General features: G+C 42.4%; 1 protein-coding gene across 3 annotated transcripts; it reads left to right on the top strand.

Annotated features, from left to right (window-relative positions):
- The first annotated feature begins 10,387 nt into the window (after positions 1 to 10,387).
- LOC120764937 (polyadenylate-binding protein-interacting protein 1-like) lies at positions 10,388 to 34,853 on the top strand. Of its 3 annotated transcripts, none has more exons than XM_040089116.2 (11): positions 10,388 to 10,562; positions 13,439 to 13,608; positions 19,407 to 19,595; positions 23,129 to 23,241; positions 24,487 to 24,598; positions 26,708 to 26,833; positions 28,207 to 28,313; positions 28,655 to 28,772; positions 28,900 to 28,954; positions 29,506 to 29,599; positions 32,180 to 34,758. In XM_040089116.2, the coding sequence occupies exons 1-11, from the start codon at positions 10,460 to 10,462 to the stop codon at positions 32,271 to 32,273; spliced, it is 1,281 nt and encodes a 426-aa protein (XP_039945050.1). In that variant the 5' UTR covers positions 10,388 to 10,459; the 3' UTR covers positions 32,274 to 34,758. The 3 variants fall into 3 exon arrangements, with proteins under 3 accessions (XP_039945050.1, XP_039945047.1, XP_039945049.1); XM_040089113.2 differs by having other exon boundaries at positions 10,407 to 10,757; positions 32,180 to 34,853; XM_040089115.2 differs by lacking the exon at positions 19,407 to 19,595 and having other exon boundaries at positions 10,416 to 10,757; positions 32,180 to 34,761.
- The last annotated feature ends 37,236 nt before the right edge of the window (positions 34,854 to 72,089 follow it).

The following is a 72,089-nucleotide window of genomic DNA, read 5'->3' on the forward strand; positions in this document are numbered from 1 at the left end:
ACAAATGCATATTCATACCCCTGTCACCTCCCATTCCTCGCTTCATATGCTAATTGACAAAAAGGCTATTAAGCATGCGTACTTTGTTTCTTAAAATGAGTCGGGGGTCTATTTTGGGGAGGTGATGTGCGGAGAGAAGACTCTATAACTCACAGAGTGGTTATGAGAGTAGGTATGAATCTATTCAGCGCTGAGGTGCATGGGGATAACTCCTCAAAGACATGCACACCTGGGAGCTTTGTTTCTCCCTTTTTATCTCTACAAACTAGGGTTACATGATACGCCTAATACATATTTATTTCCTAACCCCGCCTGTCCCCGCTTCGTATTAAAATTAGTTCCACGCCTATTTGAGGCTGCGCACTGCTCCTTATTGATCACTCCGGTGGTCGTCGGGGGTCTTTGGGGATGAAGCACATAGTCATCCTCTGAGTTGAACTTTTCAACTTGTCTCCTTGCGCATGCTCTGTTGTTCCTTTGGCCATCTCCTATATCATGTTTCCGTTTTGGGGCCCAAAGAATGCGTAGATAATCAGTACCAGGTGGGCATGACGGTGACCCGAGCCCTAAAGGAGGAATTTAGAGGTCCACTGGAGCCAGAGAGAAGATTGATCTGCTGGGGGACTTGAAACTAATATGTGACAGACTGGTGCTTTTAAAGAAGAGTTCTCTGTTAATATCGTGTGCTCTTGCCAGGCACCCTTGCTTTATTTTCCCTGTCTCAGTCCCCCCTTTTCTAGAAAATCAGTAAATTCTTTTACTTAGCAATACTGATGCTTTTTCCTTTCCCAATCCACCTCAGCAGCCCGCCCATCTCGATACGTATCCCTCATTGCATTACCGTAGGCTGCTGCTAGGGAAGTCAGTGCCGCTATCCGTTTTAACATTCTCCAATTCCAAACAAGCATTGCAATTGATAGCACCAGGCTTATACCTACTAATGTCAGTATGACAATGATGGGGTGGCAAAGTGTGTTCAAAATCCCAGTTGCAGTCGGCGACCATCCAAAGAGTGCATCCCACCAGTGGTGATTTGTATCTTGGTTTACCCTTTGTAATACTTTGCTTATTTCTTTTACATCATGATAGACAGTAACCAGAGTCTTTTGCCCTTTTTCCTGAATCTCTTTCAGGATTTCTGTCAGGTCTTGGTGGTTCATTAGTTGTCTCACTAATGTAAGGTTCATTCCAATGGGTGCTGGTGATAACTGATGGTACATTGTGTAATTGGATCTTATCAACTGGTGGGATGTAACCGGTGCTAAATATGAAAAATCACACCCTACAATCCTAACAAAATTACAAATACAAAAATTAGAATAGTTCCTAGTAGTCAAGGTTACATTGTTATCATCTATTTCTACAGAAACACATGCAGTTCTTAAACATACACAGCCTAGGCCAATATATACAAGCATAGTCTTTTGACTAGTATCTGGATGAATCTCAAAGTGGCAAATGTTTTGCTCAGTGTCTAGGCATATATCTTGTGCATCGATCATGTTAGTGTCACAGATGAACCCCTGTTGTTCCCGGGTAACACACGATTCCAAATTCACAGTTTGCCACTTTTCATTCATTATCCGGGCCCATGCTCTATGTTCTGAGGGGTAGAGCACTGTTTTTTCATGATTTAATCCTAATGCAATAATAGGGTGGATATTATAAATTGTGGCATTGCGTATAGTCAGTACAAAAGTAGTAGCTATTTCGGTGGTAGGGTCATAGGTAAAATTTACCAGAGTGCACCAAGACTGAAGTTTTCTTTCTAGGTTGCTTGCATTGTCCCAGACAATTTTCCGAATTTCAATTGGAAAAGTACCTTCATTTCCCTCTCTTACTACTAGAGCAATAATTGATTGTATCCATAATTGTGCCTGTATGCAGCTGAGGGCTAACGACACATTGTTTTGGGCTATATTTAGTGCGTTTATTATTAGCTTATGGTCCTGGTCCTCAGCTTCTTTCCATTTTGGTAGTATTTTGGAAATTTCCCATTGGCTAGTTCCTAGTGCTAATAAAGAGGATTGCAGGGGTTGTCTTAGTTTTACCAAATCATTTGTGGCAGTAGCTAATTTGTTCATTAATATTTCTGAATCGATTCCATTTAAGACCCCCAATCCTGTTCCTAATATTCCAGTTAAATCTCTTCTCATTCTGCCTCTGAAGTGCACTTGCTTTTGTAACCATGTTGTCCAGCCCTCGGATGATGTTCTTAGAAAAGAGGAACAGGCTGGCTGAATCTCAGAAATGTTTGTTTGCATTAGTACTTCAATACGCTTAAGAGACCACTCTGGATTAAATAACAGTTGTTGTTGCCCCGTATTCCTTATTACATATGGGCCAATTTCATAAATTTTGTGTTCAATTTTAGGTGGTGTGGTCTGAGCTTGGGTTACAGTTGATTTGGTTGTTGCAATAGGTGTAGTTGTTATTTTAAATTTAAATGTGAGCCCTTTGTTACCACGACCCCAAAGGCAGATCACATTCACCGTCTGTACTAACGTAAAATTATACCAACAGTCCGATTTACTTAGACAATCACAAATTTCCCGGTGATAATCTGTAGAAGTTGAGACACTAATTTGAATTGCCTTTTCATAGTTAGTCCCGTTAATCATTCGGCATCCCACTCTGACTACCTCCCCTATAGTCCCTTGAAGGGTCCACAGCTTTTGTTTCTGCCATTCTCGCCTTTCATATATCTGGTTTTCATGCATAACCACGGTTGATAGGTTTAAATCCTTTATGTCGGAATAATTTCCCATGGATCCAGTATACTGAATGAAAGCCTGGGACCAAGGCCATTCAGCATTTTTCTGGTTAGAGACGCTTTCCAATTCTTGGGTTACACTTATAACTACAGGCAAAACAAACAAAACAATTCTACTGATTGGATTCCTGTATGCTAAATTATGGAATATTCTCAACCACAATGTATTCATTATGCCCAAGTAAGTTTTAATTTCAGTTCATTGTCACCCGGGGTTACTTTCCAAGGAGTTTCTGGAGCCTTCTTCACTCGAGAATGGTGAATCCAGGCGCTCTGTTCCTTGATTTTAACTGCAGTGAAGGTGGTGAGAAGCACCTGGAACGGTCCTTCCCACTGTGGCTCCAAAGTTTTTTCTGCAAGAGACTTAACATACACATAATCTCCAGGCTGTATGTCATGCACTGGCCCATCCAGCCCTCTGCTCTGAGTTCCAGCCACATGTTTCTCAATTGCTTTGAGCTGTTTGCTCAAGGCTATCATATAGGCAGTCATCCTCTCCTCCCCTACCTGGGTGGACAATCCCTTTTGCACGCCATATGGTCTCCCGTAAAGCATTTCAAAGGGACTTAATTTTTCTTTAGCTCTAGGCTTGGTTCGGATCCGCAGCAATGCCAGTGGGAGAGATTGTGGCCAGGGTAAATTAGCTTCTTGTCCCAGCCTAACAATTTGCTGTTTTATTAAATGGTTCATTTTTTCCACTTGGCCACTTGATTGGGGGCGATAAGGGGTATGGAGCTCCCAGTCTATGCCCAGGTGACGACTGATTTGTTGTACTATTTTTGAAATAAAGTGTGGCCCCCTATCTGAAGATATTGTAGCTGGAACTCCAAAGCGTGGTATTACCTCTTGTAGTAATACTTTGGTTACCTCCCGGGCTTTGGCAGTTCTGGTGGGAAAAGCCTCTGGCCACCCTGAAAATGTATCTGTTAAAACCAGCAAGTATCGATACCCCCCCTTTTCTTGGGAGTTCTGAAAAGTCAATTTGCCACTGTTGTCCAGGCCCGTGGCCTTTTCCAATTTGACCTAGTTTTGGTTTGGGAGTATTTTTGGGTTTGGTCTGGAGGCAAATATCACACTGCCGGGTTACCTGAATGACAGTAGAATATAAATTCCTGGCAGTAATCTTTTCAATTAGATAGTTATACAGGGCTTCTATTCCCCAGTGTGTTTTCTGATGTTCCTCCCTTACTAGAGACCATAACAAATGAGAAGGGATGACTATTATCCCACCTGCAGTAATAGCCCATCCCTCTTGGTTATACTTTCCTCCTTGATCCTGAATTAATTTTCTATATTTTCTGGTATATACTGGCTTACCTTCCAGGGAGACCTGTCCATCAGGAATTAAGGCTCCCTCGATCGTTATCTCACCTTTTGCTGCTTCTTTTGCCTCTCTGTCCGCCAGCTCGTTTCCTTCCTCCAATTCAGAGCTCACCTTCTGGTGTGCCTTGATGTGCATAATTGCTACCTGCTCAGGTAGCTGGACTGCTTCCAGTAGCTGCAATATTTCCTGAGAATGTTTGATGTTTTTCCCTTGTGAGTTTAACAGTCCCCTTTCTTTCCAAATGGCTCCATGTGCGTGTACAACCCCAAATGCATATCTTGAGTCTGTATAAATGTTTACTTTCTTTCCTTTCGCAATCTCTAGAGCACGGGTTAGAGCAATTATCTCAGCCTTTTGTGCAGAGGTATCTGTTGGCAAGGGTCCAGATTCTATTACCTCTCTGCAGGTGGTTACTGCATACCCAGCATGTCGCTTTCCACTGATGACGTAGCTGCTCCCATCAGTGAACCAGGTTTCTGCATCATCCAAAGGGGTGTCCTTCAGATCCGGGCGGCTGGAGTAGGAGGCTTCGATGGTCTCCAGGCAGTCGTGGTGTACTGGCTCCCCTTGATTCCCACTGAGGAAAGAAGCTGGGTTGATAATGTTAGTTACAACTATCTCTACATCGTCTTGTTCTACCATGATGGCTTGATATTTCAGGAACCTTTGTGGGGAAAGCCAGTGCCCGCCCTTTACTTCCAAGACTGCAGACACTGTGTGAGACACAAATACGGTCATTTTCTGGCCCAGAGTGAATTTGCGTGCCTCTTGAATATTCAGCACCACAGCTGCAACAGCTCTGAGGCATCCCGGCCATCCCTTGGCTGTTGTGTCTAGTTGCTTGGAGAAGTAAGCAACTGCTCTCCGGTATGGACCCAGGTCCTGGGCCAGTATCCCCAGGGCAATTCCCTGCTTTTCATGGGAGAACAGGAAAAACGGTTTACTTACATTCGGGAGTCTGAGAGCCGGGGCTGACATTAGAGCATTCTTCAGCTGATGAAAGGCTTGCGTGGCCTCTTTTGTCCACTGGAGGTTTCTGTTCCCATTTGTAATGAGTGCATACAGAGGTTTCACGAGCAACCCATAGCTGTGTATCCAGAGCCTACACCATCCCGTCATTCCTAAGAATGTTCGCAGTTCCTTTACCGTTTGAGGCCTCGGGGTTTGGCATATCGCTTCTTTGCGATCTTGCCCTAGGGTCCGCTGTCCTGCACTGATTTCATAACCCAGGTAGATTATCTTTTGCTTCACAACCTGGGCCTTTTTCTTTGATACCCTGTACCCCTGTAGTCCCAGGAAATTTAGAAGACTTACTGTCCAGGCTACACATGCCTCTTTCGTCCGGGTAGCTATGAGGATGTCGTCCACGTACTGCAGTAACTTTCCCTCTTCCGGGGGAGCCTCCCAGGATTCCAGATCTTTGGCAAGTTGCTCCCCAAACAGAGTGGGAGAGTTCTTGAAACCTTGAGGTAGAACTGACCATGTGAGCTGGGATTTGCGCCCGCTTTTGGGGTTTTCCCATTCAAATGCAAAAATTTTCTGGCTGTCCTCATGGATAGGGAGGCAAAAGAAGGCATCTTTCAAGTCTAAAACAGTAAACCAAGTTAGCTCAGGTGTCAGGCATGTTAACAGAGTGTATGGATTTGCTACCACAGGATAGAGGTCCTCAGTTATTTTGTTAACAGCCCTTAAATCTTGTACTATCCGGTATGATCCATCATGTTTCCGGACTGGCAAAATGGGAGTGTTGAACTCAGACTGGCACTCCTTTAACAGCCCTAATTGCAAAAAGTTTTCAATTACGGGACTAATTCCTTCCCTATCTTCCTTTTTCAGGGGGTACTGTTTAATTCTAACGGGTTGTTTCCCTTCCTTAAGTTTGATTAATATAGGAAGTGCATTTTTCGCTCTCCCTGGTACATTGGAGGCCCATACTCCAGGAAACACTTGATTTATTATTTCTTCACTAATTTCCCCCTCTGTCTGAACGGTTGTCAACATTAAACTTAATGCCTCTATATATTGTTCATCATTTACCTCCAGAGTGACCTCCCCATTTTTAAATTTAATGGCTACTTGTAATTGTTCTAGCAAGTCTCTCCCCAAAAGGTGTCTCGGGGAGCTGGGCAGATATAGGAATTTATGAATGCCCCATTGCTTTCCAAGCTTATACTTTAATGGTTTACAAAAATATGCTTTTTCAGGTTGGCCAGTTGCTCCTATCACTGTAACATAATTCTTCCCCACAGGTGCCAAAGTCTTATTTAAGGCTGAATATGTTGCTCCTGTGTCAACCAGGAATTCTACTTCTTTCCCTTTTTCCCCCAGTTCCAATTTTATAACCAGTGGATCTTCTGGGGTGAGATCTACCGGTCCTCTTCAGTCTTCTTCCACATATGCAGTCACCTTTCCTTTCTCTCGGTTTCCCTTGTCCCGAAAGCCACTCCGCCTTTGTTCTGGGCATTGATTTTTCCAGTGACCATATTTCTTACAGATCGCACACTGGTCTCTGCCCAGCCGGGACGGGCCTTGTCTAGGTGGTCTCTGCCCACATTTTCCCCTCTCTCTCACTTACAACAGCTACAAGCTTCCTCATTCCTTGTTTATATCCTTCTTCCCGGTTACTAAAGACTCTCCACGCCTCATCTAACAAAGTCTCTAAGTTCCTCCCATCTGTTCCTCGAAGCTTTTGAAGTTTATGCCTTATGTCACCTGTAGACTGTCCTAGGAATAGATTAACTAGCTGCTGTATCCCTACTTCAGACCCAGGGTCCAGTGATGTGTGACGACGCATAGCATCTCTTAATTTCTCAAGGAATTCAGATGGCGACTCAGAGGGCCCCTGTTTGATTGCATATAAGGCTGACCAATTTATTGTTTTGGGAATGGCTCTCTCCATCCCTTTTGCGATCCACTCCTGATAGCTTTCCAATTTTTTCAATTCTGCTGTTCTGTTTGGATCCCACTGTGGGTTTTGGAGTGGGAAATAATCTTTCACATCCAGCTGTTGGGTTTTATAATAATCCTCTGCCAGATCCCCTGCCGTTTTTATGATTAATTGTTTTTCTGTCTCAGTCAGTGCATCCAATAATAATTGCATATCGCTCCAATCTGGATTGTGTTGTTTTATTATATATCGCAGACGTTTGGCTGTGTTAACTGGATCACTGCGATAGTTTTTAGCAATCTTTTCCCATGCTTCTAAATCAATTGTGGAGAAGGGAACTTTAACTAATACCACTCCTCCCTCTGATCCCACTGCCTCACGCAGAGGTGCCTGTAATATGTGTGTCTGTTGTCTAGTCCGGTGTGCAATCGGCAAAGTGTCTGCACCCTCTGAGTCTGCATCCTCCTCCTCATCCCTTTCTTGTCTTATGTGGGGAGGCTTAAGCAAATCATCTACCAGGTCTTGTTCCTGGGCCACAGTTTGGTAAACCTTGTCTGATTTTGTACATCTTTGCCCTATGCTACATGCTGAACAACACCGTTTAAGCCCTCTTCTCTTAGTCTTATTCTCTTTCTCCAGGGCTAACACCAGAGGGTCAGATGGAGCCCTGATCCCACAATCCCTCTGCCACTCGGGGTGATTTCGGAGAGAGAAAAACATATCGGCATATGACACCTCCGTCCACTTGCCTTCTCTCCTGAGAAATAGCACGAGTTGCAATAGCGTGTTATAATCCAAACTTCCGCTAGGTGGCCACCTCGCTCCATCATCCAATTTATAGAGTGGCCACCAATCTCTGCAAAATCTGATAAGGTCTCTCTTGTTCTCAGTTCCCCCACGGCCAGCAATATTTTTCCAATGTGCAATAATACAACCTAGCGGACTCGCTTTGGGGATCTCTTTGCTTTGTTCAATACCCATTATCTCCTCCTCCTTGTTCCGTCCCGTTTTCGCCCAAACTTTTCCTCGCACAATTTCAGAGTCACTTCCCAATTATCTTCCCACACACAGCCCCAATTTGCAGGCACACAATGTGATTTTGTATATACAACTTTCAGAGTTTTAGGTTCAACATTAATCTGATTAAGATAATATTTCAGTTTACACAGGGGGCATATGCCCTACTGGTTATTAGAGTAACAATACCAACGTTTTTCACAATCTCTACACTGCAATAATATCCATGCCAGATGCCAATGTCCTGATTCTCTGACAGCTTTAAGTCTCCCACAAGAACAGGCTATCCCATTCACCTCCCCTGGAATACTTAGGGTCTGTACTCCAGGTTATTCCCAGTCCAAGGCCACCAATCTCCCTGCAGAAGTTCTGTATATTCTTCCTAGATAGACCCGTTTATCCCCTCTTCCTAGCCAATAATTCACTGGGTCAATCAATTCCCAAGGATCAAGCTCAAACCACTGCTGAGGAGAGACTCCATCAATTTTGTCTGTCCACGGTTGGAACAAATGTTAACCACTTCACACTCAAACATGACGCCCCTCGTTCACACTCGGGTTTGCCCCACACTGACTCCAGTCGCTTCGCCTTTCTCCGGCCGCCTCAGTCGCCCGAGGTCGGAAACGCGGATAGAGCTCCACAATCGCTCCGCACCTCTGGTGCGTCTCACTCACTCACTCACTCACTCACTGATCATACTCAATGACTCAACGTGTCCGGACTTAGCATTCACACAAAATAGCAGCAAAACAAGGGTTCACTCGACTCACCCCCAGAGTCGCTAGCGGGCTGCTCTATCAGCTCAGTGAGACCCCTTCTCATCGGCCGCTCTATCGGCCGGGGATCGATCCCTCCCCCTCTGTGTCCGGCTTCTCCCTGGCCGGCTGCTTGCAAGCCCACCGGGACTGTGCTGTGCGTCAGACGTCTCTGCACGACTTATCAGCTGCCCCTTCCCCGATATTTAATTCATACCTTTATCCGCAAGGCCAGCAGGTCGTTGTCTGTCCCCGCGGTGAGCGAGCCGAGGTCCGGGGTCCCTCCCGGGAAGGTCCTGGGGGCGCGCCAGGGAATCCGCTCCTCGGCCGCTCCCACAGCCGGACAGAGATCCTCCTGGCTGGCTCGCCAAAATGATGTGCGGAGAGAAGACTCTATAACTCACAGAGTGGTTATGAGAGTAGGTATGAATCTATTCAGCGCTGAGGTGCATGGGGATAACTCCTCAAAGACATGCACACCTGGGAGCTTTGTTTCTCCCTTTTTATCTCTACAAACTAGGGTTATATGATACGCCTAATACATATTTATTTCCTAACCCCGCCTGTCCCCGCTTCGTATTAAAATTAGTTCCACACCTATTTGAGGCTGCGCACTGCTCCTTATTGATCACTCCGGTGGTCGTCGGGGGTCTTTGGGGATGAAGCACATAGTCATCCTCTGAGTTGAACTTTTCAACTTGTCTCCTTGCGCATGCTCTGTTGTTCCTTTGGCCATCTCCTATATCATGTTTCCGTTTTGGGGCCCAAAGAATGCGTAGATAATCAGTACCAGGTGGGCATAACGGTGACCCGAGCCCTAAAGGAGGAATTTAGAGGTCCACTGGGGCCAGAGAGAAGATTGATCTGCTGGGGGACTTGAAACTAATATGTGACAGACTGGTGCTTTTAAAGAAGAGTTCTCTGTTAATATCGTGTGCTCTTGCCAGGCACCCTTGCTTTATTTTCTCTGTCTCAGAGGGGTCACCTAAAATGAGGAAGTAAGATGAGTCTTCCTCGTCCTGACCTTTCTACCTTTTCAATGCATTCGTGACAAATGATTCCTTGGTAGAACTTACAGTTTCCTGTGTTCAATGGGTCCTTTAAGCAGGAAATCTGCAGCTATCTTATGTCCTATTTACCACATTTTGTTTTTCATTACAAGGACAACTACATAAACCTGACAAGAAATGAGTTACAAGATCCGGGGTAGCTTATCTAAGATCCGGCTTCTGTTAACTGCGAACAAAGATTACCTATCTACTTCAGCTAATTCAGCAACTTATTATCTTAACTTTTCCTAAAAAATCCTTAGTTCCTCAAAATTAACGTCTCAAGTCAGACAAACAATCCCCAAACTTGTTTGTTGTTGGAAGTCAAGCCCGTGCTGAGGGAGAAGAGGAGGAAGCTGACTCTGAACAGGTGAGATTGGCTACGCAGCCCGACATCCAGGCGAGAGCCATTAAACCCTAGCAGCCGAGCTGATGGGGACAACTCTCACAAATACCACGCCTGACCCAATCCTGCGGGTGACAATGGCGCCTGACGGGCCGTGCTCCTCCCCTCCCGGCGGCGGGTGGTGCAAGGCCTCAGTGCCACCGAGGTTGCTATGGCGACGGGTGTTGAGAGGTCGCGAGGGGGCGCTGTGAGCCGGCCTGGGTCGCGACCATCGTGGCAGTGTGTGTGGGGGTGAAACTGAAAGTAAAATGCTCGGGCCGCAGGGAAGCGAGATTGAGTCGCTGGTTCCTTCCCATGAGAGCCTGAGCCACCCCGACTCGAGTATGTCGGATAGTTTCGACCGAGCTCCAGGTGCGGGCCGGGGCCGGGGTCGCGCTGCTCTTAGCTGCGCGGACGCGTCGGAGAGCGGTGGTGGGGTCTGTCTTGGGGGTAGTGGTTTCCATGGTTCAGTCTCGGCCGAAAAGCAGCATAAAAGGGGCGGCCTCTTGCTGCAGCAGGAACCGTTGCGACCTCCGAAGACAGCGCCACTGAGCACCGGAAACGCAGGTACTGGCCGCCGTGCAGTTGCCCCTTCCCCGCCCTTCCAGAGGCCCCCGGTGCGGAAGGTATCGAGGAGTGGCCCCCTAAAGTCCGCTGTGTTCCCCTCCTTTGTGCACAGTGCTCTGCTCCTGCTTCGCTTTCTGCTCCGGCACCCCCCTACCCCCATTCACGTCGCCGTCCCACTGAGAGTGGAGCCCTGGGGCTTCCCACGCATACTTCCCTTCGGCCTAGCCACGGGGACACGTACTTTCTCCCACCCCACGCACCTAGGGGCTTAGAGGCCACCGCATGGAGATGAGCTGCGTAGGGGGCCTGGCAACTGCACTTTTCCTTAGATGAGCAGTCATGTTTCTGGGCTATGGACCTGTGCCCAAGTAAAGATATGATGTAGCGTTGTAGCCTGCTTGCAACGTTTCTGTGTCTGTTCCTCCCTCCCTTTCTGTGCCGACACATCTGTATGTATGTGTTTTAGCCATTTGTTCATCTGGCTGCAGGTGTTCTCATTCTTCCCCTTACAGAAGAATTCTCTAACTCTGGGCTAAAGGTTTGCCAAAAAAAAAAAAAAAAAAAAAAAAAAGCCATCCCAGCATCCCAGCAGTAACATAAAGCATTATTTGTTGGTTACCTTTTCCAGGTAGATCCAGATTATGTTTTCAGTAAATTTAGGAGCTAGTCTATAAATATGAATTTGGAAAAATGTGGTTTAAAAGGCACTGTTTCATTGGATTGGTTTTTTTAAATTGTGTACAAAAACGATAGTTTAGTGTCTTTAAGGATTATGTTAAAAAATAGTGATTTCTTTCATTTACTGACCTTTAGAGTCTTTCCTTTACATATAAAGTCTATGAGAAAAACCTAAAAGCAGCAAGAATATAATAAGAAAATTTACTTGTTTCTCAGGTTAGCTCTTAGAAAACATGTTTTCATGGGGAAAGAGAGGGCTCTCTTTCACCCTTTTTTTGGTCATCTTCACATGAACATTGATTGTGTTCACTTTCTGTCGTGTAGAAAGGTACCTAGAGTTTGCTCAAGTGAAAGCTTTATCCATATTAAATATATATATATATTTGAAGTATAGGATGATAGAATGGTTTGAGTTGAAAGGGACCTTAAAGACCATTTAGTTCCACCCTCCTGCCATGGGCCAGGACACTTTCCACTAGACCAGGTTGCTCCAAGCCCCATCCAACCTGGCCTTGAATACTTCTGGGGATGGGGCAGCCACAGCTTTTCTGGGCAGCCTGTGCCAGGACCTCACCACCCTCACAGGGAAGAATTTCTTCCTAATATCTAATCTAAACCTACTCTTTCAGTTTGAAGTCATTCCCCCTTATCCTATCACTCCATGACCTTGTAAAAAGTCCCCCTCTGGCTTTTTTGTAGGCCCCCACCAGGTACTAAAAGGCCACCATAAGGTTTCCCCAGAGCCTTCTGTTCTCCAGACTGAACAATCCCAACTCTCTCAACCTGTCTCCATAGCAGAGGTGCTTCTGCCCTCTGATTATCTTCATGGCCCTCCTCTGGACTTGCTTCAGCAGGTCCATATCTTTGTTGTGTTGGAGGTCTCAGAACTGGATGCAGTATTCCAGGTGTGGTCTCACAAAAGCAGCATAGAGGGGCAGAATCACCTCCCTCGCCCTGCTGGTCATGCCTTTTTTGATATAGCCCAGGACAGCATTGGCTTTTTGGGCTGCAAATGCACATTACCAGCTCATGTTGAGCTTCTTGTCAACCAACACCTCCAAGTCTTACTCCTCAGAGCTGCTCTCGACCCATTCTCTGCCCAGCCTCTACTTGTGCTTGAGATTGCCCCAACCCAGGTGCAGGACCTTGCACCTGGCCTTGTTGACCTTCATGAGGTTCCCACAAGCGCATCTCTCAAGCCTCTCCAGGTCCCTCTGCATGGCATCCCTTCCCTCCAGCATATTGACTGCACCACACAGCTCTGTGTCATCAACAAACTTGCTGAGGGTGCCCTTGATCCCACTGTCCATGTCACCAACAAAGATGTTAAACAGCACTGGTCCCAGTACCAACCCCTGGGGAAGGTCAGTTGTCACCAGTCTCCACTTAGACATTGAGCCGTTGACCACAACTCTTTGAGTGTGACCATCCAGCTAGTTCTTTATCCACCGAGTGGTCCATCTGTCAAATCTATGTCTGCAGTTTAGAGACAAGGATTTTGCGTGGGACAGCATCAAATGCTTTGCACAAGTCCAGGTAGATGATACTAGATGCTCTTCCCTCATCCACCACTGCTGTAACCCCATTGTAGAAGGCCACCAAATTTGTCAGGTAGGACATACCTAGAGAAGCTTTTCTTGTTGCCCTTGATGTTCCTGGCCAGTTTTAATTCTCTCAGGGCTTTTTCTCTCCTAACCTGATCCCTGGCTGCTTGGGCAATCTGTCCCTTCTACCCTCTGTAGGCTTCCTTTTTGTATTTGAGTTTGTCCAGGAGCTCCTTGTTCATCCATGCAGGTGTCTTCTGGCAATTTTGCCTGACTTCCTCTTTATTGGGATGTATCCCTCCTGAGCTTGGAGGAAAGTATATTTATAGTATAAGTAAAAGTATATTTAAAGTCCAAAAAGTGATGTATTATTTTTTGTGTACTCTGTGTGAATACATACTATTTTAGTGGTTTCTAAGAAAAAACATTAACAAAGACCATTTATCAAAAACTTTTCAGAACACCTGCAACAGGCAAGAATTCCATCTGGATCACAAGAAAAAGTTTCAGTTCCTGATTCTGGACCAGAAATGGCTGAATCTCAGGTGGCTGTGGCTCCTGTGGTAACATCAAAGTTGTCTGTTAAAGCACCTGAGTTTTATCCATCAGGATATAACCAGAACTTTGCAGTGAGTGTTAGTCTTCTCTTCCTTTATGCCAATTTACTTATGTTCAGTTTAAAAATGTTTCTTGTGCTCATGTATCAGATAACTTGAATGCTGCATTTGCTGACAAGTTTTCAAAAATTTGGATGATAATCTCCAGAGACACAGTCAGAATGTTGTGATAAGTGAATGTTATACTGTGAGAGCCTTTAGTATTTTGCTTGAAGTTTGCTCCAGATAACTACATTCCTTATCGATTACACCCAACATCAGCGTAAGCTCTTTTTCACAACTACCTCTGTTATAGTTACATCTGCACTGCATTTTCATTAAAAACTTAGCTGCACTTTTATTCAGATTGCATGGGTTTCTGAAGCAAGTGTGGGAGAAAACTTGAACTTTAGCTTTTCTAAGTATAGCCTTTACCTTTCCTAAATTTACTGTGCCATGGGTATGATTTGCCATGACTGCCTAACTTTATGTACCATCACATGTCTTTTAATTCCTTCAGGGATATTGTATCATCAGAGGGCAAAAAAGTAGGATTGGGCTCATTCCTAGCAGAATACCTAAAATGAAATATATTTACAGCCAGTCTAAGGGTAATCTCCAATCCATATTGTACATTCATCACATAATAAAAGTTGATACTTCTTATTTTCTACTCTTGATGTCTTCCATATTGTTTCTACAGTAATTCTACTCTAGGGAAAATCTATGTGAATTCTTGGCATATCTTTTTGTTATGCAGGCAGATAAACTGGTACTGGTATAAGCAGGTGGAAACTATTGCTTTTACAAATACAATCAAATGATAGTAAACAATTATACTGAAACAAATATATTTTGAATAACTTAGGGAAAAATACTTGATTTGAATGCTAAACATGGTGGTTTGGAATTTTGAAGGGTTTTTTCCTCACCAGTAAAATCAATGTTATCTAGATGTTACCAGCTTTGCCAGCTTACTGAATAAAATCACCATCCTGAATAATAAAAGCCCATAATCATATACAACCACTGACAAATGCCAGTACACACATGCTTCTGTGAATGGATAATCTAGGAGGAAAAAATACTACTTTGCTCCAGTACATGTTACATGGTTTCTATGAATAAAGAAAAAATGCCATTTGCGATGGATGGCATGAGTGTGCATATGTATAATTACAAAGTTTTGAGTCCAGCAATGTTGCTTTTCAGCTGTTTTGCAAAAACACACAGGCATGTTGGAGGAATATGTTATGAATACAAGTGACTCATCTGTTAACGAAAATAACTAAATAACTCTTAAAATGGTAGCAAAAGCTAGAACATTTATTTGGAAGTATGTTGTAGGAACCCTAATCTAATCAGAGTATACTAGGGATAGAATAGTGATGTTTCAGACTTTTTAGTCCTTCACTATTACCAAGTTTGGGGATTTTTTTGTTTGTTAGTTTTTGTTGTTGTTTTTTGGAGGTTTTTTATTTGTTTTGTTTTGGGGTTTTTTTTGGTGGTTTTTTTTTTTTACTTTAATAGCTGAATTAATTTTGTAAACTGGGTCTACCTGCAATAGAAATAAGGAATTTAGCACACTACTATTACACAGATTTTTCACCATGGGTTTTAAAATTTGAAACATAGCAGCTTTGAGAAAATTCAGTTTTTCTTACAAGTAATACTTGGCTTTCATTTATAATGTTCCCTGATATTTTTAGATCTGAAAATTAATGGGGTTTTTTTGCTATTTATTAAACATTTATTGGTTTAGAAATAATATGTTGGTTGATTCCTTGTTTGATTGTACATTACTGTAATTACTATGTGTGTCCATATAACATTTGATTGTTAGATTATTTAATCTCCAGTTTGTTCTGATACTCAAAATTATCAACTACTTTAAGGGCTACAGAATCTAAGGCATACTAGATTTTTCAGAAAAAACTTTACTAGGACTTTGGGGAGGAAAGATCTCTGTGAGATTCTGTTTGCATACAGCTGTCCATCCCATTGGAACTTGTGGATATCTGCAATAGAACTGGTGACTAGATTGAGGTTTGGATTGCCAGTAGGAAATGTCAGACTTGTTTTCTGACATGAATATATGAGAATAATATGACTTTTACTCTATCAGAAGGGCATAATGATTTCAATTAATAGTTTTAGGAGTGATATTTGTATTATCTTAGGTGGGATTTCCCCTCTACCTCCTATTTTTTTTTTCTTCAACTAATTTCAAAAAGGAGGCTAAGCAGCCTCACTAGTGGGGTTTATACTTTTAGTCAAACATTAAGGTGCCAATTAAATCACCCATTCATGTCATATGAGGTTTGTACCTGTAACAATCTTTATACCTAATTTTGCATTAACTGTTGTATACTTGCTGAGTAGGTATAATCTGAAGATGTAAACCCAAAACTTACTTGATACAGTTCGTGGTTCTATCTCCATTGTTAAAGTTTAAAATCTGACAGTGAGAAACATGAGGGGTTTATGTCTAGAAGTTACTGGACTAAATCTAATTAGGTTTTAAGTATTGAGTGCTCCTAATTTAGCAATATACAACATATAATAAAGTTTGAACTATTATTTTTTTTCTCTCCCATTTGTTCTGTTCTCTGGCATAATTACTAAAACCTAGACTGCCTTTGAAGCTGCATAATTAGTAGAGGTAGATGAATGTGGTGCTGAGTTTACCCTCTGTGGTTAGCTTTTTAATTACAAAATGGGAAGAGGAGTATGAATATGAGGACACCAGTATACCAAATGGGATTGGAGTCCCTTGCAGAACAAGGGCATTTCCTCCGAGAGTGAGTTTTTATCAGGTGAGGATGAGAGGACTATGCCTTCCTCTCTACTAAATGAGGATCTCATAACAACCTTATGGCTTTCAGAAAGAGCAGCTTCTTTTACTAGCTACAGCAGCTGCATCCCTTGCAACTTGGCTGGAGAGTTTTCAAACAGGTTGTTTGAGGAGATACTAGTTGGTTGTGCTGATGTGACTAAGCTGCAGTTGTTGCACAATAGTCATAGTTCTGTGGACCAAAATAGTTTGTTGTACAAAACTCTTACTGAACTAATTAAAATTGTCTAGTAAAATTTGATTTCCTTTAGAGAAATAGAATATTTAGCAAGTTAGAGGCTTGTTATCTTTTATTCTTTGGCTTCATAAGCTCTAAACCATTAGAATCGTAGAATAATTTAGGTTGGAAAGGACCTCTGAAGTTCCTCTGGTCTGATCCCATCTCAGAGCAAAATCAACTTGGATCAGGTTGGTGAAGGCTTTATCCTTATGAATAATAAGGATTTTCCACCATTTCCTTAAATCCATTTTTTTTTCCTATTTCTACTGGGCCACATTAACTTTGTCTTCAGTATTATTCACTGGGCAAATATTCTACTTAATTAAACATCATATGAAACCTTTCTAGTTTTTCTTCTGTTATATTGATGTGTCCCTCGTTAGTTTGTTGTATACTCTTACAACATGGGTCTTTAAAGAATTTTGGAAAATCTGAATTTTCCCCCACACATTCTTTACAGGTTGTGAAATTATTGCCAATACTTGATTTTCAGCAATGTGTATCTGTCTTTCTCCACAGTTCGTATCCAGACCTTTTATCTTTCACAGATCCATGTTGCTTTGCAGTAGAGAAGATAATGAGGCATTTTGAAGACAGAAAGTAAAGGATATCCCCTCATTAAGGGGGAGGGATGGTGGGGAGAGGGAGAATGTAATTATAAACCTTATCAGTGTATATGTCCACTAAGTAAAGAAAAAGTGGTTATCATTTTTAGCTTGATTTTTCATTACAGTAGATATATTTAAATATTTTTCACATTAAATAGTAGATTAATTGAGAATTCTGATATCTTGTATGTTACCCTTATGTCTTGAACCACTAATTATGTCAGCTCTAGCAGTTCCCTCTTCAGGTTCCTGCTTGCTCTTCTGAGATCTCATGAGATACTTTTCACAATCTTTTGTACATTATGAAAAGGGGAATTATTGGTACTGTGTTATTACTAGTTACATCACAAAGTATGTTGCTTCCTATGCTATTCCTCTCATATACTAGCATTGTAATTATCCAGGACAGCACTGACTTTAGAGACTGTTACATACATTCATTTTTGAATGGACAAAATTAGTGGGTTGCTCCTGATTGAATGCCAGGCACCCACCAAAGCCTCTCTCCCCCTCCCCTCTGCAGGGAGGAGAAAATATAACAAATGTTCATGAATTGAGGAAAGGACCAGGAAGAGATCACTGACCAAATACTGTCCATGAGCAAAATAGGCTTGAATTAGATATATGAATTTAATTTATTACTACCAAAAATCAGAGCAGGATAATGAGAAGTAAAATAAGACCTTAAAAACACCTTCCCTCCCTTTCCCAGCTCTATCTTCTCCACTACCATTGGAACAGGGAGACCAGAATGGGGGTTATGGTCAGTTCATTGCCCATTGTTCCTGCCACTGCTCTGGGAGAGGAGTTAGTCTTTCCCTTGCTCCAGCATGGAGTTCCCTCCCATGGCAGACAGTTCTCCATGAACTTCTCCAGTGTGAGTCCAGCCCACAGGCAACAGCTCTCCCCAAACTGCTCCACCATGGGGTCAGTCCTTTAGGCACAGCCTGCTCCAGAGTGAGTCCCCCATGGGGTCACAAGTCCTACCAGGAAACTCGCTCCAGTGTGGACTCGTCTCTCTACGGGTCCATAGGTCCCTGCCAGGACTCTGCTCCAGCACAGGCATCTCACAGGGTCACAGCCTCCTCTCAAGCATCCACTGCTCTGGCATGGGCTCTTCCAGAAGCTCCAGGTGGATCTCTATCCCTGTGGCCCTCCCTGGGCTGCAGGGGCACAGCTGCTTCACCATGGTCTTCACCGTGGGCTGCAGGGGAATCTCAGCTCCAGTGCCTGGAGCACCTCCTGCCCCTCCTTCTGCACTGACCTTGGTGTCTGCAGAGTTGTTCCTCTCACATATTCTCACTCCACTCTCCTCTGGCCCCAATTACATCTGCACAATACCTTTTTTTCCTTCCTAACTATGTTATCCCCAAGGCATCATTGCCATCTCTGATTGACCCAGCCTTGACCAGTGGCAAGTCTATCCTGGAGCTGGCTAGCATTGGCTCTGCTAGACTTGGGGGAATCTTCCAGCAGCTTCTCACAGAAGCTGCCTCTGCAGTTCTCCCCGCTACCAAAACCTGGCCACACAAACCCAGTAGAGCAGCTTTCTGTTCCATCAGCAGGAGCATAAGCATTGATAAAGTATGCATTATTTCCTGCCTGTATTTTATACATGGGAACATTACATTGTATTGGATTTCTGTAATTTCTCTCCCTCCTGCATATTTTGGAGCACTTTTGCAGTCTAGGTAAGCTCAAAGTATTTTGTTTCCGATTTTTAATTATTTTTTCTTCTGCAGTTCATATAGCTATAGCACAGTTTGTGTGTGCATCAGGAAAAAGTGTTGAGCCTCAGTTTGGTAATTTTATTCTTACCAGGTATACTCATGTGTTAGTTTGTTAGTTAATCTTACAGTCAACTTGGCAAACCAATTTCTTTTTAATCTGTCTTTTGATGTGTTTTGCTGGGAGACCTTAATCTCTATTAAAACATGTTACCTAGTTCTTGACTACTAGAGTTTTTGGATGCAGAGATCTCTATTTGCTAAAAATGTTTACGTGAAATGTGTAATAAAGATCACTATCAAGTATGCAGAGCATCAGGAGTTCCTCAAGACTAAGGGCTATATGGTTACTTCTGGAGATAGTGTGACAACTTTATTTAAGGTTCCTTTTAAATAGCTGGTATATTCTTTCACTGCTATAGGATTCTTCCTTTGAGGATGAATATGATGGCTATCTGACTTTGGCAGAATATGTACAAGACTTTCTAAATCACCTCGCCGAGCAACCAGGTTGTTTTGAAACTGAAATAGAGCAGTTTGCCGAAACAGTGAATGGCTGGGTCACTGCAGATGAAACTTTGCAAGAAGTTGTTGAACTCATATATCAACAGGTAGCCTGTGTATTGTCTTAACATGGATGTTATGCCTCTGTTACCTAGTGTGCAAGATGTGCATGCTAGTATTATTTGTTATATCATTGTGCCTACATAGTATTTTAATGGTTTGAATTTTTCTTTTTAGACTGAAATTTATAGGGAAAGATTTTTATCAATAAACTGTAATGATAGCTCAAGTGAGATATACTTGGCTGGTTGATAAATTTCCCTAATTTACTGTTTCCTTTGTTGTGTATTTGAATCTCTCAGGTCACATACTTGGGTTGAAATTACAGCAGTTCATTAAAGAACTTATATTTGAATTGCTGGATTTACATAGCAGAGACTGTCAGTTACACATTTTTATTCTATCCTACAAAAATATTCTTCATAATAGATATATATTGTTCTTTTGTATTTAAAAAAAAATATACCAATTTTGGGAAATGCTCTTTTTACTGACAGGCTTGGTTCTTCATTTGATATTATGACCATTTCAGAACATCATAATTAGAAAAAAGGAAAGCTAATCTGCTGGTAACCAGGTCTAGTCCCATTGATGGTCGTGGAAATGAGGACAGAGACCTTGAGCTGAACTCTGTACTAATTGGGGGAGCCATTGGAAAAAACAGCTTCATCTGTGTTGCTTAGCAAATGAGCTGCTGCTACTGTCTTCTGGGCTTGCTGCAGAAAATGAAGTCACACTTCTGCTTGCTATTTCTGACATTAGGTATCTCCCATTATCCTGAGTTGCTTTCAAATTCTACATTGAAGAATGTAAACTTTATGCACCTTTTAAGTGCAGATACTTGCAGGTTTTTTTAATGTGAAATAATCTGGGGTATGTAGAACCTGCATGATTGTGACACATTGTATAGTCTTAAGAACTGTAGTCTTAAGTTTCTTACTATAATACAGAATTGATACACATTTAATTCCGAACAGTTTAGTTAGACATTAAGATTACTTGTGCTGTGTTTGGCAGCATAATTTTTTCATCCTTTGTTTGGACACATGGAGAAAAGTTAATAAAAGATGAAAATATTCCATATAACTATTTGAAGAAACTTCATAGATGTTTAATAAATTGACTCTTGTTTAATATAAGTATTTTAATGTTGCCTCTTTCTCTCCCCCTATTTAAAACAAGTCCAATGTTAGGGTTGGATGTGCCTTTCTTAACTGAAAAGCATTGAGTGTTATCAGTCTGAAAGATAACAATTTTTCTGAAAAATAAAACTTAGCTCAGTGCAAAATGCTGTCCTAGTATCCAAAAGCACATGATTTCAGCTTCATTGTATGTCAGGATATGACAGTGTCAGTCAACTATGCTTGTTCTTCTACCTTGAGCTTCTACTCAAGTATTTGTTTTTACTTGTCCTGGTTTATCTCAAAACTTAATTTAAATATGCTGAAGTGTGTTTATAAGCATCTGCATCAGTGATATTTGAGCAGATCTACAGATGCTAGGTTTGTGAAGGAAAAAAGGCTAAAATAAAAGAAACCAAAATCCTGTACAATCTTCCCTTCATCTGGGCCTCAGGTATCTTAGCCTGTCTGTAAGACTTAATTATATACTTCCCCCTGTTCTTCCTAATCCATTTATGTCTTGATAGAGTGAAGTGCCAGTTAGTTTGTTTTCCAAAAGCTGAACACTCTGACTTCATAGCTTAAGAATCTTGACTATTGTGTAGTTAGTATGGTGCACTGTTGCTGTTACAGCAAGTAAAATTTCTCAAGATATGTATTGGTAGGCTATTCTTCATGCTTAGATTTTAACTTTTTTGGAGTTGGAGATAAACTGGGATTACAAAGCAACGATAATTCAGGGAATACATCATTGTGCTATAATGATTGGTTAGTAAGACATTTATTTATTTATCTATTTATTTATTTATTTTTGTCTCTGTGTGCTATGCCAGGTCAGAATACCCCAAAAAGCATTGTTTCAGTATTTGATGTAACCACAAATATAGACCAACTAATTGGGAAGATAATGGTTTAAAAAAATACAGATGACCTGTGTGGTGGTTTGTTTTGGCAGGATTTTGTTGGTTTGTTTTGTGTGTTTTGTGGTGGTTTTAGGGTTTTTTGTTTGTGGCTTTTTTTTTTTTTTGTTGAGGTTGGTTTTGAGTTTGGGTTTTTTTTTTTTTTTTTTCCCTTAGGAAATAGAAGTGTAATTTAAGTGACATATTTTGCCTTATAAAAAGGGGGCCCACCTCTTCTAGTCCAAGCAAATGATTGAACTAAAGCACCAAAAAGCTCGTTAGCTATTTCACATGCCTCTTACTGGAAACTAAAGTTGATTTGACTTTCTTAATTACTTAAATTTGTTGTATCTTTCAAAGATATCTTGGTTCTTTCCAGCAGTGTAATGCACATAGTACAGTTATGTTTAGTGCATATTTTCCTCTGCCTGTAGAAGGTAAGTAGCTATAATGCATTGACATGATAATGGCAAGATGCTTTTTCAAACGTGTTAGAAGCAGAAGCATGCAAACATTTATAGCACTGATAGATGTAAAAGGAATGTTCAAAGATGATAAAGCCAAAGGAAAAGTTTAATGAATTCTTAGTACCCATGGGGTATTTTTTTGGCAGAGCTGATCAAATTACTTAGACCAGAGCCTCTTTTCACTGAAGCTATATCTGAGAAATAATATCAAATTCAAGTTTTGTTAGAAGAGAGCTCAAAACAAATGAGCAGTAATAAATTGCCAAAATAAGGGAATGTTCTGCTTTAAGTTCTAAGAGAGATTGAATGTAAACACTAATGGATTCCAAATTACTTTTACCACCTCTTGGAATTTTCAAGTATCAGTTTCAAAGCAAAATATTTTTCAGACAGTGTATAACTTATGTTGTGGAATTTTGTTGCTACCACCTGTTTTTAGATTATAAAAGTGTAAATATTCAAAGTAACAGGACTTGTTTTAGAAAAAAGGACTTATCAAGAACTATTAACTGTAATGATACAGTTTTAATATCTGAATCAGAAGTTTGCTATTCTGCAGTTTGCTGGAGCATATACAGGAGAAAGTATTTATCTTTACTTACCATGTTCTTGTACTCTTTCCCTGAGTATTCCTTATTGCCAAAAATAAAAATCTGGGATAAATAGCTCTTAGATGGAATGAAGGTGATATATTTATTTTAACACACTGTTTGGTCCTTAAAAAAAGTCTTAATGTCCACTCTTGGTTTTGTTTTGTTTTGTTTTTTTTATTAACAGTTTGAAAGTGTCTTTCAGATACTCTTTGGTGTAGGTCACAATGGAGAAGTAGAATTGAGGACAAATGGCACAATGCTGGTTGTTTTCTTAAAGCCACAAAATCAGCATAATGAACTTCAAAGTGCTGAAATGCATATAGCAAAGTGTCTATGAGCGGAAAATTAACATGACAAATAGTAATTATTAATCTTCTGTTCTTCAATTGTCTAGTCAACTGTTGTTAACGACAGATTTTCAAAAATCTCTTAAAGATATTTCCTGATAATCTAATTATGACTGCTATGAATAAATTATTTTTCCACTTTTATTTTGGAAGGCCACATCTGTCCCAAATTTTTCTTACATGGGAGCACGGTTGTGTAACTATCTATCTCACCATCTAACTATTAGTTCACAAAGTGGGAGCTTTCGGCAGTTGTTACTTCAAAGGTCAGTATCAGTGTGTCATTTTAAGCCTGTTACTTTCTCAGGTTGTCTTCCTTTTTTGTATGTAACTCTTGAACATAGTGTGCATATTTAACATAGAAATCTAGATTGAGGATTATTAAAGCATAGGTACATACTAGATATCTAACACATATGTTTTTAAATTTTTATATTTTTAATATGAAAATAGGACTCCAAGTTCTGTAGGTTAGTTTCAGTTGAGTATATTGTACTGATACCAATTTATAGGGTAAATTCAAAAGGTAGTCAACTTTAAATGTATACTAAATACATGTATATGTACTGTCTTTGTCCTTTGACTCTTGCCCGGGCTTATTTCATTGTGTTTTTTCTTTAATTACTTTTCTGGCTGGAGTTGCTTTGAAAAGTTTATTTTTTGGTTAGCTAACCGACTTTACATCTATGAAGCATAAAATCCAGAAGGATAAATTTCTTCAATTTTCAGTTACTACAGAATTTGGGGGATTAAGGTTTAATAATGATTAGACTTCATGGTTGACAAAAATGCAACATTTTTTAAATGGATATATTTCCTTTTAAATCTTACTGTATGACACTTGAAGGAATAGTACACTTTAATACTTCAGAATTCTTTAGAAATGGGTCTTTTTCTTTGAGGACTTTTGTCTTCCTAAGCTCCAGACTTGAATCTTACTTTAAAAATTTCACTTAGTCCACCTATGTTTAGGAGTAAAGGCATGATAAACTTAACATAGTTGTTGAATACTAAAAAATTACCTCACGGTGATGTTATCTTAATCCTCACTGTTTGCATTTATATCTAAATTTTGCTTCTGTCACTTAAAATGGTAGGATAAAGAATTTTTCGAATAAATGTAAAGGCATCTAAAACAATGTAGGCAGCACCCTGAAAGGGGGAAAACATCTTTCAGAGTACACCTATTTTATTTCTGTTGATATTTTTCTGCCCATGTTAAACTTCCTGTGGCCATATTCTAACTGTGTAACTTGTCTTTTAATTTTTACATGTTGCAATTTGCCTTATTTTGTTTTGCTTTCTCAGATATCTCAGTGCTCACCTAGAAGAACAAAAATCTGCATTCTTTGTGAAGTCCTCTCACTTCCTTCACAAATCAAACTTCCTACTATTCAGCATTTAATAGTTCTAATGCAGTGAATAAGTTCTTAGCATTCTATTAAATAAGTAGCATGTTGTATATGTTGGATTGTCTATAGATAGTATAATTTTTGCTTTAATGTTTTCAGGTGCCAAACAGAGTATGAAAACAGAGATGAAGCTGCCAAAGGAGATGAGACTGCTCAAACACAATTTCATGCCTTTGTGTTGTTCTTGGCTGAACTTTACCTTAACCTAGAGGTAAGAAGAAAGTTGTATGTCATTCATATTCATTACTTTTTGTTGTGTTTAAGTAAACACTAAAATGGAATATCATTTGAGGTGTGGGTTGATGTTGTAATGCATTAATTTGGTTTATATTGTGTTTCATCAGATTTGTAATCTGATTCACGTGGTTTTTCCTTACTCAGCTGTAACCAATCCAACTCTCTTCCACTCTTCCACTGCCACTTCTCCCTGATTGGGTAGTGTCTTGTCCCTGCCTCTAGGCCCTGCCCTCTGGGGAAAAAGCCCGAGCACGGGCGGGGCCTCAGCTCTCGGGCACCGATGAGCCATCAGGAAGGCTCCAGCCAAGCAGGGCAGGACTCGAGAATAAAAGCTGTTATATCCCACCCGGAGATAGAGAGCAGACTCTTTCCTTTTGCCATCAGCGGCCGTCTAGTCTCATAAAGAAATACCACAGGTTGAGTTTGTTTTTTTAAAGGAAAAAGTGGAATAAAATAAAAGAACTTTAGAACAGTTTAATGTGTGTCTGAGAAACAGATGAACAAAAAAGGACAAGATCATCAGAAAAGAAATATATAAAGATTAAAAAAAAAGGTGTAAGAATACATAAAAAGAACCAGCCACAAACCACCTTTGGAATGAAGCCTTTAGTATTTTCTTTTGGCTGGTAAACCCACCAGATTACTACAGTTAAACAACACAGAAAATGTTACAACCTAGCAGAAGCAGATAGGTATTGATAACCCATGTAATTCAGTATTCTGCCACTAATCGGTGCTATTATCAAATGCTTGAGGAAGGCATGGGAATCTTCAAAATGAACAATAAAAATGCAGACCTTTAAAGATATTTCTTCTGAAGGTTGAGTCCTTGGCTTACGCATGAAGCATGAAAATTTGTATTTAGATTGGCTTTTTTGTTTGATACGTACAAAAAAATGTATGTACGGATAAGAATTCTTTGACTCATACTCATGAGTTCAGTAAGCTCACTGACTACTGTAGTGTCCTTAAAATATATTTTATTTAAATAATTCAAAGGTTTGATTTAAGCAGACACTACTAAAATGTTCTGCTGACATGAAATCTAATTTTCACTTACTAGAAGTAAAAAGGAAGCTTTCCAAAGGATTTGGGGGAGAGGAAGTTGCCCAGTTTGCAGTACCATTTATTTTTAAAGCATTTTTTTCTAATTTTTAAATATATAAAGAATGCCTTCTAGAAGTAAGGTACTCTACAGCTGCAGAGAATGCATAAGGTAGGATGAGAAAACAGCATGGGATTCTGAGAATTTGGGATGATGTAGATTGAAGCTGCTCTCTCCCTTCAGAGCCCGTGCTCCATTTTAGCCTCGGCTAGCTTGGGAGGGAGAGAGCCCATGCCAGAAGGAATTTTCCTTCTCAGGGCCCTAAAGCTACCCAGAGGCTGTAAACCTTTTCGTTTAGAGAGAGCAGGCATCCGTCGATGGCAAAAGGAAAGAATCTGCTCTTTGTCCAGGGGGGATCACGACTTTATTCTGGGGTCCTGCCCCCTCAGAGTCTGGAGCTCAGTCCGGTCCCCGTCCCCGTCCTGGTCCCGGAGCAAGAGAGAGCGATCCCTGGCAGTCCCAGGGCTTTTTCCCAGGGGGGACGGGCCTAGAGGCAGGGACAAGCCTCTATCCAATCAGGAACAAGGTGGATGTAGAACAGAGTTGTGTTACATTCCAGTGTGGAAGGATGGGCAGGGCTGAGCAGGGACAAACCACGTGATACATTTTCCAAGGGAACAGGGGATACAGAAGAAACATTACAAAACCCAATATAAAAATGAAATACAATAGAAACCAAATTAATGCACTACAACAGTGTATCACTTGCCAGGCATTTTGCAGCTTTTCTTAGCAATTTATTAGCAAAGAAAAAGTGCTAGGCAGGCACTGTTATGTATGTTAGAATTGCAGGATACTACTCTATATTCTAGAAATAGTTACGGTATTTGACATGTTCTTTCAACTGAAGAGCTCAACTATGTTACTCACAAACCAAATCATACAGCATCTGAGAGAGAAAATGTGACTAAATTAATTTCTAAAATTTAAGTCTTTTAAATGTAGTTGGGTTTTCCTTTTTTAAAATATATCTTGCAGATTAAAGGAACAAAGGGGCAGGTCACACGAGCAGAAATTCTTCAAGAAGGCCTTTGGGAATTACTAAATGTGCTCTTCTCTAACCCTGTGGATAATAATTTGATGTGTGCGGTGAAACTGCTGAAGGTGAGGCAGTAGTTTTAAAAAAAGAAAAAGAAAAAAAATAGTTTTTTTTAAATTTTTTTAGTATATTATCATAGTCCTGAATGAAGAGGGAAGCTCCAAGTATCTACAAATGTTGAAGTGTATCTGTAGCTAGACTGGGCTACCTCATGAAACATTGGATTAACTACTGAAGCAATAGATGTCTCCTGTTGTCCTTTCCCTTTAATATAGTGGTAGATACAGACTTCTCACTTATTTGCTTTGCAGTATATTTATTTTTAATTAAACCTTCTTAGAGTTGTTATCTAATGACCTAGGATCAATGCAGGACTTCAGCAGAAAACTGGGAATGTGAAACAAGTGCTTGCTTTTATCTTTGCATTTTATTCCTTTGTATCATCAGACACCATTCCAAGCATTTTTAGATCATGTAGCATTTATGCTGAGTAGATTAGGAACTGCTGTTAAGTTTGACCATCGTGGCAAAATTATTTTTTTGTACTTTAACTCTTTTCTCCTACTGTGCAATTATTGGACAATGAATTAAGTACCTGTTCTTAACAGAAAAGGCTTTCATCCATAGCAGTTCTAGACTGTCTGCTGCTAACACTCTCTCAGCAACAGCTTCACTCTCACAGATTTTATGTATTAAAACTCAAGTTGGCTTGGTCAGATAATTCTTGGCTCCTCTTTATACATACCCAGGTGAAATTCTGTGGCATATCTGATTCTAGGTATGTTGACTGAAGTCTTTCTAAAGCTTACTAGCCTATTGTTATTATCAGGTAAGCCCGTGACATCATCTGCAAAAATATGGTCTCTTTTTTAATAGCATGTATTTAAAGTGATTAAGATCTGACAAATGCTGTTAGTCCTTTCAGCAGGATTCAGAATGTTGCAATATTTTTGTGTTGATGTGACACAAGTAACAGTATGGTCAAATGCAATCTCCATGTCCCAATGATACACAATCTCAGAAAGATGATGAAATGTAATGCTTTTTTACAAGAAATCACTGCAATATTTAAAAATGCATTTTGTTGTAATGTGACTGTTTTGCAGTGTAATTAAATCACTGGAGAGTTGTTTCAAAACCACATTTCAAGACTGAAATTAGGGAAGTGGCTGTGAAATTCTAGACAATATTGGACACAGTTACCATACTGAGTGTAGTCTAAAATAAACTATTTATGTGGTCATTAATCCATTCAACAAAAAGATGTTGAAGATTGGGACTTTCAACCCTCAAGTAGTCACATAATGCATCTAAGTGCTATGGATTGTTAAAGAAACTCTTCTGTTGACAGTTTCCTTAACTTTTATAATTCACTTTAAAAGAGAAAAAAAATACTAAGCAAAAAAAAAACCAACAAAACCTAATACCTTGTCTTTAGTTGACAGGCTCAGTTTTAGAAGATGCCTGGAAAGAAAAAGGAAAGAATGTTATGGAGGAAATGATTCAGAGAATTGAAAATGTTGTGTTGGATGCAAACTGTAGCAGGTGAGAAGATAAATTTATTTGCAGAATTTTGCTTTTATATTAAACAGAACATCTTAAAAATCTTAAACCTTCATTTACAAAAAGTAAGGTGATATGTTGGTCACTTTCATGTAGCAATTGTGGGGGGAGTTCTTTCAGTTTTGGTTTTGTTCTGTTTTTTATTTTTTACTAGAGATTAATGTTCCACTTAATGAGATGGTTGTGTATGCTTGTTTTCTGTTTGTGTTTTCTGTTTGTATGGTTTAAGTCCTTCCCCTCACCTCCCCCATTAGCCAACCATAAGGCCAATTATTGTTTTGCACAAATCATTCTAACTTTTGTGCTGCTTTTGTTTATTTCAGAGATGTGAAACACATGCTTCTGAAAGTAGTTGAACTGCGATCAAGTAACTGGGGTAGGGTTCATGAAACTTCTCCACATACAAAAGCTACTCCTGAAAATGACCCTAACTATTTTATGGTAAGAATGTACTGGTATTTCAGTTCCTTAGTTTAATATGGATTTGATTCATAGACAATCACATTGCTAAAAGCTACAAACATCTGTCTCTGAACTCATATAACTTACTGTATAACTTTATTCTTAGAATGAACCAACATTTTACACTTCTGATGGCGTTCCTTTCACTGCAGCGGATCCGGGTATGTCCCCTGTTTTCTCAGTCTTTAAAAAGTTGCAATTATGTCCTGTTGAAGTACATAGAAAGTTCTTCTTAAAATATCTGAAACTTATACAACTTAACAGACAAAATTATAGCTGAACTCCTGCCTTTGTGTAACATGCCTTATTCAGTGTTAAAAGAAGGTAAATGTTTGAAATGGAGAATGTGCAGTTGAGTTCATATAGTTCAGAAGAATTTGTGCCCTAGTCCTCAGCACTTGGTTTCCACAGGTCTTTTGTTTGTCCATTGTTAGTAGCAAAAGGGTTTGTTTCTTTTTTTCCTATAATCTGAGCACAACATGGCACAACATCATTTGAGGTAAAGACAACTGTGACTACCTTTGTTTCTTTGGGAAGGTAGGTATCATTCTTGGAGCTTGATTCATGTCCTGAGAAAACACTGTAGTGGGAGTTTTTGCGATAATGTTTCATGCCATTTATGGTTTCATTAAATAGGCTATTTTCAAACTGTATAGATGTACATTAATTTAGAGGACTAATATATTACTGGGTCTCATTTTTACTATGGCAGATTACCAAGAAAAATACCAAGAACTGCTTGAAAGAGAAGATTTGTTTCCAGATTATGAAGAAAATGGCATGGCTTTATCAGGACCTGGAGATCAGTATGTTTGTTTTTGAGTGATAGTTTTTGTGGGGTGGTTTTGGGGTTTTTTTTAACACTAGTTATTTTTACTGCAAATTTAGGAATCCAATCTTGTAAAAAAATGAAATTAATAATTATTATTTAGTTTTACAATGGAAATTATGTGTTTGTTCAGGTGTAAGTTGATTTGTAATCACACAAGTTTGAAACATTTTATATTTATCCAACTGAGTAGGGCAATTAAACTTCATATATTTTTGCACATGTGCAAACATACTCTCTTCTACATTTTAGAAAAAAAATTGCAAGCAAAATAATGCATCATACCTTCAGGTGTTGGTAGTGAGACAACCTGAAGCTGGAGATAATTACAAAATTTTCAGTGTCCTGGTTTGGGGACAAATTTGGGAGAAAACCCCTGTATAGGATCCCTCTGGGAAGCAAACCCAAGTGGCCCCTCCCTCCAACCAGTCCGAAAAAAAACCTCTTTGGAGAAAAGTGGAAAAAGCTATTTTACTAAACAAATGAAGTGCATACAAGTATAAAGAATGAATAATATGAAACAATAAAACCTCTCCTTCTGAAGTGAGATGGCAAATTGAGAAAGTTCTTGCCGTGGATGTAGCTGGGCTCTCTCTCAGACTCTCCTCAGTCCCAGTCCCTCCGGCGTTGCTGGAAAATGCCGAGGTCCAGGCCCCGGTGCAGCAGGTGCAGCCCCCAGTGCTCCCCTGGGTTTTCTGTCCAGAGCAGGTTTAAACAGTTCCAAGAAGGGAAAAAAACAGTCCAGGGAACTTCTCTGCCCTAGCTAGCTGAAACTAACTAAAAGCAAAAAAAATCTCTGTCCTGCAGTCTCTCCAAGCCTCTGCTGAACACCCCATCTGGAGAAGAATGTGGAGGAGTCAGGCAGTTTTCTCAAAACAAACTCCGCGCTTCTCCTTGCTCTTAGAACCAGTCTTAAAGGCACAGGACTCAATATACAGCACAAACAGAACAGACTATTGGGGATACAAGCATCATAAAGTTACCCTAGGACACTTTCAAAGGGAGAATGTTGTTAAGGTTTACTCTTCAGGATAAATAGTATTCTCTCAGTGGTAAAAGGGGAAGCAGTAGATCGAAATATAGTCTCACCTTCTGACACCAGTTTATAAGAATTTGATAGGAAATTAGTGAAAGAAATACAGTCTAAAATAGATTGGTCTGAGCTCTGTACTGGTTGAAGGAGGACTTTCAGATCATTATTTGATACTCAAAAGCATTTTCAGTGTTGTGTTTATGTGTGATAAGAGTGCTGGTCTGGATCAGTGTTTTTGTTAGTAAATTAGAAAACTTTTAGATGGCACCTAGCTGAGGGGAGTTACTGGAACTTTGGAAGATAAATTAGTGATGTCATCAGAAATCAACAAGATCATACTGTGGAAAAAACTACCCTTGTGAACTGTTGTGTTTAGAACAACTTAAATGCAAAATGAATACAGACAGCAGTTAAACACAGCAAATCTGAAAAGTGGCATGTGAAAAACTGAGTCAATCATGCAAGGTGACTGTGGAACTTTCTTTAAAAGCTTAAGAAAAGCTTAGACAAATCTATCCTGATCCTCTATCAGCTATTTCTCATGACTGACATCAGGGAGAAGGGTTCCTGAGTTTCTTTTCAAGTCTACACTTCTACAGGAAAGGAAGAACAAACAAAATAAATATCTTATCTGCTTTAATGCGCATGCTGATTCCCTTGTTTGGGACTAAAGCACAGAAGGTAATAAACTGCACCTAAAACTAATGCACCCTTTATGAGTCAATAGTGCTGATTTCTTTTAAGGCTGTTTAGAATTATATACACTGTCATGTTCAAGATACAACTCTGTTGTCCTAGTTTATGGTGATGACAACTCCAGTTGGACCTAGAGAAATCAAGGAACACTCAAGTTACTTCTCAGTAACTGAGGAGAAAAAAAAGCTGTTAAGTGATCCCTATCACTTCCCATCTAGATTTTTTTGAAACTGTTAGTCTCCACTCTGCAAAATACTGATTATCATTAATGGGATACAGTCTTTTCTGTGACCTAAATGAGACAGATCTTTTCCAAAAGACTGGTTAACATGTAATAGAGGGTAATATAATGCAGATACAAAAGGGAGGTGAAGCTTTCATATATCAGCAAATAAGAATACAGGTTTTCTATATAAATATATTTTTCTGACTAGTGTGCAACCAAGAGAGTTAACACAGTATTTGAACTGGGATGTTAACCAACTAAACTTTTGCTAATATAATGCTTATAATATTTTCTGTAAATGCATCTGTGCAAATGTGTGATTACATTTTTGAAAGCTTGTATTACATTATTGCATTTTTCTGTCATCTTGGAAATATTTCTGTCTTTTAACCTGCAGACAGCCTAAAATGATCTAAAATGGTGACAAACACTGTAGTAATTACATATCTGTGCTGCTTTGGGATTTCTGTTTGTTTTCCTAGGGCCCATAAGCTCTGTTTTATCCTTGACATCTATGTAAATATTTCACCTATATACTGTTTCTGAAAATCTGTACATAAACTTAACAATTTTGGTGGGGGGGGTTGTTTTTGTTTTTTTAGGTATTTTAATGACCTTGATAACAAGATGGATCCAGAAATTGAAGAAGCATATGAAAAATTCTGTCTAGAATCAGAACGTAAGAGAAAACAGTGAGATGTTACACAATAATGTTAGTTTATTAAACCAGTTTAGGTCTGGTTAGAGTACAGGGAGGCAAAAAACATTTGTACCAAAATAAGAAAGTTCACTTTCTCCAAGTACTCAAGTTACTCAATTTCCATTTTGTTAAACAGTATCTGCCAAAAGTTGTAAACTTATGCTCTGTAACTGAGTGTTGTGTATATATCACAATTTATTTTATGGACAGGTATATGAACAGTGTTTGGCTGCAATAAAATTGATTTTAAAAGTGTCATAATGGAAATGAAAATTTAATGGGGAGCTGTCCCATAGGATTATCTTTGGGGGGGGAATAAGGAAGAATAAATCAATTTCAATTGCTTGCTTGGTTTAGTATGCACTAGGACATATCCTTTTTACCATATACAAGATCTGGTATTTAATTTTTTTTTCTGACTAAAGAGCACATGATCAATTACTTTTTTGGGTTTTTTTCTGCAAATCACAATCATGAAATCATGATAAGTGGTTTGTGAAGGGTTATTTTTGTGGGGAGTTTTGGTTTTCTTTTTCCTTTTCCTTCCTCTTCCAAAACACATATATGTGAGGTCTGGACTCTTTCCTAGAATAAACATGTTACATGTTGATATGTGAAAAACCAAGCAGTGTTTTGGAAATCAGGTTCTTTCAAGACCTTTGGTTCAAGTAGGCTTATTTTCACAAGTAAAAACTATCCCATAATTTGCTGTGTTCTTCAAGACTACATGAGTATATTTATGTTTTAACCCATGCTTCTCCAGGAGCATATGCAGTGCTTGATATATTTTTTGAAACTATCTAACATGTCTAATCTCTCATAAATCCTTGTCACTTTCTCCATTATTCTAATTATTTTATATAGTTTAATTTTGTATTTTGAGTAAACTCATATTTCATAAATGCTGATATTCTGAAGTCAACTGCTAGTTTTTTGAACCCATATAATCATGTTACTCTTCCTAGGATATATCATTGTAGTTGTTGCCAAATTCAGTTGTATTTCTTCCTATTACCTGTTACTGGTTAGAGTGAGTAGAACCCCTTATCAAAAGCAAAGGGGAAATATTTCCCAAAAGGCTATTGAAAAGAACATGCGTTATAAATATGCATGTAAATAATTTTTACTCATTTGGTGAAATGACTTGTGTATCTGCTAATACAGTGAGTACTGACTGTTCTCTGGGTATTTAACATACTCATTTAAGTTGAAGTTTTAGAAAAAAATATTAACCAGTGTGGAGGCTGTTAAGCCAGACAATAATATAAACACACTCTCCTGGAGAGAGAGAGCAGCCCTTAGGCTCGAGCTTGTTGCAATCCTGCTAAGGGAAAAACCCTGGCAGATAGCTCTCTTTGTCATGGTGAGAAAGTGTGTTACCCCCCACAGGCTTTGCAGCAACTATGTAAATTTTTTATACCCCGTTGGCCCTTCTGCTTTGCTCCTCCCATGAGCCCTCAGATGATTGGCCCTGATGTTCTACCTTGCCCCCTGCCTTTCCCATATAAACCCCTGTTCCCTCTGACTCTTCATCACTGGACCTCTCCGAAGAAGAAGCTGAATAAAGCTTCCTGTGGAACTCCATACGAAGGCTCCGTCTCTTCCTTCAGCATCGCCCCAAAGAGCTGATTTCAGTGAAGAGCTTGAAATCACTCAGTGGCAGCAGATGTGCCTCTGCCTCTGGGATGTCCTTCTAAGGACACTTCTCTGGGAAGGTCGCGGCACTCTGACCACCACTGCCCGCCACGACAAACCAGCTTTGTTTCCTTTGGTATAGCTTTCAATATCTTGTTTTTTTGCTTTAAATAAAAAGAATTTCTTTTTTTCATTTAAGTATGCATTTGTCCTGGTTGCAGAGAGGATGTGGAGTTTAGAGCCATGTAGGCATGTCTAGGTCATTATTCTATATCACCTACATCATTGCTGGGGAGTGTAACTTGTCGGGGGAAGAAAAGGCGACCACAGCCCTGGAAATGGCAGTCTCCCTCTCTTCATTGGAGGGAGTTGCTGGGATCAGCCCTGTGCATCTTGTCCTCTGACACGGCTGCTGCCCATTCCCTTCCCACTCCTCTGAGACGTAGTTCCAGAGTGTGGTTCTGAAAAGCAGCAAATGTGTCTCTGAGATGTAACTCTGAAAAGCAAGAGCCATGCAGAATGGAGCCCAGCAGAGAGGTCTGAAGCAGTGGTGAAACAGTGGAGGCAAGCCCAGTGTAGCAGTCTGAAGCAGCAACTTGTTGCAGTGCGGATGATCTAGCTTTTAGGGGGTTTTCCCATAATTGTTTTCCATTGTCTCAAGCTCAGGGATGGGGAGAGCCAAGTGCAGGAAGTGCCTGCCATCTTGTCTTTGTCCCAGGGGGCCACATGGACGCAACTGATACCTGTGACTTACAGGGAGTGTCCACCTTATTGTCTTTGTCCCAGTGGCCAGATGCAACTAAGTTGAGGTGATGAACACCTTTTGTGTGTAAAGCACTTTTTTTTTTTTTCTTTGCATGCTTTTGTTATTAATATTGCTGCTGTCACTGTGGATTTCTTATTCCATTGCTGTTTGCTTTCAGTAAATTATCTCAATCCATAGTCTCTGCCTTTGTCCTTATCAAAGGGGGTGGGGGGAAGGAGGGTGCCTTATTTGGAGTATAGTTTCAAGCTGGTGTTAAACCACCATGTTCAATTGGTGACCAACATGAGGCATGATAGGGTTGAGATAACATATTTCATCTATGTATTTGTGTATTAGCTACAAAACTCCCTGGTTACAAGGCTGCTTGTTCTGTCCACGTGGTTGTGGTACCTAACCCTGTATATACTCCTGTATATGCATTATGTGTCCATGGCAGTGCTCTTTTGCAGAGCAGGGAGAGAGATCAGGATTATTTTGTTGTTGTACTGTGTGATATCAGTTTATGATGTGATAACATCAAGGATAATGGGAGTCTGTCATGGCTGCAGGTGGTCTGTAGCTGCAAAGATAAATCTGGCCATGACAGATCCCCAAACTTGACCAGCCTAGAAGTAAACAAGTCCCTGGGTGAGCAATTATAGGATAGATTTGAACCCAAGCAGGGAACCCCAGCCAATCCCATGCAACCCTGAATGCAGACACATCACTGGCCAGAGAGCTGGGCAATGTTAAAACCCCAACCAATCAGTTGTCTAAGCCTGGGAGTTTTGAACTGAATGATGATTTTAAAGAGTTAAGATTTTAGCTAAGGGTTAGAAGCGATTTATATTGATCAAGATGTAAGTTAGATCAGTAAATGGTAGGTTAATGATTACTAGATGCCTAAGCTAGAGCTAATTGCTACATTTTGAGTATGTTTATAGAAGAAAGTGGAATAAGCGAACCGTTATAAGAACAGATTGAAACCAGTAAGAACAATGGCCAGCACCTGGACTTTATATCACTCAATCACGAACCAGGAGACCTTGGATCGTGCCAGAGGGTCACAGAGACCTGATGAAGACTCTCCTGACTTCATCCTTTGAGACCACTGACCCAATTTGAGACCACTGACCCAATTCAAGAGAAGAATTGCGCACGCGTGAAGGACTAATAGCCTCATTTTAATACTGAACGGGGATGGGAGGTGCTGGGGTTATGCATATATATTGTAAGATCTTGGAAAATAAATAGAGAGCAAAGAACCTTGTTTGGGGTGGCCACACCTTTCAGAGATGACTCCCGTGCTGCCTGCCGGTGAATAAACATACCACCTTCTAACTTTAAGTAGTTAGAGAGTCTTCGTCCGTGACTATATAGTTTTTTAACAACTCAATTGGCGAGCCAGCCAGGAGAAGGTTCTGCTCGGCTGTGAGACCAGCTCAGGTGGAGGACCCCCTCAGGGCGCCCCCGGGATATTCCTGGAAGAGTGGGCTTCACTGCCCAACCTGTTCATCCAGCAGCAGACAAGAACTCGTGACTACTAAAACTCTGGACAAAAGGGTATGTTTAGAAAAAAATGAAACAGTTTAAACAGTGACCTGTAAGGTGTACGTGTGGTCAGGAAAGTTGTGGGAGACGTCCCACGCACAACTTGTGCCTCTGTAGTGTGCTTGCAAGCTGGATTGGTATCTGGTCAGTTGTACTTGGTTGCCAGTAGAGAAAGCTGCTAAGCTGTTGTACCGGGCTGTGGAGGGCGCAGGCTGTGGTTGCTGGCAGAAGGGAATTTTGCCATTTGTTGTGCCATAGAGGGCTCAGTTTGCTAGCAATCTGGGGCTAGCAATTGTAAGGGCAAATCCTGATTTCTGGTTGTTACACTGTGTGAATGTGTCATGACTGTGAGAATGACTGTGAGAGTTTGTTGAGATGTGCTATTAGCACAAAGTGATTGAGGATTTTTACCCATGGTTCCATTTTCGGGCAACTGAAACGGCCGGGGAAAAACAAAGTGAGTGGGGTGTATGAAAACCCTTAAAAGGCCCCTCCCCACTGTGTCTGTGGTGTGTGTGTTTTGGTTACTGGGACGGTATTCACTGTAACTGTATTTTTGAGGCAACATCCATCTTGTGTCAAAAGTTTTAAGTGCAGCACATGCTGAGTTGAAAGAGTTGATTAGCCTCTGAGAGCTGAGGCATGAATGCTTTTGAAATAGATTGAGGACAGACAAAGGACAGGACCAGTTTGGCAAGAAGGAATAGAAGCCCTTGACAAGAGCTTGGTTGTGATTTTAGGTATGGAGACTGTGTTTGTAGATTGTTGGAATTAAAATAACGGTAACTTTGGTCTGAGAACTCAATCTGGCCAGATGAATAAAAGGAATTCCTTTACCTCAGTGGTTCGGGCTTGACTCATGGGAGTTTGTGAATTCACTGAACTGGTAGATAGACAGAGGAAATGAGAGAATATATTTAGAAGGCTTATATCAGATGTCTGTTGGGAGACTAGTGGCTCTGGATTGGGAGCAACAGGCTGTGGAGAATTTAGAAAGTCAAGAAGGAGTGAATGGAATAGCTTGTATTTTTGGGAATTTTCCTGCAGCTTTTGGTGCATCTACAGGTTGTCACTGTGCCTGGGTGCTATTGCAGTGTAAAATTTGTGCAGGATGTTACTATTGTTCTTCTCCTAACTGGTACAGAGAATGTGCCCAGTGTAAACAACAGCTCCTTGATCGAGCTAATTTAGAGCCAAATATTTTAACACATTTAGTAAAGCAATTTCTATTTCAACTCCATCTCCATCTCTAAGCACAGCTGAATCAACTCTGATTTCTATTTCAAGTTCAGCTTCACCTTCTGTTTTATCCCCTACTCTGACTACTCCACTTACTCCTAAATCTCTCCCACTGCCCAGCAGTGATAGTGGGGAAGAGGAGCCCTCTCCAAAGGGTCCTACAGCATCCCAGACTCAGAAACAAACCAAAGAAGAGGACATCGAAAAGGGGAGGCAGTGGTTGCTCACGTTAAGGAAAACTGAGGTGGACCGGAGGATCTTACCTTAGGAGACCCTCTGGTTATAATGAAACTAGGGAACAAAGAAAAAGAAATGAAGTTTTTAATAGACACAGGGGCAACATATTCGGTGTTAAATAAAGCTTTAATACTAATAACAGATGACTGTGTTATGGTAAAAGGGGTAACTAGCCAATCTGAAAAAGCCTATTTTTGTAGGACATTGAAATATAAACTTGGGACACAATAGGGAATTCACAGTTTTTTATATATGCCCAATGCTCCATCAGCACTTTTGGGTAGGGATCTATTGGAACTATTAGAGGCAAAAATAATATTTAAAAATGGAGAGATTACTTTGGAGGTTAACAACCAACAATATGTGGAATTAAGCTTGATGTTGATAACTAATGAGGCTAAAGTTGAAAGTGAAGGTGAGATTTACAGGAAAATAATGGATCAGGTATTTACTGGGGTTTGGGATTCTAACATACCAGAAAGTTAAGGGATTAGTCCAGTGATTGAAATTTTTTTACCTGTTAAAAAGCCTGATGGATCATATTGAATAGTACAAGATTTAAGAGCTGTTAATAGGATAACTGAGGAAAGATGAAAGAAAGAGAACTTTGATTACAATGCATCATGACACAGACACTATACGGAGAGTATTTAAAAGGTTAGAAGAAGGCCCATCCCATCATTGGTGGGATGTGCTTTTGGGTTGTCACAAACTGCAACTGGTTTGCTCAATACCTTGGTTTCTTTGATTATTGTTTTGTTTATTTTAGTTGGTATAAGTTTGATTTTGTTTGTTACAATACTTGTTTGGAATTAGAAAATGCTAAAATGACTAGCAGCTTTAACTTTAATATTAAGAGCATATGGTACGGTCTTAAATGACCCCTACTTCACAGTTTTGCTAGGTGAAGAAAAATCTACATATTAGTAAAAGAATTTACTAACTTTGAAGAAGGAGTGGGGAAATGAGACATAACATTAAAGAGTTAAGATTTTAGCTAAGGGTTAGAAGCAATTTATATTGATCAAAATGTTAGTTAGATTAGTAAATGGTAGGTTAATGATTATTAGATGTCTAAGCTAGAGCTAATTGCTATATTTTGAGTATGTTTATAGAAGAAAGTGGAATAAGCGAACCGTTATAAGAACAGATTGAAACCAGTAAGAACAATGGTCAGCACCTGTGTCACCCTGTTTTTTCTGAGTTTTTTAAAGCCTTTTGATTGTTCATAAGATGTAGTCAGTCTTTTTAGTTTCTGTACAATATTAGGAGCAGTTTTTGCCTTTTCTCACACATGTAACATAAACAAATCCTTTGTTTTTCATTCCCTGTCCTTTGTTTGCATATTTCTAACCTGAAAACAATTGTAACTCACAGTTGGTCTGGCCATTCGGCTGGGAGGTGATAACTCCAGAAGCCAATCCACAGCCAGACCCAGAAATGTATAAAAAGTAAGAAATAAACAGGCAGAGGGGCTCTCGGCCTTGGCTCAGCCTTGGGCTCTCTCTGAGGAACATCTCTGCCCTGCAAATCTCTCATCTCAGTGTGGTTGCTTTGCGTGTTGCGAGCACACACCTGGACTTCATATCAATCAATCACGAACCAGGGGACATTGGATCATGTCAGAGGGTCACAGAGACCTGATGAAGACTCTCCTGACTTCATCCTTTGAGACCACTGACCCAATTCGAGACCACCGACCCAATTCAAGAGAAGAATTGCGCACGCATGAAGGACTAATAGCCTCATTTTAATACTGAATGGGGATGGGAGGTGCTGGGGTTATGCATATGTATTGTATGTAAGATCTTGAAAAATAGAGAGCAAAGAACCTTGTTTGGGGCAGCCACGCCTTTCAGAGATGACTTCCATGCTGCCTGCCATTGAATAAACATACCACTTTCTAACTTTAAGTAGTTAGAAGGTCTTTGTCCGTGATTATATAGTTTTTTAATGACTCAGAACCCCCTATAAAAGAGGACTCTGAACAATAAAACTGGCTCTTAGTCTCACGAGTCTCATCAGTGAGTCCTGTTGTAATTCTGTCTCCAACCTACGGCATACTGCACAACAAAAAAACTACTAGCAACTTTTGAAAATCAGACAACTTAGGCAAAAGGTTTAGTGCAACATTCAGTCAACATAAAATACTCCTCAAAGCCTTAACTTAGCCCACTCAACTTAGCAAACTAAGCTCATTCAATTCTAAGTTACTTAAAAATTCTGAGAAGAGGAAATGTGAAGAAAAAAGAAAAACATAAAAGATATATTAGAGGACACATATAGCTACCTACTCCTGGTTTCCAGTGGAGTTCAGATGATAGAAATTCCAAGAAGAGGTAGGGTCAAGACATGCTCACCTCACGTTCAGCTTTACCCCTTGGCCTTCCTGGGCCCTTCTCCCAGGAGGGATTGCCAGTCATTTGGCCACTAAGGAGATGGGTTAAGGGTTCCAGGGGCAGGTGTGGAGCATTGTCTCCAGGATGCCAGTGATTGGCAGCCACTGTGGGGCTGGGATACAGGCTCTAGGAGTTGGGGGTTGTCATGGTTTGACGCTGGCTCAACACCAGGCACCCATAAGAGTCGCTTGTTCACCCTCCCACGCTACAGCTGGGCAGAGGAGGGAAAAAGGGAAAGAAAAAAACCAAAAAAGGCTTCATGAGTGAGATAAGGACTGGGAGAAATATTTCAAGGGCAAAGCAGGCTCAACTTAAACTGTAAAGTGAATTTATTACTAACAGTCAGAGGAGGATAATGAAAAGTGAAATAAGCCCTTATAACGCTGTTTCCCCCCCAGACACTCCCCCCTTCCCACCGACAGTGCAGGGAGAGAGGGTGTGGGGGTTTTGGTCAGTTCATCACTGAGATTTTCTTCTGCTGCTCTGGGAGAGGAGTCCTTCCCCTGTGAGGCCGTGGGGTCCCTCCCACGGAACACAGTTTTCCGTGAACTTCTCCAGTGTGGGTCCACTCTCACAAGCAGCAGCTCTACTGTACCTGCTGCAACGTGAACTCCCCCCACGGGCAGACAGTCTTCCTAAACCTGCTGTGACATGGGTCACTCTTTGTCTTGGTTTGAAAGACAGGTGTGAAAAATGCCAATCACTTGTTTTAAAATTTTGAAAGTTTAATAGTAAATAAGATGGTTATAAAAATAGAATTAGAGTAAAAAAATTGAACAATTAGGGTTAGGACAATACGAGACAATAAAAACAAAGTTACAGACGTCTGGGTGCCTCCCCGATCAAAAAAGCTCCGGAGAAGGACCCTTGTTAACAAAGGATTATCTCTTAAAAGCAATAGCCTGTTGAATATTCATACATTTCATACATGATGCATCAATTCCATTCAAACAAAGAATTGTCTCTGGTTAGTATCACTTTTTTCCTTTAATCTCTATGGCATCTTCAGGGCTGAGCAAGGCAGGAGAAGTTGGTCTCTTCTGATAAGGAAGTAGTAAATTCTTTTTTTCTCTGAAAGATTTACATTTTCCTGTGGTTGGTATATAAAGACTACATTTTAACTATAAAACTACATTTACCATACTATCAAAATATTAATACAACATTACCAATCAATACAACATAATACATATAGTAAATATCTTGCGTAGAGCCATATAATATGCACTTTTCACACGGTTGGAGAAATAAAAATCATTGCTTGAACTCCACAGCCTCCCTGCATGGTCCCGGCAGGCAGCAAAATCGCTCAGCTTGTACTTCTCCTGGCAGCCCCCTTATCTGCACCCCCGATAGCTACACAGACAGGAGGTGGGTTTGGTTCCACTGGAATGCCACAGATTTTCTGGACACAAGGCATCACTTCTCAGCGTCCCACATGCCAATGCAAAGTGTCTCTGAAAGGCAAAGAGTTAATTTTAATCAGACTCATTGACACTGGTGCAGATATTAGTCTTATCTCCCAGACTCAATGGCCTAATGAGTGGCCATTAATGTCTATCCCCCAGGTCCTTTCAGGGGTGGGCGGAAACAAAGCTACCAGAGTAAACACCTTGTGCACATCACAGGGCCTGAGGGAAGAGTAGCCAATCAGGCCTTTTGTGCTGTCTGCACCATTGATCTCATGGGGGAGAGATGTTCTATCTCAGTGGGGAATTTTCATACAGTCAAATTTTGTATAAGGGTCATTGGGGCATGGGACACCCCCAAACTGACTTGGAAAACCTCTGATCCAGTTTGGGTAGACCAATGGCCCATGTCATTAGAAAAGCTGTGCATATTACAAGAACTGGTACAAAAACAGCTGAAAAAAGGATATATAACCCCATATAATAGCCCTTGGAACTCGCCTGTGTTTGTAATTAAGAAACGGTCTGGGGAGTGGAGGCTGTTGCATGACCTAAGGAAAATAAATGAGGTAATTGAGGGAATGGGACCCCTTCAACAGGGCTCCCTTCCCCTTCCATGATCACTAGAAATTGGCACCTAACAGTAATTGATTTAAAGGATTGTTTTTTTGATGCACCCAAATTTAGCTTTTCTGTGCCAAGCATCAATATGCAAGTCACCACTAGAACAATATAATTTAGTATCATTGCCTCAATGAATGCAAAACAGCGCCACCATATGCCAGCGGTACCTGGCAAAAACTCTTGAGTCCGGTCAAGGAAAGAATGCCTGATGTTCTGTTGTATCATGATATGGATGATATTCTTATCTCTGCAGAAACTGTGGCTCGAATGGAAGAAGCAGTGCAGGCTGTCTGCCAGGCTGTTACATCAGTGGGCCTGACCACTGCTTCTGAAAAGGTTCAAAAGACATCTCCCTGGAAATATTCCTGTTACCGAGGTAGAAGATCTACCTAAAAGCAAAGCATGGTAACCCGGTGGCAAAGGTCTGCAAATCCCTGTGGGGAGACAAAATACTGAGCTATTGGTCAATGTTACTGTGTTACTGGTTGAATACGTCCAATCCGGTGCTTCCTGGAGTGGCTGCACATAGTTCTGCGATGGAGCGGGCGGTGGGGGCCTGGCTGGCTGGACACTGAAGGTTGGCTCTTGCAGCTGCCGCTGGGTAGGCTGTGGGACTTGTGTCTTCATGCGTTGCCATCCTGTGCTGTGAGATGGGTTTCCCTGTAAAGGCTTGCTGTTTTTGTGACATTTAGGGTGACAGAAATTAGCGAAGTGAGGACCTTTCTGGCAGCGAGGGCATACACTCAGTGTCTTTGGGTTTTGCTCCTTTCAGCAGTGTTTTTTTAATGTGCCCGGGCTTCCCGCAGCGAAAACAAACAAACTGCTTTCCGGGAATCATTTTCCAAGCGGCAAAAGCATCGGCTATGCCTTGTCCCACCGCTTGGTATGTCCCTGCTGTAGTGTGCTGCAATGTCCCCAGGTGGTTGCAAGCTTCAATCATTTGAAGCAGTGTGGGTTCAGGTTCTGGGGGCAGGGTTTTCAAGAGGTTTACAGTCCTCATCAGCATTTTCAATAGCCGGTTTTAGGAGCACAACTTCCCTGGCTTGATCATTATCAATCTGTCTTTCCAGTGTTTGTTTTAATCTGTCCACAAACTGCATATAGGGTTCTTGGGGAGAAAGTTTAATATTTATGAAGGGTTGTTGTGGGGTTTTGGCATCAGGCACTTTAAGAAATGCAGAACGAGCTGCCTCCGTGATCCCCTCCAGGGCTTCTCTTGGCAAGGCAGCCTGGCCATTAGGGTCGGTATGCACCCCTTTGCCCACCAAGTGGTCGATAGTTAATGCAACCAGGGCTTGGTTTGAGTGCCCTGCATATGTTATTATTAAGTTCTCCAGTCTTTTTTTCCATTGTGTCATGAATATTGCATATTGCATTGGGGTGAGTAAAAGGTTTGCCAAGAATTTGATGTCATGAGGAGTCATGAGGTGAGTACTGAAAGTTGCTCTTAATAAATTACTGAAGTAAGGTGACCCCAGACCATATTCTGCTGTGGCACGGTGCAGTTCCTTAATTTCTGAGTGGCTCAAGGGCTCCCATTGTGGATCCCCCCCCCCCCGGGCCAAATCGCAGGGGGGGGGTTACAAAAATTTCTGCCGCAGTATCAAAGTCTCTGTCCTTAAAGGCTTTCTTTTTTATCCATAACCAATTGTTATGCATATTTGAAGGGAGTAAGTCCTGATCTTTTTCAGGGCTGGGGTCGAAAGGCTCTCCATCACTGCTAGAGTCAGTGTCCACATAAGCAATTAGCATTCGGTGGCTCTGGGGTTGCTGGTGGGATAGCGGTAGGGCTGTAGGTGGTGACTGGGCTCTATCCCTGGCGTTTGTCAGGGAGGGGGTGCGGATGGGGGACAGGGAGCGGGACCTGGGCAGATCTTGGTTTAGCACGGCTGCGGGGGCCATCCCCGGGGTAGCCTCACAGGTTGCCTCACTCTGCCCCTCTTTTTTAATCGCATCCATGACCACCCTCTAAGCAGGGAGCAAACATAGCTCTGGCTCGTGGCCAGGCAGCGTAGCCAGGTCGTATTTTTTACGCCGACCTTGTCCCAGTAGCAGAGAGTAAAAATAGAAGGGGTGGAATCGGGGTGTCACTAGAGAACACAAAGAGAAGATGAATACTCATATACTTCTGACTCTAAGAAGCAGGCTGAAGAAAAAGCATTATTATTTACCAAGACCTCGCTTATATAGATTCTGAACAATGACTAAGGATTGGAGAACAAGGTTACCACCTCTCCATCCCACTGGCCAGGCTAGAAGTCAATCAGTGTTCTTTATCAGAAAGGAATATGAAAAACAATTGTTTATGGTACAAATGTGAGAACTTAGTTATAGAACTGTAAACATCTCACAAAACTCACAGAATGTGGCAACATCAGGAAACATGCGTGACACCCATCATAGGAGCGACTTAAGGTCCCGCTTAAGGATGGGGGGGTCTATGCTTGCTCAGGAGGCGTAGCATGGTTTCATATATGTCTCTCTCGTTGGACATTCCCTGTCCCATACTTTTAGTTCCCCTGGCTCACCTGTCATGTCGTAGCGTACAGGTGATTGTGGGCCCCAAACGCAGTTCTCTCACCGTCACGATCAGTTCGAGAGGTGTTGTCAATTGCTGTCAGCTAGCCAGTCGTTCTCCAGTCACATGGAGCACCAATTGTTGACGATTGATAGAGAGACGGGAAGACTGATTCGGTGATCAGAATTCGATTTTACTCAGGTTTCCCAAAAGCTTATATACCATTTCAGGAAGGTTAATAATTTTCCACTACAATAATCAGGTTAAAAGATCATACAGACAAGTCATACATTCTCAACATGTTTTGCTTGCAGAGGGTTGATTGAATCTCTTCCCGTAAGCAGGTTTAATCCCATCTCCTGTAATCTTCAAGGTTCTGTTTGTTCCTTCCATGGCATCTTGGTTATCAAACCAGCCATGCTAATTGTCTGTTTTACTCTCTGTCTTGTGTATTCCCACAGATAAATACTGCTCCAGTTTCCAATGAGCAAGTCCCCAGGTGGAATAGTGTCACAGAATGAGTGGGAACTTCAGACAAGCCCTGCCTTAGCCTCAGATTCTTGGCAACAGCTTAAATTTAAGAAATCACTCTGGCCCACAAGTTCCAAGGATGGCAGATCAGGTCTATTTATGAGTTATTTATTGAACAGACGGGAGATAGCAGACAAAAGGTCTTAATCAGAGTTACTTACTACACAGCATAAAACTAATAGAACTACTACTAGATTGCATAAAACAGTGCACAATATCAAGATACCTATAGTAAAGCTACCAAAATAAATAGTACTAATTAGGAGTCAATTGTAACTTACCACTGAAATGACTATAGTGTACACGGAGTCCTTTCCAGAGGAGTAACCACAGAGAAGGTGTCCCTGCTTAGGGGAGAAACACCACACACTTCCAGGGAATGTGCAGAAGATTTCTGGTTCGTGAAAGTTTGGTGTGGCTTTTATAGTTTGTAAAGTGAGGTGTCTGTCAGTGAGAAATCCAGCTTATTTTTCCAGATCTCACTTCCACAGTAAGATGTTTATTGTCAGCTGGGAGTGTTTATCCCATAGAGCCAAAATAAATCACTACAAGACAGCTCTTCCTGTTTGAGTTGTTTCACCAGTGAACAGCAACAGATAAGCTCTTGTGGGGTGGCAAGATGCCCTGCTGTGGTGGTGCAGAACTGTTTTATTAGATTTTTGTAAGAAGTTTATGTTATGGTTCGTTTCACTGTATCCCCAATTCTGTATCCCTTTTGTGTTGTCTGTATAATAAGGTGTTTTGTGTCAATCATCCCATACCTCACATGACATGTAACATCCCTTCTGCCCCAACCCCCCTCTCTGGGGCAGCTTGTCTATCACTCCCGGGGTCCCTCCCGGATTGTGAAATCTCCGGGAGAGGGCTTCAGGTGATAGGTAGCCTGGGGGAAATTCCTTTGGCTCTGGATTTTAGTGGTCTGAAGCTTGGGGGTGGGCACACCTTGTTACCCCCTGAATTCCCTGATTTGTTGTCTTCTTGTATCCTCCCTGGGACCCTCCCCCGCTTATAAGGGGTAGGAGGGAGGAAGAGGCTCTCTCAGCCGCTGGGTTCTCAGCCTGGAAGCTCTCAGCCGCTCGCCTCGGAGCTTGGAGATCTCTGCTAATAAACATCTTTTAACCTGCTAAGCTGAGAGCCAGCCTTTTCTCTTCTGCTGCTGTTGACTGTCACCTTTGGGTCCAGCTGCTAAGCTGAGAAGCCAAAACGAACTGGAAACTTTGTGTCTGTGTTGACCCAAGCTAGCTGGGGGTCAGCTCCCACCCGGAGCGGGGACACAACCGGACGCACCCTGCTACAAATAGAAGGGCTGATGTTACTTCCAATCTTCTTGAAGGAACCTCCAGTTCATACTTACAGAGAGTGAGCAGACCAGAACTAGAGGGACCCTGCCTTCAGCTAGGTGGTGGAAAGGGACAATTGGATCTATTGGACTGTGTGGATCCGATAGCCTGGCACATTAGACCCACAAGAATATTGGGCTTTACTTGACATCAGCACGCAATGTACCCTGATGCCACCGAGATACTTAGGGGCAGAATCTACCTCTATTTCTGAAGTGCCAGGGGGATCACAACAGTTGACTGTACTGGAAGCTGTAGTGAGTCTGACTGGGAACAAATGGCAACACCCCATTGGGACTGGTCCAGAAGCCCCATGCAATCCTTGGCATAGATTACCTCAGGAGAGGGTATTTCAAAGACCCAAAAGGGCATTGTTGGGCTTTTGGGGTGGCAGCTGTGGAGACAGAAGGAATTAGATGAATATTTTGCCTCGCCTTTCAAAGGACACTTCTGCTATGGGATTGTTGAAGGTCAAAGAAGATCAGGTAACAATTGCTACAACAGTGCACTGTTGACAATAACACACCAACTGGGAATCCATGACCCTCATGAAAGAAATTAGGGTCTTGTATTTACAAATAAACTGAGAGTCTGCTGGTAAATAAAGCTAGATACTGATAAATAAAAGAAACAATGGGGAGGATTCCACTAATTGATTAAGGAAGTGAGAGGGATTTGTCTTTACAAGGAAATTGTATGTGTGCTGATAAATAAAGCTAGATACTGAGAGATGAAAGAACCATAAATTCCATAGGCATTCCACTGATTGACACAAGGAAAAGGGGAGAGGTAAACATTAGAAGGGGTCTGTAGTGGTTTCAAGTTCACCTATTTCTGTTTCCTGAATTATGTGTAGTGGTTTGAGTGCCTACTAGAGTTATTTACTCTTTTCCTGCTGTGAGATAGGATTAGGAAAAAAGCAAAGCAGGCTCAAAACTTAAAAGGGCTTAAAGACAGGCTTATTAACAAAACTATAAGAAAGAAAAAATTAAAAAGAATCAGAATAAAACTTTTAAAACACTTCCCCTCCCACACAACTTTCTTTTCCCTTCTCATGGACAACATATAGAGAAACAACTTAAGGTCAGTTTACCACTTATAAAGTAGTCTTTCATCAGTTCATTTAGAGAGAGAAGTCTCTTTTGGTCTGCCATGGAAACTTTCCCACAAGGAAGAACAGTTCTCTTGTGGCTTTTTAATTCTCACAAAAGCAGCTGCCCAGGAATCTGCATTTGTGAAGTCCCTCCCATATCACACAGTCTTCCCACAGCTGCATAATGGGCCATGTAAACTCATGGGGTACCATTTTAAAGATGAGTGGTTCCAAAAGCAAAGGTTCTCTTCATCTCTCTCTGAGATCATCTTTATCTCTAGGAACAGAGATCTTCCTCCTCCTAGGGGCAGAACTTCATCTCATCTCTCTCGCTGTTCAAACTTCTCATAAGATCACAGCTACTTCAATATTTACTTAGTCCACCACAAATACCTTTGCTTATATCTGCAATCTGAACACTCTTTTCATCTCCCCAATACAAATTTCCATGACTTAAAGGGATATTCTAGTATATTACAGTCCATTACCATGGCTTTACCAAAGAATTTCAGCCTAAGACTAGGCATCTTCTCATTCCCTTTCCACCTAAGACCCAACTCTTCCTTCGCTGACTTTGATGTCTTCATATTGTCTCTCTACATGTCTCCACTCTGTCCCTTTTTCTTACTTAAGAAAGGATTAGTGTTTTTCAGGATGCATCTGTGCAAAGAAAGAGTTAACATTCTCACCCAAGCCTGCATACGGTCACGATGATTTTTTCCTGGGCAGTGGCTGAAGGTGGTAAATTCAGGCCGTGCTGAGGCTTGGCCAGGATCTCAGGAGTTCTCGCTGCATTCAGTTTTTAGCTGCAAGGTCACTCTGCACAGCTACAGAGCTGCCCTTAGTCTCAGCTGCATGATCTCTCATGTGGCTGGGCCCCTCCCTCAGCAAGGGGTCTTAGTAGCAGTGGCTGGAGCGCACTGGGGGAGGGATGGCTAGGATCGCACAACAGCATGCCTGTGGCTGGGGCTTCCCCCCTGTGGTGTTTCTCTTTCTCTCTCGGAGCCTCGGCTCCATTTTTGCCTCAGCTAGCTTGAGAGACAAACCACAACAGGAAGAATTTTTCCTCAGGGCCCCATAGATCCCAGAGAAGCTGTGAACCTTTTCCTTTACAGAGAGCAGGCCCCTGTCAATGGCAAAAAGAAGGGTCTCTGCACTTGATCCGGGGGGAATCAGGGCTTTATTCAGTCTTTCTCCTGTGGTCCTGCCTCTGCAGGGTCAGGAGCCCCCATCCCTGTCCCCGTCCCCAAGCCAAGAGGAAACCCACCTGCTTATCCTGGCTTTTATCCAGGGGGAAGGGGCTAGAGGCAGGGAGAAGCCACTACCCAATCAGGGATAAGGTGGGAGTGGAACAGAGTTGGATTACATTCCAGTGTGGGAGAATGGGCAGGGAAAAGGAGCAGGGACAAACCTCGGGATGATACATTTTCCAGGGGAACAGGGGGGTACAGAAGAAACCATTACAAACCCCAATATAAAAATGAACTACAATATAAACCCAAATAATGCACAACAACACCCCCCCTTCCTCTGCCCAGCAGCTGCTGGGGCAGGATCCGGCATCCAGAGTTGTCTCCACTGTGCCTACAGGACCCATTCGCCATTTCTTCCATGTCCCCTGGTGCCATGGATGCGCATCCGCCTCCAGCTGATTTATGTAGTCCTGGAGCCCTGCTGATAGCCCAGCCTTCGCTTGACACACCCACTCGCAGTGGCGCCGTGCCCCCCAGAAGTGCCCCGGAACCGGGAAGCATGCTGGAACCCAGAAGTCGAGCAGCTCCTGAACCCGGAAGAGCCAGCAAGGTGCTGTTGGAGCCTGCTGCTGCACTGCACCACACCCCACCACGTCTACAGCCAGGGCTTGAACAGCCTGAGGGACAGAGGATACACAAGACCCCCACAGAAGGAACTTGAGCTACTGCCCTCCTGCCAACTCCCGAGAGGAAGCCTCTGCTCCACCCTCGCTCCTGTCAGATACCACCCCTGCACATGATCCATTTAGCTTGTAGAAGAAGGTAAAACGGATGGCAGTTGTAAGTGAGGATAATAGAGGGGGCCGACCAAATTTCTGTGCCCATGCTTTTGCTATCATCAGAGGACTGGCAGCAGGTGGGTGGGACAATTGCAGCATTCCCAGTTCTGCAAGGTAATGGGAGCGCACCTGATAAACATATCCCTTTTAATTGGCAAGTCCTCTCCAAGCTACTCCAATTGGCTACTAAACATAGACTGAGGTCTCCTGCAGTTGCAAATATGCTTCGGTTTTTAACTGCCAGTGAATTAACTCCTTTTGACATGAAGCAAATCGCTTAACTACTCTGTACTCCAGTGCAATATATGATGTTTGAATCCACCTGGAGACATTATGCAGAGGAGCAGGGACTGTGAAACTCAGAGGTTTCACAGCAAGACCCATGCTTTGGGGCAGGGATTTCTCAATTCATGGGACTGCCCCCCATTGAAACCCCACAAATGCAAGCATGGTTAAACCCCTTGGTGCTGGCACAAACAAGACATTTGGGAATGCGAGCCCTGATGAAAATTGCAAGCATGTCTGTGCCAACCCAAACATACTCAAGCATAAAAGAAGGCCCCAAGGAATTGTATACGCAATTCATAGAATGTTTACAAGATGCTAGGGAAAAGCAAATAGCAAACAGTGATGCACAGAATCAAATATTACAATTGGCACAGGATAATGCAAACGAGGAATGCAGAAAAGCTATTGATTCATTATCCAAAGAAAATCCATCCTTAGAGGAAATGATTAATGCATGTGATAAGGTTGGAACTGAATCATACACCATGGACTTGTTAGCCAATTCTCTTGCAGCTGCTGTAAGGGTGTCATGCCAACCCTACGGAAAGGGGCAACAAGGTCACTTGAAAGTAAGTTATCCCTGCAAGTCCAACTCATTGGGGTCATGCCAAAAACAGGAGACTGGGCCTATAGCAACAAACTGTCATTGATGTGGAAAACCTGGTCACTTTGCCAAGGACTGTAGATCCAAATTCCACATTAATGGGCAATCTCTCAGAAACCAGGGAAACTGGCATCTGAGTGTGCAAGGGAAGCACACGACCACACAAGCACCTTCCTGTCTCCCAGCCTGAGCCTATGTGACCAGCTCACAGGGAGAACAAGAGGCTCAGCTGAATATATGCTTCCACAGACAATGCAATAACTATAGACTCATTAAAGGTGCATAAAGTCTCCCTCAAAGCCCATGGGCCTATAGGAAAAGGACTGAGTGCACTATTATTAGGAAGGTTGAGAGCAATGTTACAAGGCATTTTTGTTCATCCAGGTGTTATAGATGCTGACTGTACAGGACAGATTTGTGCCATGGTATCAACTCCCACCCCTCCTGTGACTATCCCAGCTAAAACTTGCATTGCCCAACTCATTCCTTTTAAGTCTTGTGTTCCCAAAACAGAGTAAAAGCTGCAAGGAGATGGAGGCTTTGGATCGACCGGAGAGCCTCAAGTGTACTGGACTCAGGTCGTTTCCAATTGGAGACCAAATATGGTTTGTACACTTACAATGCCTCAGGCAACTCCATCCCACAATAAAGTTTGTTGTAGTGCGTTAATTTGGTTTATATTGTGTTTCATTTCTATATTGGGTTTTGTAATGTTTCTTCTGTTCCCCTGGAAACTGTATCACATGGTTTGTCCCTGCTCGGCCGTGCCCATCCTCCCACACTGGAATGTAACACAACTCTGTTCCACTCCCACCTTGTCCCTGATTAGGTAGTGGCTTGTCCCTGCCTCTAGGCCCTCCCCCCTGGGTAAAAGCCCTGAGGGGGGGAGGGGGCGGTCTCTTTGGCAAGAGGACGGGGACGGGAGTAGACTGGGCTCTGGACTCAAAAGGGGCCGAACCCCTGAATAAAGCCATAATTCCCCCCTGACAAAGAGCAGACTCTTTCCTTTTGCCATCGACGGACACCTGTTCTCTCTAAAGAATCGCAACAGCTGGCGCTCAAGTGTGAGGCTCGAAGCCACAAGGGGCTCCCAGAAGGCTGGAAGAACCATGTGTGGAGCACGTGGCCGAGGAACCTCATGCAGGCATGTGAATCCCAAAATGTGGCCCATCCATGCAGAGAGACAGACCTGTCAGGTTTGGTGTTCGCTGCGGAGTCTCCGAAACACAGGACTCCACAGAGCAAGGTTGTGATTTTCCTTTGGACTTAAAAAACCCATCAGAGTGCAGCGAAGAAGCCTCCCGAATGGCAGGCTGCTCCCAGAGAAGGTGACCACGTGCTCGTGGACAGCCGACCCTGGGAACTGAGACTGGAAGCCCTTTCAGCACCAAAAGGGTCAGTTTCAGGCAAAAGGCGTGACTGGGAAAGAAAGGAATTTTTGTCTGCACACTGGATTTTTGATGAGTATTACCAATTTGGGATCTTAGGAAAAATCTTTCAGAGGTGTTGTTCCTCAGGGAAAGGGTTTTTTTCCTTTGGGGGAAGGTTTTCGCTTTCAGAGCAAACCTTCAGGGTGCTTTAATAGCAAATTCAGTTTCGGCTGCGCAGCCCAGGGGGGGGAAAAGTAACAGTTTCTCCTCCTGTTTTTTTACTTTCAGTTTCCCAGTCAGTTAAAGGGGACACAGAGACTTAAATTCTGAGCCAAAAATGGGTGCTAGGCTGTCTGTGTCTCAAAAAAGAGTATTACCAAATTTTAAGTGCCTTGGATGATGGGGGGACCCATTGTTCAAAGAAACAGCTGAAAAAATTTATTTGCTGGTTGTTTTCTCAGTTTCCGCATTTATCATTAGAGCAAATAAGCTTCCCGGAATTTTGGGAGGCTGTTGCAAACAAATTGGCTGAATCAGGCTCCCCTAAGGGTAACGAAACTGCAAATTTTGCTTTTTGGAGCTTGAAAATTCGGTTTGCATTGCAAAAGCAAAATGAAAAGAAAAAAAAGCCAGTTCTTTGTGGATTTTCCCCAGTTTCCTCAGTTTCTCCCTCTCCTAACCCCAAAATCCATTCCCCAAGCTCAGGTATTCTGAGGAAAGCAGCCCACCAGACAGGGCAGGGAAGCTGAAGCTCCCCTGGCTTTCCCCGAATTCCTGAGTCCCCCTGCTCAAGGAATCCTGGCCAGATTCCTCGAGAAACCCCTAAACTTTCCCCAAACCTCCCTTCTTCCCCACTTTGTACTTTTGCAGATAGTTCAAGTGCTCAAAACCCCCATCTTAGTGATTCCCAACCTGGTCTCAGTTCTGGGGGGGATTACAAGATGGCTGAGACTCCTTTGTCCAGCCACGAAGAGCCTCTTTCTTTGCCTGTCCCTCCTTCCCACAATCCCTTTCACAATCCCTTCCTCTCCCCAGACCCCTCCTTCCCTTCAGCACCGCCTTCTCCTCCAACTCCACCCCCTGCCCTGACACCTCTGCCCTCTGACTCCACCCCATGTGAGTCAAGCCTCCAGCCTCTCTCTGCCTCTGGTTCCCATGGTTTCCCTGCCCACAATCCCAGTTCCCACACCCCAGAGGGGAAGGTGGGGGGAGACGGGAACCCAGAAGCAAGAAGCGATCCTGACATTTCTGCTACCCCTTTCACATATCGACTGTCAAAAAGGGGGGGGTGTTGTCCATAGTTATTGGGACCCCTTCCCCCAGCGAGCGACTCAGGGTTTATGCAAAGCTCAGATCGATTTTAGATATGAAAGTGAATACTTTAGCAACCTTTTAAAAGCAAATTTATCAGAGAATCCTACAGTTCCCTTCAACCTCCAAAAATATTTACTTCTGGAGCTTTGGCAAAATCCTGAAACAGCTGTTGATAATAATTTCCCAATTTGATTAGAACATCTATGTGGTAATAGTGAATGGGTCTCAGCCCTCAAGCAGGCTCAGGAAATTCCTTTGCTTCCATCAGAACCTTTTGTAACATTTGTGGAGTGATTAACCCGAGCTATAAAGTTACAGGTTAAGAAAGAAGGAGCCCAGGAACAGGTCCTGGAGGAAATGGCTCTGGCTGATGCAAACAAACAGTGCAAGGCAGCCATCCTCAGGCTGTCCATGGAACCGGCTCCAACCTTAGATGACATGCTCCAGGTGTGTGCCAGGAAGGTTCCCTTCATGACAGCTCACCTAAACCACAGTTCCAGAGTCAAGCCACCACAAAAATCTGCCACTGCTGTAGACACCATGCCTCCTGTGCCATGACCACCGCCCAAGAGAAGAACAACGTGTCTCCTGTGCGATCAGGCTGGACATTGGGCATCTCAATGCCCTTTAAAGAGACAATTACTGGACTTTCGGGACAATGGGGGCGGGGAGTCTCGAGGGCCCAAAGAGAACCTTTCAAAAAACTAAAAGGTGAGCGCTGGCTTGCCCAGCGTGCCGACATAAATGGGGCAAGTCCGAGGAGGGGGGAGAAAAAACTAGAAAATGCAGATGTTAAATGAACCAATCCTGCCATAACCAGTTCTGCTTTTCAACAGAAGTCACCGGATGTAATAGTAAAGGATCCAGCGACCAGAGAAAAAAAAAGTCCTCATGATCTGGTCACCTGGGGTCATGGGTACACCTATGTGTCCACTCCCCCAGGTCTCAAGTGGGTGCCAGCCAAGTGGGTGAAGCCTTTCATCCCTAAAAGTGCAAAGCCATGTGCAGAGGCCCCACAAGTGGCCAGTGCTGCCTGGAGGAGGAGAAAGCACCAAACCCTCTCCTAATTATCCTTTTCCCTTAACAGTGTTTTTCTGGACAGTTTGTTTGCACTAGAGGTAATTTTTTATTTTTCAGCTTTAAAGGTACTCAAAACCCGAACTCTGAACATCTCCCAGGGACTGAACCTTCCTCCATCTCAATTTAATAAGAAATAGAGAGATGTTGTAGTGTGTTAATTTGGTTTCTATTGTATTTCATTTTTATATTGGGTTTTGTAATGTTTCTTCTGTTCCCTTGGAAAATGTATCACATGGTTTGTCCCTGCTCGGCCTTGCCCATCCTCCCACACTGGAATGTAACCCAACTCTGTTCCACTCCCACCTTGTCCCTGATTGGGTAGTGGCTTGTCCCCACCTCTAGCCCCTTCCCCCTGGGTAAAAGCCCTGCGGGGGGGGGCGGGGGGGGGGGGCGGGTCTTTCAGCATCGGGACAGGGACAGGAGCTGACTGGGCTCCGGACTCAAAAGGGGCCAGACCCCTTAATAAAGCCATAATCCACTCACTCAGACAAAGAGCAGACTCTTTCTTTTTGCCACTGACGGACGCCTGTTCTCGCTAAAGAGCCACAACAACAATTAGTGGGATGATTGACACTGGAGAAGATGTCACCATCATATCTGCTAACACATGGCCCCAATCCTGGCCTACCACAGCTGTGGGATCTGCTGTTGCTGGCCTTGGGGGCACCACACAGAGTTACTTGAGCAGTAAATAGGTGTTAGTCAAGAATCCAGAGGGATGGCACTGCTGCGCCACTCAACTTTTGGGGAAGGGATGTTTTGTCACTCTGGGGAGTTTGGGTAGGAACGGATTTTTACAGGGACCACTGTGCTGAAGGGTGTAAAGCACCCTACAATAGTGTTGAAGTGGCTCACTGATCAACCTGTGTGGGTTCCTCAGTGGCCCCTTGAAAAGAAAAAATTAAACGCCCTTAAAATCCTAGTTCTTGAACAATTAGATCAAGGACATATCGAGCCATTGACAAGTCCCTGGAACAGTCCTGTGTTCATAATTAAAAAGAAGTCAGGTAAATGGAGACCTAAGGAAAATTATTGCAATTATGGAAAATATGAAGGCTTTACAGCCTGGAATGCCATCTCCTATCATGATACCTGCTAACTGGGACCTTTTGATTGTTGATTTAAAAGACTACATTTTACTATTCCTTTGCACTCTGATGATATCCCAAAGTTTGAATTCATGGTGCCTTCCATCAATAATGCAGTGCCAGTCGAGCAAAACCAATGGAAAGTTATGCTACATGGTATGAAAAATAGCCCAACGATCTGCCAATGGTATGTTGCACAGCCACTCCCCATAGTGAGGGAGCAATTACCCGGAGCATACTGTTACCATTCTATGGAGGACATATTGATAGCAACCCCAACCAAAGAAAGCCTAGTGCAGATTCAGCCAAAACTGATGCAAGCACTACAAGAGTTTGGGCTGCAAGTCACACCAGAAAAGGTGCAGCAGCAACCCCCGTGGAAGTACCTGGGAGATAAATTTTAGATCAAACAATACAGCCACAGACAATTCAATTTTCAACCAAAATTCAAACCTTGAATGATGCGCAAAAACTTGTGTATGATAAACTGGGTAAGACCTTTTTTAGGGTTAACCACTCCACAGTTATCACCCCTGTTCAATATTCTCAAAGGTGACTGTCTTGGTTTGAAAAGACAGGTATCTGCTAGGGAGAGGCAGGCCTCTCTAGGAATGGGGAATTCCAGTCCCTTCCCTCTGTGTTATTATAATTTGGAAGATTAAAAAAAACTTTTCAGAGCTATGGGGAAAGGAATAATAGTCCTTTACTAGTAAATATAACATGACAGACAAACAACAACAGCAATAATAATAATAATAATAATAATAATAATAATAATAATAATAATAATAAACAGAACTAAGAACCCTGAGGGGCTTTGTCTCACAAGTCCTGGGCAGTTTGATCTCTTGGGACCCTAAGAGCACCAAGCCGAAACGGTGGAAACTCGGGGCTGATGGCTGGAAATGGTGGGTTGTCCAGGCAGGCGGGGGAGGGTGTCCCGGCAGGCAAAGTGAGCAGTGCTGAAGAAGCCAAGGTGGCTGGACCCAGGCTGACCCAGATCCAGCAGGGCAGGCGAAAAACTCCGAATTCCTGGGCGCTCCAACAGATGTTAGAATTCTCAGGACTGAACCCCTCCGTTAACAGTGGAATCCATGCAGCTACCAGTCGCCCGACCATCCTCCCCGGAAAACCGAGAGCAGCGAGACCACCACCCTCAGCTCCCGGGAGCCTTTCCCTTCCCCCTAAACTAAGTGATCTACTTCTTTTGTATGGGTCAAGCACCCTTTAAGCATCAGTATTTAGTCTCCTAGCAACTTATGGGGGGAAAAATTCCACAGGAAAACTTAACCCCCAACAGTGACCCTGAGTTAACCTCTCTGAGAGAATTAACTCCAGAGGTGAAAACTGCTCTTGAAATAGTAGAGAAGGCCATAATGAACAGAGAAGTGTACCGAATATGTCCTGAAGTTTGTTTTACAGTGTTTATTGTCGGTGTAGATTTACATCCTACAGGAATTATTGGTCAATGGGACACACAGTGGTCTGACCCACTACACATTTTAGAATGGATCTTTATGCCCTACCAACCTAAAAAGACAGCACCTACTGGTTTTGAATTATATGCCCAGTTAATTATCAAATGCTGTTTAAGGTGTTTGCAGCTAAATGCCAGAGACCCCTCAAAAATCATCATACCAATACAACAAAAATATTTTGAATGGTGCTTTGCAAATAGCACACCACTACAAAGCACTTTGCAAAACTATACAGGGCAAATCACCTCTCTCTTACCCAGCCACAGATTGTTGCGATTAAGAGAGACCACTGTGTTATCCCTGAAACCACTGAACCAGTGCACACCCCTGAAAGGTCTCACAGTTTTTACTGATGGGTCTGGAAAAACAGGAAAAGCCATCGTGACCTGGAAAGATGAAAGCAGTTGGCAGACACTAGTAGGTCACTGAGACATAACTTTAAAGAGTTAAGATTTTAGCTAAGGGTTAGAAGCAATTTATATTGATCAAAATGTAAGTTAGATTAGTAAAGGGTAGGTTAATGATTATTAGATGCCCAAGCTAGAGCTAACTGTTATATTATGAGCTTGTTTATAGAAAAAGTGGAGTAAGTGAACCGTTATAAGAACAGATTGAAACCACTAAGAACAATGGCCAGCACCTGGACTTCGTATCAATCAATCACAAAGCAGGGGACCTTGGATCATGCCAGACGGTCACAGAGACCTGATGAAGACTATCCTGACTTCATCCTTTGAGACCACTGACCCAATTCGAGACCACCAACCCAATTCAAGAGAAGAATTGCGCACGCGTGAAGGACTGATAGCCTCATTTTAATACAGAGCAGGGATGAGAGGTGCTGGGGTTATGCATATGTATTGTATGTAAAATCTTGGAAAATAAATAGAGAGCAAAGAGCCTTGTTCAGGGCGGCCACGCCTTTCGGAGATGACTCCCGTGCTGTCCGCTGGTGAATAAACATGCCACTTTCTAACTTTAATTGCTTAGAGGGTTTTTGTCCGTGACTATATCAGTTTTCAATGACTCACACGATAGTGGATCACCTCAGCTACTTGAATTACGTGCTGTAGCCATGGTTTTTCAACGTTATCCTCATGTTCCTTTAAATATCAAGGTCAGTGAAGGAGGAGTTAAAGTGAGGAAAAATGCAGGGAGCAGCCCGAGTCAATCACACTCTTCACAGAAATAATGGTGAATGCTCGTTTATTGAGGGTACACAGGATTCTTTTATACATATATCATTCTTGTGCGTAAGCTGTTCATGCAGCATTTTGCTACTTGCCGTTGGTTACCTCCTGGTGTCCACGAGCCCCAAGCAGCTATACTATTAGCTAGTGTTATCTGCATAAGCATTCCTTTGCAGTTACTTGTTTTCAATTTTGTTAAGGGAAAAAGCTGGTTCTCAGGCTCAACGTCCCCGACAGTGCAAAAACAACAGAACTTTCCCAGCATTGTAAGGCCTCTCTGTGTCTATCTCTAAAAATCCTTCTACAAGGAGTCACGTCTTAGATGAGAAGAGAATGAGGAGATGCCTAGTTGAGTCATTAAAAACTGATATAATCATGGACAAAGACCCTCTAACTAATTAAAGTAAGAAAGTGGTATGTTTATTCACCAGCGGGGGCCATGGGAGTCATCTCCAAAAGGTGTGACCACCCCAAACAAGGTTCTTTGCTCTCTATTTTCCAAGATCTTACAATATATATGCATATGCATAACCTCAGCACCTCCCACCCCCATTCAGTATTAAAATGAGGCTACTAGTGTGGCTAGTCTCTCTCTCTCGGAGCCCCGGCTCCATTTTTGCCTCTGCTAGCTTGAGAGACAAACCACAGTTGGAAGGATTTTTCCTCACGGCCCCAAAAAACCCAGGAGCAGTTGTGAACCTTTTCCTTTAGAGAGAGATCAGGTTCCTGTTGATGGCAAAGGAAGGTCTGCACTTGATCTGGGGGGAAATCAGGGCTTGATTCAGTTTTTCTTCTGTGGCCCTGCCCCCACCTGGGTCAGGAGCCCCTTCCTTGTCCCTGAGCCAAGAGAAAGACCCTGCCACATGGCTTGGCTTTTCTCCAGGGAAGGGGCTAGAGTCGGGGACAAGCCACTCCCCAATCAGGGATAAGGTGGGAGTGGAACAGAGTTGGATTTCATTCCAGTGTGAGAGAATAGGCGGGGAAAAGGGTCAGGGACAAACCTCGGAATGTTACATTTTCCAGGGGAACAAAAGAGTACAGAAGAAACCATTACAAACCCCAATATAAAAATGAAATACAATATAAAACCAAATAAAAAACCCATCTTACTCAAGACCCAGAAGCCTCCCCAAGGGATTGTTCTTGATTTGTGGGGATCGGGCATGGGCAGGAATTCCATCTCGGCTTTTAGGAGGGCCATGTACCATAGGGCGGTTGTCCGTATTGACACCCAACCAAACTTTAATTGGTGAATGGACTCACAAAAACAAATCGGCAAACAAAATTCAAAAGAGGAGTGCTAATTGGATCCAAATTGTAATTCAGAAATTTTTCATTGAGCCAAGTCAAAAAGAGTTGCTGTGTCCCTGTTCTTTCTGTGGGTCGCAGCAGCCAAAGCTCTAGGTGAATTGGGCTATCTAGAGTGCTGGGTAGTCAAACAGACAAATTTAACATCCACCGCCATCAGCTCTCTCCTAGAAGACAAGGAAATTACCAGACAGGCCACTCTCCAGAACCGTGCTGCTATAGATTATCTCTTGTTACTTCATGGACATGAATGCCAGGAATTTGAAGGACTGTGTTGCCTAAACCTGACCTCGAAGGCTCCAAACATCCATGCTGCCCTTCGAAGCAGGAACAGCTTGATCAGACAAGTGAAGCAAGAATCTGAGGATTGGATCAAAGAACTGTTCAAAGGCTGTGGACTTACAGGGTGGTGGACTTCTATAGTTAAAACAATTTTGTTATTTCTTGTTATTCTTTTCCTTGTAACAATAGTGTTCGGGATCCTACACTGTTTGATTTTCAAAGCTATCAATAGTCTCATACCTTCTACCTCAGAAGTCAACCACATAGAGTTGGCAAACCTAAAGCAGGCTGACTCCCCCACCAATTGTAATTGGTGGGAAAACCCACATTCTGTGTAACCTAATGCTCTTCTTCTAATTTTCTTAAACAAAAAAGGGGGAGATGTTGTGTTCCTCTGAGGAATGGCTTTTCCCCTCAGAGTCCCCCTGAAACCTGTGTCATGTAGTTTAACCCTTTTTCCCTATCATACTTACTCCTGACCCTATTGGCTCAGGGCCAATATCTTTCCTTGGCCCAAAACTAGATAAACCCCTGTCTCTTCCTGTTCACTCTCTCTCTTCTCGGGCTCCTGGAACATCACATTGAGAATAAAGCTTGGACAGAAGACTGGGGGTGAGAGCCACTCTTTTGAAATCTTTATTCTGTCTCTCTGAAATATATTTCCCTAAAACCCCTGAATAACTGAGCTAGCGAGAGCCAGGGGGGTGGCTAGAGGGAAGTATATTTTCATGAGACCTCATTACTAACAAATGGGAAGGCCCTTGGGACCTTGTCACTTGGGTGCACAGGTATGCATACATTTCCACTGATGCTGGTGTTTGATGGGTACCTGCTCAGTGTGTGCGACCTTCTCTATGCTCTGCTCGGGACCACAACCAATGCCTCCCTGACAGCCCCACAGCAGATGCCGCAGAATAGTGACCAAAACAACTCCCTGCACCAGCTGGATGGAAATCTGAGACCTTTGGAATGACAACTCACCTGTGACTTCACCTGGACCTAAAGAGTTGGACACTTTAAGGACATTAACTAGCAAAAGGAAATGCTACCTCTGATAGTTTTAAATATTACCCCTGACAGTCTTAAATGTTACTTCTGATAGTTTTTAAGTTGGTTTGTTCATAACGGTCAAGTTGTAAGTTGTAAGTTTTAAGTAATTAGCCTGCAGCCTGCCCCCCATCAACATTGTGCCTTTGATAGCTCCTGGACATGATCATAAAAATTTTGATGGGACACACCAATAGCTAGAAATCATTCTCCTTATACCGTGCATGCTGATCTCTCTGCAAGGGACCCTGCAGAAAGATAATAAAAATGGCTTTTATATTTTAAAACAGAAAAGGGAGAACTATGACAGCATACAGCTGGGACTGTATGCTTCATAAGAGGAGGAGGGTTTAACTACAAAAAGCAGATGCTAGCCAGTTCCTGATGATGAATGTAAGCAGGCAGCTATTGGTCAATGAGCTGGCTGATAACCACTCATAGCCAAACAGGTTCAAACATGGAGTCTTTCAAATAGGGTATATATGAGCTGGGTAAGCCATTAAAGCTCTCTCTGCTGCATGAAACTTGGTGTCGTGTCATGTCTGTCTTCCCCAGTTGTGACAGGGAAGTTTTTGAGAAAGGGGAGAAGATAATCCAGATGCTCCTGAAGGCCAGTTTTGCCATAAAACAAAGTAAGGTCAAGGGACCTACCCAGAAAATTAATTTCCTAGGAGTAAAATGGCAAGATGGATGTTATCAAATCCCAATGGATGTGGTCAACAAAACAGTAGCTATGTCCCCACCAACGAGCAAGAAGGAAACACAGACTTTCCCAGGCTCTGTGGGTTTTTGGAAGATGCATAATCCAGAGTATAGTCAGATTGTAAATCTCCTCTATCATGTGACATGGAAGAAGAACTATTTGAAGTGGGTTTCTAAACAACAAGCCTTTGAACAGATCAAACAAGATGTTATAGGCGGGTGATGGGATGATTGGCTCTAGCAATTAAGGAATGAATATTATGTGTATGTTAAGAGATGTTTTATTGATGTATAGTTATGTTATTGTACTTTGTTGTTTAGACATCCTCTGTTCTCCCCATAGTCCCCTTCCCCCCCTCTGTATTGTTGCTACGGGACAGCCTTGGTTGTCAGAGACATGTGGAGGGAGGGCGTGTACATGTGCCCCTTGCATGGGGCAGTTGGGAGCAGGGAAGGCTTGTTGCTAGGGAGGCATGACATGGCAACACCTTACCTCCAATCAAGTTGCAAGAAAGTAGTCTCCACCAATGGATGATGAAGAAGAGTTGACTGACAGACTTTAGGAGGGGCCAGGGTTGCCTGCTGCAACACCAGGAGTATAAAAGGCAGAGCAGCTATTTTGTGGGCAAGCGGCTGGCAGGTGGTCACACTCCCAGCATGCTGCCCTTTTTCCTTATTCAGTGCTTTGTTGTGGTTTTTAAGGTTTAATAAACCTTTTAAAATTTTAAAAATGAGGGGTCGTTTCTCACACAAGAGATTGTTCACGCAGTATCCCTTAGGCCAGTCAGGACAGGACAGGATGTGAAAAATGTGCTCTGCACTGCAGCCGGAGAGAATGGTCCTTCCTTGAGTGTCTGGCAAAAAGTACCTGGGAAAACTTGAAGAAGACCCCTGGGGTTCTGGAGTCAGGGATACAAAGGATCTGAGGCTTGTTACACCCCAATTGAAAAAAAGATTCTGGCAGCATATGAAGGGGTTCAAGCCACTGCAGAAGTGATTGGCACTGAAGCACACCTCATTCTGGCATCCTGACTACCAGTGCTGAGACGGATGTTCAAGGGGAAAGTCCCTTACATCATTCTACTGATGCCACATTGAGGAAGTGACTCTGATCACACAGGGAGCTAGAATGGGAAATCCCCATGGCCTAGGGATCTTGGAGATTACAAAATGGCCTGAAGGAAAATATTTTAGACTATCATCAGAAGAGGAGGAGGAGCAGGTGACACCTGCTGAGGATGCCACACCATATAATCAGATACCAGAAAATCAAAAGCAACACCCTGTCTTCGCTGATGGTTCCTGCTGTATTGTGGGGACAAATTGAAAGTGGAAAGCTGCTGTATGGAGTCTGTTCTGGATTTGTTTTTTTCAGTTAATTGTTTTCCCATCTACTACCTGGAAGAAAGACAATTCAGGGAGATGGTGTTTCTTGAGAGACAAATGGGGAAATTAAGAAACAAAAGATGTAGCTGGGTGTTGCAACATTCCATTGAAATGGCCCTGGCTGGGGGTGGGTTGTGGCTGTACATTGGTTTTGCACAGCTCTGTTTTGGGGGGGGATGGTGCACAGAGGTGGCTTCTGTGAGAAGCTGCTAAAAGTGTCCACCATGTCTGGCAGAGCCAATTCCTGATGTCTCTGAAGATGGACATGCTGCTAGCACAAGCTGGGCCAATTAGAGATGATGGTTATGCCTCCATGATAACATATTAAAGAAAAAAATTAAAACAAAGTGGGGCACGCAGTTTTTTCTTGTAGTCAGAGAACATGAAGAGGTGAGAACATGTGAGAGAAAACAAAAAATGGAGACACCAAGGTCAGTAAAGAAAGAAGAAAAGGAGGTGCTCCAGGTGCCAGAGCCAAGGTTCCTCTGCAGGCCATTGTCAGGAAGATTAATCCATATGAGAAAAGATGATCACTTTTAAAAATTTGGAAGGTTTATTAAAAAACCTTAACAAAATACAACAAAGGACTGAATAAGGAAAAAGGACAACACATTGGGAGTAGGTGACCCAGCAGCTACAGACTTGTCTACAAAATGGCTGCTCCACTTTTTATACCCCTGGGGTTGCATCAGGCAACCCTGGGCCCTCCCAAAGTCTGTCAGTCAGTTCTTCTTTGCCATTTGTTGGTGGAGGCTACTTTCTTGTGAGAAATTAACTTTGAAAAATTAAGGATTTTAGAAAAAGTTAAGATTGTAGTTTAAGACAGGCTTTGCTGGAATTAATTGCTTTGCTAAAATAATTAGTAGTTAATGGTTAGTTAAAAGAAACCGGACTTGGGATGGTCATCCCGGATCTAAATAATTAATTGCTTGTCATTTTTATGTTTGTTTAGCTGTGCTTATAATGAGAAACAGAGAAACTGATAAGGTACATCTGAAGTAACAAAGACAATGGTAATTTCTTAACATCCAGAAACTTATTGAGCCAGGAATCTGGAGTTCACCCAGCTATCATTTTTCTCGATACACAGTGAAAAGGTTGAAAGTTTAGAACGAGGAAGACTCATTTTCCTTCCTCCTTTTTATGACCCCTCCTCACAAAAGGACCACCAACCCATTTCAAAAGACAAACTACACATGCTTAATAGCTTTTTAGGTAATTACTATATGAAGTGGAGAATAGGAGGTAACAAGGTTATGAATATGCATTTGTATTTTGGGTATTCAAGACTTTTGTAAATAAAAAGTCTGTGTAATCACCTGTAACTTTGCAGTGTGCATTAGGGAAGGGATCTCAGGCACTTCCTGGCATTGCATTAAACATACACTTTCTAACTTTAAACTGTTAGAGAGTTTTTGTCCGTCACAGTTGGGTATTGATACTAGATCAATATCCATATTTTACTAAATCACTTGCAACTTGATTGGAGGTGAGGTGTTGTCATGCCACACCTCCTAGTAACAAGCCTTCCCTCCTCCCAACTGCCCCATGCAAGGGGCACAGGTACACACCCTCCTTCCACGTCCCAACTACCAAGGCTGTCCATTGGCAACCATACAGGGGGACAAAGAGGACTATGGGGAGAACAGAGGACATCTAAACAACAAATCACAATAACATAACTATACATCAATAAAATTTCTCTTAACATACACATAATGTTCATTCCTTAATTGTGAGAGCCAACCATTGCATTACCCATCTGTAGCATCCACAAACACCAGGGCTTTATGTCCAAAAAAGGAGTCAGAAGAGTCCTGTTACTTTATTCACATAAAGGGAAAGGCCATGGTGCATTCCCCTGGGGTGTCTCAAATTTTTGGTGCAGCTCCTTTATATCCTAATTTCCCGGCCACATGTCCCTCTATCGTTCCCCATTGGCTGAGGTACTTGAGAGGTACAGACTTCCTGGAACACCTAATACTTAAGACCCCCTTCTAATGTAAAACCCCCCTCGTCTTTTCCTTGTGTCCATTAGTGGAATTCTTTATTAAATTTATTGTTCTTCTCATTGTTTCTTTTATCTCTCAGTATCCAATTTTATTTATCAGCAGACCTACAGCTTGTTTGTAAAGACAAATCTCTCATTCCATGTATCAATCAGCGGAATCCTTCCCATTGTTTCTTTTATCTCTCAGTATCTAGCTTTATTTACCAGCAGACCCACAGTTTCTTTGTAAAGATAAGTCCCTCATTTATTTCAATCCCTCCTCTTTTATTTTCTCAATAATTGTCTTTACAAACCTTAGTTATCATTGACTTAACTTTCTGTTCCTGGGTCTTTTTTGGTTTTGCAATTATTTGCAGTGACATAATTTTCTGTCCCTTTGTCACCATTTCTGGATCTGTAGGCGTAGCTACTACCGGCATCCCTTTGACCACGTTGAATAAGTTGCACTAAGCAAGGGATCATGCATAGTAAAAAGATGAGAGTTGCTATGGCACATAAGAGGGAAAAAAGCATTTGTTTAACCCTTAGTCCACAAGGTAACCACAAAAACATGTCCCATTCACATCTTTTTCATGGTTAAACCAGTATATGAGCTAATTTTCTTATTCCGTTTGTTATTTGTTTCACCACTTTTTCATTGTCATCTATTTGCAAACAGCAGTTTGAGTCATTTAATTTTCCACACTCTCCCCCTTCTTTCTAACTGATTTCCCTGAATTTGTGGGAGCAAAAAGAACATCAGTCTAATGTATCCTACATAACATATTCCTGACCAGTTTGGAGCTAACCTGTGATAGGCATGTTGGCCACCCATGGCCTGTTGTCAGATCTTCCTGGCCTTCTGCAGATCCAACAATTGCTAATTTTAAAGGCTTTTGCTACTTCTTCTCCTAGGACTAAAAAAAAATATTCTCCCACTTCTGGCCCAAACTTAACTGACAATATAAAGGTAAGATTATTAAGAAAAACATTCCAATGGTGTAAACTAATCTCCTAATCTAATTCTCACAGTTGTCGTGCATACCACCTGTGGTGAGTGAAGGCACAGAAACAGCTTAACATAAAGAAAACAATGACAGCAAGGATTAGCCCCCCAGGGACTGGAGATCTGAAGGGAGGGATGCCCATACAGACTATTTCAGCAGACAGTATGGGTAGGCACACAAGGCTTCCCCCAATGTCAACGCATTGGCTACTGCTCCGGTCCACTCCTGCGGAGTGTCAGTTGTGGCCTCCCATCCTTCTCCTCCAGCTGAGATGCCCAAATCTCTGGGGCTCCAGAGACCTTGACCCTAGTGTGATGGTTACATTTGTGTTCAGCTGTCTTGATGGCTGTTTCTGGGGTGAGTAACACCTGGAAATGTCCATGCCACATTGCCAGCAGTGGTGCTTCTTTCCACTCCTTAACCAGGACTCAGTCTCCTGGTGGGATGTTGTGAACAGCAAAGTCCAAAGGCAGCGTCTGCGTTAACTGGGCTTCCTGTCAAAGAGATTTCATGAGACACAGTATCCTGTCTACATATTATTTTAAATATATATCACTTATTCCCCCCACTAGGTTGGGAATTGCAAGGGTAAGGAATTCCAAGCATCAATTCAAAGGGTGATAAACATGTCCTCTGGGTCTGGGCCTTATTCTTGCTGTTATAGATGAATATTGAGATGGTTTGCTCTCGCAGTTAAGGGATAAATATTATGTGTATGTTAGAAGGAGTTCTGTAGATGTATAGTTATGTTATTGTGATATGTCCTCCCATAGTCCTCTTTCCCCTCCCCCTTGTATTGTTGTCACAGGATGGCCTTGGTAGTCGGGGCATTTGGGGAGGGCTGGCTTGTTACTAGGAGGCACAGCATGGCAACACCTGACCTCCAATCAAATTGCAAGAAAGTGATCTCCACCAATGGAGAACAAAGAGAAGTTGACTGACAGGCTTTGGAAGGGGCCAAGGCTGGCTGATGTAACACCGGGGTATAAAAGGCCATTTTGTAGACAAGAACGTGGCTGCTGGTCACGGAGACTCCCAGGGATGCTCTTTCTCCTTATTCAGTCTTTTGTTGTATTTTTTAAAGGTTTAATAAACCTTTTAAATTTTAAAAGTGAGTGTAGTTTCTCACATTGCTAAAGCCAATGGCAAGAGCCGTACCCATGGCATTTTAGTTTCTATCACCAGCTTCAAAAGGTGTTTCTTTATTTCTCCATTTATCTGTTCTACTTGACCTGAATTCTCAGGGTGCCAGGGGGTATGGAGGTTCCACTGAATTCTCAAAGCAGCCATAATTCCTTGAAGGATCCCCCTGCAAAATGAGTTCCCTTGTCTGAGTTCCCTTGTCCAAGTTCCGTGCATTCACAATCCCACTTGTTTACTGATCAAATAGTTGCTGAAGAGACTAGAAACTCTTCTGCCTTGCCCTGCCAGCAGACATACCACTACCAGAGGATATCTAAGCCCTCTTGCCTAGGGCATTTCAGGAAAGTACACCTGACATCCCTAGAAAGGACATATAGCCCAAGATCATTCCCCTGGCTTGCAATCTCCTCTACAGGCTGGTTGTTAACTGTGGCCAGGTATTGGAGTCCAGGGCATTCCTTTGGCTGCCCTGGAGGGTCAGAGACCTGGACAGGGGGGTCTGGGACCCTGGAACAGAGCCCAGAGGGACATTGGCTTTGATCTCAGTCCATGGGAAAGGCTTCCTGCACTGCGGAAGGGATTGCAGGCCACAAAAGTGTGAAAGATAGTAGTTTAGCTTATCACAGGGTGAAAAAATAGTAGATTTGGGTTTTTAGCATTGAAGTGAATGGGAGCAAGATGGAGGATTTGGGGCGTTGTCTCCTGCTTCTTCTTTCTTCTTTCCTCACTCCATTTTCTGCAGTGACGGTGGCACAAAGTAGTTTAAAGAGATTGGGTCAAAGTAGAGATGACCTGTTTAGTATAAGTGATAGGTATTGGCAAGTAATGACAAATAAAGAATACGTAGCAATTAGTATAAAAGATAACGACAGCCCCGTTCGAGAGGAGTCGAGGAGTCACCGGATGCCCAAGCAGCTGCACAGACCTTTGTGGGGCACTGAGAAAATTGTAAGATAAGAAATAATAAACGAAGTGCCAACCTTGAAAAATCAGAATCTGAAGACTCCGTCTTTTTCTTGCGTTTGGCTCAGAGCTTTGCAGAGGGCAAAAGACTCTAAAACCACCTGAATCTCAGGGAAAAAACCCGACAGCCAGGCACATGTCAATAGCTTGTTTTGCTAAAACAAAGACTCAAGGCAGTCCTCAAGAGTCCCAACAATTCCCCCCCCCCATGGAGCCAAGCCATCCCAATATTTGCAGGCTCAAAGTTCTTAGTGTAGTGGTTTTCGTTTGCCAATTTGAGTTTCCCGGACAATGCACCAAATAACGTGGTGGCTTGAGTGCTGGCCAAACACCAATAAACCCACTTGAATTATTTACTCCTTTTCTCCTGTGAGATAGGATTAGAAGAGCAAAGCAGGCTCAAACGTTAAAGGGCATAAAGAAAACTTTATTTAAACAGAACCAAAATAAAAGAAAAAAAATACGAAGAATGAGAATAAAACCTTCAGAACACTTCTCTGTCGCTAGAGGACACAAAAAGATAGTCACAGAATCTGACTCCACGAAAACTGAAGAAAAGAACTTTTATTATTTACAAAGACCTCGCTTATATGGATTCTGAACAATGACCAGGGATTGGAGAACAAGGTTACCACCTCTCCATCCCACTGGCCAGGCTAGAAGTCAATCAGTTGACTCTCATCAGAAAGGAATGTGGAAAACACGATTGTTTACAGTACAAACCGTGAGAACTCAGCTACAGAGATGTAACCATCTCACAAAAGCTCACATAATATGGCAACACTTCTCCTCCCCCCTCAAGCTACTTTTCTTTCCCACTGACAACGTATAGAGACAAAACCTGGGACTTAGGTCAGTTTATCACCTCTAAAATAGTCTTTCATCAGTTCTCTTAGGGAGAGGAGTCTCTTTTGCCATGTCATTGAGACTTCTCTACAAGAAAACAGTTCTCTTGTGGCTTCAATTCTCATGAATAGTGTTGAAGTCCAGGGCACGCGGAAAATCCCTCGAGCTGCCCTGGGGGGTCTGAGACCCTGGCTGGGACCCCAGAAAAGCATTGCCTTTGACCTTAGTCCATGGGAAAAACTTCCAACACTTAGAGATGAATTAAAAGCAACGAAGATTTGAAATAAATAGTAGTTCAGTTTGTCACAGGGTGAAAAATTGTAGTTTTGGGTTTTTAGTATGGAGATAGATAAGAACAAGATGGAGGATTTGGGGCGGTGCCTCTTCTTCTTCTTCTTCTTCTTCTTCTTCTTCTTCTTCTTCTTCTTCTTCTTCTTCTCCATTTTCTGCTGTGATGATGGCACAGAGACATTGGTAGAATGGGTTTGATGCAGAAATTGCATGTTTAGAATAGGTAACAATTATTGGCACAAAACTGTAAATATAGTACATTTTAAGAGTTAATTGGACTAGAAACCTTTAAAAGACCTTGGAATTCTCTGGCTGGTGTTCTTGCCAGCTGTGTTTTCCAGCGTGTTAAGCCAGATGTTGGCGGCGTGCAGACCTTGAGATAAGAAACTGAATAAACATCTCTAAAGACCAAAAAGCTGCAAGTTCCATTCATCTTTTTAACCCTGGTACAGGACTTTGGGTGTGAGAAGAAAACTCCTACAGAATAGCAGCTGCTGAGAAATCTGCATTCGTGAAGTCCCTTCCATCTCATGCAGCCTTCCCACAGCTGCGTCCATGGGCCATGTCAAACTTATGGGGTACTATTTTAAGGATGAGCTGTTCGAAAGCAATGGTTCTCTTCATCTGTCTCTGAGATCATCTTCATCTCTTGGAACAGAGGTCTTCTTCTTTCCCTGGGGGCAAAGGGTCTTCATCACTCTCATCTCTCTTTCTCTGTTCAAGCTTCTCATGAGATCACAGCTACTGCAACATTTAATTGCTTCAGCACAAATACCTTTGCTCATGTCTGCAATTTGAACACTCCATTCTCCCATACTTTTTTCATGAATTAGAGGGGTATTTCTAGTGTTTCACAGTCCATCACCATGGCCTTGAAAAAGAATTTCAGCCGAAGACTAAGGCATCTTCTTATTCTCCTCCCATCTGGGACTTGACTCTTTTTTTACTGATCTTGGTGTCTTCATGTTGTTTCTCTATGTGTCCTCACTCTGTCCTTTTCTCTCACTTGAGAGAGGATCAATGTTCTGCAAGTTTCATCTGTGCAATGAAAGAGTTAATATCCTGCCTGGACCTGCAGAGGGTCATTGATGGTTTCTACCAGGCAGTGTCCAAAGCAGTGACGGTGATAGATTCAGGCCGCACTGGGGCTGTGCCAGGATCTCAGGGGGCCTGGCCAGAACAGCAGCAGCCTCTCTGGCCGCATAGCTGGTCTCCAGTCCCTGCTTTGTTCAATTTTAGCTGCAGGATGACGGCTTCCCCTCCCCATGCCTGGTGGTTTCTGGTGAAACTCATCAGTGGCAGAATTTTAGCATAACTGTGGGTTGGTCTGGCCACGGTGGAAGAGCGGGGAGGCCTGGCCTGGCCTGGCCTGGCCAATGCTGCAGCAGAGGCAGGGCCCAGCCCAGCCCTGCCAGGCCTACGGGCCACATGACCCTGTTACCTGTTCAGGATCCAGAAGTAAGAGAGCTTTTCCTGGGGTTTGTTTTTAACGTGTGTGTTCAACTTTCTAGTGGTTTAACAAGGTGTCAGCATTTAAAACTAGTCACTGATTGGTTTTGTCAGGCACAGAGGAGACTCTAGTAGCTTCTCTTAGAAAATCACTTTCGTGTGTGGCTTCTTACCTCCTCACTAAATGTCAGTTAATGCAAAACCAGCACACTTGGCATCTGTTGTCTACTGTCCTTTGTAAATCAATTCTTCCCTCTTTCTTTTGCTCTACCACCTTTAATTATCTCCAACTCCTCTGGTAGAAAAGACCACCACCACCATTTCCCCTCTCCCCCTGGCAACAGCTGAGCCACAGGGGGCAAAAGGAGGATCCCAGACACCTCTGGCAGAAGTGCTGCTTTTCAAACATCTCCATTGACCAGTTGATTACCTATTGTCTCTTCTGAGCACTCTGCTTGATGTCCCTTAACAGCTCTTATTTCTACCTTTTTTGTAAGTCCACCACTTCCAACAAGCAAGTAATTAGGCTCTCATAAGCTAATGTTTTTCCCCTGCGGGTTAATAAACCTCTTTTTTCCTATAGTTTCCCAAATGCATGTATCACCCCATATGCATATTTAGAATTAGGAAAAACATTCACTATCTTGTCCTGGTTTAATTCCCACACTCTCACAAATGCATACAGCTTTGCTGCTTGAGCTGATCATGTGCATGGTAGCTTCTCCCTTTCTTGTAATTCCCTTCCCTTTACTATAGTATATTTGATAACTTGTTTTCCTTCCACCATCTTTAAAGACCCATTATTAAACACGCTCTTCCCATTTGGCAGAGGGGTCCTGCAAATCCTCTTCAGCTCCAGTCTGGGGATCTGTTATGTGGATACAGTCACTGACTTATTAAAGAAATATGGGTATTGATCTAGTATTGATACCTGTAATAAATGAACAAGCCCAATTCCGTAAATCAAAATTTTAGAATTTTATTTCGAGACTTAAATTCAGTCTCTAACAGCCACAATTAAAAGGAACAGCGTCGAACCCCGGAGTTTCGGCACTGGGTGAACGCAGAAACGGACTCTATCGCTCCGTATCCACTCTGTTCACAAAGTGTGCCCAGAGCCGCTGATTTTTATACAGTCTTTCGCTGAGTGTGGACGGCGACCGTAGCGCTCTTGCTTCATGGTAGCTTCATTAGGTATTCATGTTCAGGTCCCCGGTTGGTTGAATAGGTTCTCGGAGTAGAACAATGCCATGATTGCCGGGTCCGGAGAAGGTTTGGAACTGTTAAATCGGGCCAGAACAGATAAGATATCAATCTTCTCTTAATCACTCGGTCGTTAGCAGGCCCATCTCCGGGGGAGACACGGCCTATCTCCCCATTTCTCCCATTCTTGTAGTTTTGTTGGTTGTCTTGAGGCTTTTCCCGGCAGGGACCCTCCTTGTCTTTCAATCCTTGTGTCCTCTTCTTACAGTTTAGCTTTTTTTTTTTTTTAACCCTAAACACACTTTAGGTTCTACAGAGCTTAAATCCGACCGAACGCAGATTAACTTTATATTACATATCACCATATTTAACGCGAATTAATTACATATCACAATACCTAACACGAATTAACTTTAGGTCACATATCACA

Source organism: Hirundo rustica, chromosome W (assembly GCF_015227805.2).
Source record: "Hirundo rustica isolate bHirRus1 chromosome W, bHirRus1.pri.v3, whole genome shotgun sequence".
Lineage (NCBI taxonomy): Eukaryota > Metazoa > Chordata > Aves > Passeriformes > Hirundinidae > Hirundo > Hirundo rustica.

Bases quoted from the DNA above. Each gene is read 5' to 3' on its own strand.
- LOC120764937 (XM_040089113.2), top strand. From the start codon at position 10,460: ATGCTCGGGCCGCAGGGAAGCGAGATTGAGTCGCTGGTTCCTTCCCAT. The intron at 19,596-23,128 runs GTAGCCTGTGTA...TTATTTTGGAAG, and splicing joins TTGAACTCATATATCAACAG to GCCACATCTGTCCCAAATTT. The intron at 28,314-28,654 runs GTGAGAAGATAA...TGTTTATTTCAG, and splicing joins TTGGATGCAAACTGTAGCAG to AGATGTGAAACACATGCTTC.